Raw genomic sequence first — 61,274 nt, forward strand, 5'->3', positions numbered from 1 at the left:
AAGGGTTCTGATGTGACTAATTGGTCTTCTGCGGCTGTGGAGGCCTTTCGGGAGCTGAAGCGTCGGTTTTCTTCGGCTCCGGTCTTATGTCAGCCAGATGTCTCACTTCCCTTCCAGGTGGAGGTTGATGCTTCCGAGATTGGAGCGGGGGCTGTTTTGTCGCAGAGAAGCCCCGATGGCTCTGTGATGAAGCCATGTGCTTTCTTTTCAAGAAAGTTTTCGCCTGCCGAGCGGAATTATGATGTCGGTAATCGGGAGCTGTTGGCTATGAAGTGGGCATTTGAGGAGTGGCGACATTGGCTCGAGGGAGCTAAACATCGTGTGGTGGTTTTGACTGATCACAAGAATTTGATTTATCTCGAGTCGGCCAAGCGGCTGAATCCCAGACAGGCTCGTTGGTCGTTGTTTTTCTCTCGCTTTGATTTCATGGTCTCGTACCTGCCGGGTTCGAAGAATGTGAAGGCTGATGCTCTTTCTAGGAGTTTTGTGCCTGACTCTCCTGGAGATTCAGAGCCGGCTGGTATCCTTAGAGAAGGGGTGATTTTGTCTGCCATCTCCCCAGATTTGCGACGTGTGCTGCAAAAGTTTCAGGCGGATAGACCTGACCGCTGTCCACCGGAGAGACTGTTTGTCCCGGATAGATGGACCAACAGAGTCATCTCCGAGGTTCATTCTTCGGTGTTGGCGGGCCATCCTGGAATATTTGGTACCAGAGACTTGGTGGCCAGGTCTTTTTGGTGGCCTTCCTTGTCGCGGGATGTGCGTTCCTTTGTGCAGTCTTGTGGAATTTGTGCTCGGGCGAAGCCTTGCTGTTCTCGTGCCAGTGGTTTGCTGTTACCTTTGCCTGTCCCGAAGAGGCCTTGGACGCACATTTCCATGGATTTTATTTCAGATCTCCCTGTCTCTCAGAGAATGTCTGTCATCTGGGTGGTGTGTGATCGTTTTTCTAAGATGGTCCATTTGGTGCCCTTGCCTAAGTTGCCTTCCTCCTCCGAGTTGGTTCCACTGTTTTTTCAAAATGTGGTTCGTTTGCACGGGATTCCTGAGAACATTGTTTCTGACAGAGGATCCCAGTTTGTGTCTAGATTTTGGCGGACCTTTTGTGCTAAGTTGGGCATTGAATTGTCTTTTTCGTCGGCCTTCCATCCTCAGACGAATGGCCAAACCGAGCGAACTAATCAGACCTTGGAGACTTATTTAAGATGTTTTGTTTCTGCTGACCAGGACGACTGGGTTACTTTTTTTGCCGTTGGCCGAGTTTGCCCTTAATAATCGGGCTAGTTCTGCTACTTTGGTTTCTCCTTTTTTTTGTAATTCGGGGTTTCATCCTTGTTTTTCCTCGGGTCAGGTGGAGCCTTCTGACTGTCCTGGAGTGGATGTTGTGGTGGATAGGTTGCATCAGATTTGGAATCATGTGGTGGACAATTTGAAGTTGTCACAAGAGAAGGCTCTGCTCTTTGCCAACCGCCGTCGCTGTGTGGGTCCCCGACTTCGCGTTGAGGACTTGGTGTGGTTGTCTTCTCGCTTCGTTCCTATGAAGGTCTCCTCTCCTAAGTTCAAGCCTCGGTTTATCGGTCCTTATAAGATTCTGGAAGTCCTTGGCCCTGTGTCATTCCGTCTGGACCTCCCGGCATCATTTGCTATTCATAATGTGTTCCATCGCTCGTTGTTGCGGAGGTATGTGGTACCTGTGGTTCCTCCGGTTGAGCCTCCTGCCCCGGTGCTGGTTGAGGGAGAATTGGAATACGTGGTGGAGAAGATCTTGGATTCTCATGTTTCTAGACGGAGGCTCCAGTATTTGGTCAAGTGGAAGGGCTATGGTCAGGAGGATAATTCTTGGGTTGTCGCCTCTGATGTTCATGCGGCCGATTTGGTTCGTGCCTTCCATGTGGCTCATCCTGATCGCCCTGGGGGTTTTCATGAGGGTTCGGTGACCCCTCCTTAAGGGGGGGGTACTGTTGTGAACTCTGTTTTCAGGCTCCCTCTTGTGGTCACTGGTGGTATGGTTTGACTTTTGCTTTGGGCTCCCCCTGGTGGCTTTGTTTGTTATCCTGCTGGTCTCTGGCTATCAGCTGGTTCGTTATCCTCTGGGAGGTTCCTATATAGCTCTGTTTTACTTCCACTTGTTGCCGGCTGTCGATGTAATCAGTGCTACTCAAATTCCTTCTGACTACCTTGCTCCCAGTCCATCCAGGACAAGCTAAGTTTTGTTTGCTCATTTTTTGATCAGCAGTGTTTATCATGTTTTCTTGTCCAGCTTGCTAAAATGTGATTCCCTTGCTTGCTGGATGCTCTAGTGGACTGAGTTTCTCCCCACACACCATTAGTTGGTGCGTGGGTTCTTGAAATCTCAGGATGGATATCTTGTAAGGGTTTTTTATTGATCGCATAGACCCCTGCTCTATTTTCTGCTTTCTAGTACTAGTGGGCCTCTTTTGCTGAATCTGATTTCATCCCTACGTATGTGCCTTCTTCTTACTTCACCGTTAATATTTGTTGGGGGCTTCTATATCTTTGGGGATTATTTCTCTGGAGGCAAGCGAGGTCTTTCTTTCTCTTTAGGGGTAGCTAGTTCCTCAGGCTGGCTCAAGACGTCCAGGAATTTTTTAGGCACGTTCACCGGCTACCTCTAGTTGTGTTGGATAGGTTCAGATTTGCGATCAGTCCAGTTACCATCTCCCTAGAGCTTGTCCTTAGTTTATTCACTTGCTGGTCTATTTGTGATCCTCAGCCACTAAGGATCATAACAGAAACCACAAAAACACTAGTACATGCCCTTATCATCTCCCGCCTCGACTACTGCAACCTCCTACTCTCTGGCCTCCCCTCTAGCACCACTCCAATCCATCCTACACTCTGCTGCCCGACTAATCCACCTGTCTCCCCGTTACTCCCCAGCCTCTCCTCTCTGCCAGGCCCTTCACTGGCTTCCTATTGTCCAGAGGCTACAGTTCAAAACACTAACAATGACATACAAAACCATTCACAACCTGACTCCTCCATACATCTGTGATATGGTCTCCCGTTACCTACCTACACGCAACCATCGATCATCTCATGATCTCCTGCTCTACTCCTCTCTCATCTCTTCCTCCCACAACCGCATCCAAGACTTCTCCCGTGCTTCCCCTATATTCTGGAACTCTCTACCCCAACACATCAGACTCTTGCCTACCACGGAAACCTTCAAAAGGAACGTGAAGACCCACCTCTTCCGACAAGCCTACAACCTGCAGTGATCCCCAGTCTTCTGAACCGCCGCATGACCAGCTCTACCCTCTCCTAGTGTATCCTCACCCATCCCCTGTAGACTGTGAGCCCTCGCGGGCAGGGTCCTCTCTCCTCCTGTACTTGTGTGTGCCTTGTTTTACTCCTGTTTATTGTACTTGTCTATATTTGCCCCGTTCACATGTAAAGCGCCATGGAATAAATGGCGCTATAAAAATGTATAATATTAATAATAACTATATGTCCCGGACCGTGACATCTCCAGCAAAGCAAGTCTCTACCCGTGGCCATTGACAACCCCTCAGTGACCCCTTTGGATTTAGGACTCCCCCCAGTGGTGGCTCTACTACCCCTTTTTTGGGGCTCAGGTTACCACTGGATATCCAACTATGGGGATGCACCACCCCTTGGCTTACTTACGGACCTGTCAACCACCTGGTATCGTTCCACTAGGCCCACTAGTTCATCTGCATTTTGGGAATCTCCCTGGGCAACCCAGGTCTGCACCAGTATAGGAAGGGAGTACACGAATCTGTCCATGACAACGCGCTCTGGGATGAAGTGGAAGATTTTGTCTGCAACCATTTTTACACAAGATGCAATAAGTCAAACATTTGGGATCAAGGCGGTTTGTCCTCATAATACGCCCAGTGGGGAACCCTTTGTACAGTGACTGACAGTCACTCTTGCGTATGCTAAAATTTCAGTTTTTAATTTGGCATACTCCTGCACATCCTGTAATGCCAAATCATAATAGGCCTACTGGGGCTCACCAGTCAGATAGGGGGCCAGCACCTCTGCCCACTGCTCTGGCAGTAGCTTCTCACGCTCCACCACCCGCTCAAACACAGTCAAAAATGGCTCCACATCATTACACGGGGTCATTTTTACATGGCTCGTCTTACCGCCTTCCAGATGTAAGTGTTGTCACTCCCCTCTTGCATTTTACCAGTATCTTTGTTACACCCCTTTAAAGGTAGAGTACAAGTCTGCAAAATAATATCACTGCTTACCTTCGTATACCCAACATGTGCTTTAACAGTAGCGTACAAACAAATATGGGACGTTGCCATGCTCATTAACAATCACATATCGAGTGGACTGGTCCATTTTCTCCTATCACTGCTCGTTAAAATAAAAAAAATTGGGGCTAAAGCAATATTTTAGTGGGAAAAAAAGTTTTTTTTTATTTTGGTGACATCTTACTTTTGTGATTTTTTAAAATTTCAAAATTCTCACTGCACCTGTAGATGAATTCCATGAAGGTTTAGTTTACAAAATGGGTTCACTTGTGGTGAAGTACTATTTTTTGTCACTTTGGCAAATGCGACCTGACATCCACAATTTATTCTAGCCAAATTTGCGCTCTTCCCTTTTTAAGGCCAGTTTCACATTACGTTTTTGGCGTCCGTTAGACGAACTATGTTACACAGCGGCATAACGCAGTGTCATGTAGTCCATTAACGCTGCCATTTAGTCCAATGTCGGATCCATTGCTAGCACACGCTCATTGTGGGAGTGCGCTAGCGATGTGCCGTCATTGAGTGACGGACCCTGGGACACGGGCTGCAGCTTCACTGCTAGTGCAGATAGAGCATCTGCTAGCTCTATCTGCGCTAGCGCGACGACATATCGGCACTTGCGTTAACAGCAGCCCGTTAACGCATGTGTTGAACGGGCTGCTGTTAACGCAATGTGAACCTGGCCTAAGGAATCCTGTTAAGTGCCCAAACACACGTTGTATGGAGCAGATCAGGACTTCACGTGTCAAAGGAATTAGAGTCCGAGCCCAGTCTGGAGAACGGCGTGTACCATAAAGGCAGGAATAGCTGACCTTACCAAGTCTGCTCAAGAGTTCTGGAGAAATAAATTACTCCTCGTGGTAGAACAGAAGGACAAGGAAACGGCTGGAATGTGAACAAGTACGTATTGGAAGCAGGCAGGGGTCCCCTAGTTCTGAGGAGAGAGCCATTAGTCACAGAGCTGCAACTTGTGCATGGAGCAACACATACACATAGTCAACGAATAGCCAGTAGTATAGGAATTTACAGAAAGGAGACATTGAAGTCAGGCTGCAGTCGCTGTACAAAGACCCAGTGAGGTGAGAGGCCGCCTCTCGGGCCTAACTTGGAAGACCAGAGTATGGTGGCTTGGGAAATTTCCCCTCCCCCTCCCCTTTCCCCTCCCATTCCTCAAGGCAAAACTGCTCCAGCTCCTTCAGGTTAGATGGTTTCCTCTGGTGAACAGAAATCTTAAAGTCTGACCACAGATTCTCAATTGGATTAAGGTCTAGGCTTTGAATAAGCCATTCTAAAACATTTACACATTTCCCCTTAAACCACTAGTGTTGCTTTAGCAGTTTGCTTTGGGTCATTGTCTTGTTGGAAGGTGAACCTCCGTCCCAGTCTCAAATCACTGACAAACAGGTTTTGCTCAAGAATATCCCTGTATTTCGCACCATTCATCTTCCCTTCGACGCAGATTATTTTCCCTGTCCCGGCTGCTGAAAAATATCCCCACACCATGATGCTGCCACCATCACTTTCCACTGTGAGGATGGTGTTTTGGGGGTGATGAGCTGAGTTGGTTTGATGCCAGACATAGCGTTTACCTTGGTGGCCAAAAAATAAAAATGTTGTCTCATCTGACCACAGCACCTTCCTCTATACATCTGGGAAGTCAAATGGTTTCTCGCACGTGTGCAGTATGCTTTGCCCAACTTCGGGCAAAACCAAAAAGCAGAAGTGCGCACGAGCGAGAAACCATATGACTGCGCAGGCGCGATATCCCACAGCGATCTGCGTCATCCACGTCAAGGACTGCGTGCAGCAGCCGAGTAGAGGGATGGAGTGAGTGAACCAAAGCCACACCCATCGGACCGGACAAACCCTATTAGCATATATCGCAGGAGAAATATAAAAGGATTTTATGGGTGTTACATGGGAAGTCAGGGGGTTACATAAGTATTTAGGGAATGCATAGCTGACACTGAATAAAATTATATTTTTAGCTGGTAGGACAGAAAAGTGGTGACGGGTTCCCTTTAATGGTGTTGCAGCCTCTGTGGCCTTTCATAAAAGGTATGTAGATACTGACAGACATGTGATACTGAGATTGCACACAGGGGAACGTCCTGTCACTAAGCATGGGACTTATGAAGGTAATTGCTTACACCAGAAATTTTTAGGGGCTTCAGATCAAAAGGAGTGATACATATGCACATGACAATTTTTAGTTATTTGATCCCATAAATATAATTTATGCCAATATTTTTCTCACTTCACTAACTTAGGCTACTTAGGGCTGATGAATCACACACAAATCGGATTACAAAATGTTTAAACACTGGTTGTAATGTAACAAAATTTGTAAAAAGCCAAGGGAGTGAATAATTTAGCAAGCCACTGTATGCTACAAAGAGTAACGGAGGCCACTGAAGATACCATGTGTAAGAAAATTGAGCCTCACTAACACTGGCATGAAGAGGAAAGAGTCCAGGAGGTGGTCCAGGGGGTGGTGCAGGTGGTGAAGCAGCAGTGGTGTAAGAGGTAGTACAGGAGGATGTGGTGCAAGAGGTGGTCCAGGGGGTGGTGCAGGAGGTGGGTCCAGGGAGTGGTCCAAGGGGTGGCGCAGGAGATGGTTCAGGGGGTGGTGCAGGAGGTGAAGCAGCAGTGGTGCAAGAGGTTACAGGATGTGGTGCAAGAGGTGGGTCCAGGGAGTCGTCCAGGGGATGGTGCAGGAGATGGTTCAGGGGTGGTGCAGGAGGTGAAGCAGCAGTGGTGCAAGAGGTAGTACAGGAGGATGTGGTGCAAGAGGTGGTCCAGGGGGTGGTGCAGGAGGTGGGTCCAGGGGGTGGTGCAGAAGGTAGGTCCAGGGGGTGGTGCAGGAGGTAGGTCCAGGGGGTGGTGCAGGAGGTAGGTCCAGGGCGTGGTGCAGGAGGTAGGTCCAGGGAGTGGTCCAGGGAGTGGTGCAGGAGATGGTCCAGGAGGTGGTGCAGGAGAGGGTCAAGGGGGTGGTGCAGGAGATGGTCCAGGGGGTGGTGCAGGAGGTGGGTCCAGGGAGTGGTGCAGGAGATGGTCCAGGGGGTGGTGCAGGAGATGGTCCAGGGGGTGGTGCAGATGGTCCAGGGGTTGGTGCAGGAGATGGTCCAGGGGGTGGTGCAGGAGATGGTCCAGGGGGTGGAGCACGAGATGGTCCAGGGGGTTGTGCAGGAGATGGTCCAGGGGGTTGTGCAGGAGCTGGTCCAGGGGGTGGTGCAGGAGATGGTCCAGGGGGTGGTGCAGGAGGTGGTCCAGGGGGTGGTGCAGGAGATGGTGCAGGAGATGGTCCAGAGTGGTGCAGGAGATGGTCCAGAGGGTGGTGCAGGAGATGGTACAGGAGATGTTAAAGGGATTGTCCACAGTCGTGTACTATCTCCTGGATCACCGCCTGCACCACCCCCTTTACCACACTTTCTGACAGCAGGTTTGAATACATTAAACCCTTCCCCTCCTATTTTGCAGGGAGTTCCCACAATGCACATATCGGTATGTCCTAGTGATCGTGAGGGCATGGGAGTTGCCAGTGCAAACTGACAGGTCTAATACTCTGAAATTGCAGGGTATCGAACCAGCAATTTAGTGAATTTAGTAAGATTGAGTAAAAAAAGTCAATAAACAATTGTAAATATGGATGAATTAAACAAAATAAAAAAAATGCCCCACTGTGCCTGTTTATAATTATACATGGTAATGTGTTTTTCTGTGACTCGTTATAAGAAGGCACCTGGTGGCATAATTATACCAATATTATATGCCTCCTTATAATAATGATCTTGATCCTCCTTATAATGTAAGGAGACCTCTGTTTCCTTTTGCTAGTGTCCCCATACCGCCTAACAATGTCCTCCTATGCCTTATAACAATGACTCACATTAAAGCATCTTATAATACTGTCCCTCCATGCCTCTTCATTGTAATAATACCCCCATTGTACATTATAACAATGCACCCATTGCATCTCCTTATTATAATGCCTCCATAGTGCTTCCTTACAATAACAACTCATTGAGACTCCTTATTATATCACTAGTAAGCTTCCTTATACCAATGCCCCCATTGTGCCTCCTTCTAATAATGCCCCATTGTGCCTCCTTCTAATAATGCCCCATTGTGCCTCCTTATAATAATGCCCCCATTGTGCCTCCTTATAATAATGCCCCATTGTGCCTCCTTATAACAATGCCCTATTGTGCCTCCTTATAACAATGCCCCATTGTGCCTCCTTATAACAATGTCCCCACTGTGACTCCTTATAACGATGCCCCCACTGTGACTCCTTATAACGATGCCCCCATTGTGACTTCTTATAATAATGCCCCCATGGTGACTTCTTATAATAATGCCCCCATTGTGCCTCCTTATAACAATGCCCCCACTGTGCCTCCTTATAACAATGCCCCCACTGTTACTCCTTATAACGATGCCCCCTTATAATAATGCCCCTTTGTGCTTCCTTATAATAATGCCCCCATTGTGCCTCCTTCTAATAATGCCCCCATTGTGCCTCCTTATAGTGGGGAAAGCATACTATCGGGGCGCACACCGGAGGTCACAGTGACTCGCCGGCAACTGCGCCGAAGATTCCTGAGTGCAGCGCCCACAGAAAGGAGGAGGAGGTATGTATTTCTGGGGGAGTGCAGGGTGCAGGCGCAGGATTCATAACTGATGTGCATGGCAGGAGGTAGTATTGTAATGAGGACATGAGGCAGGGATTTCCTTCACGCACCGCATGCCCTGGAGCCTGGAAGAAATCACTAGTATAAAGACAGAATATAACATTTCTCAGCAACAAGACCATTAATATGAGGCCTACAGGTAGGACGAGTGTAACATTTCCCTTACCTGTATGCCCATATTAATAGGTCATATACATTCCCATTAACTAAGCCCCTCTGTTATTTCCATGTATTATTACTATTTAGTTACTTACCACAGTGTATTTGCCCATTTTGTTTTTATCCTAAGTTCTGTCAAATAATAAAAATAAACTAACACTCATCTCAGGCGTCTCCCACACTGAGTGATGGAGCAATGTTATTGTGCTGCCTGACGTCCCCTGTGTAGCGCCGGCCTCTTGCAGCCTGCAGCAACGCTATGTAAGTGGCTGAGTATGGAGACAGGGGCTACTTGCTGCATTACAATTATTAACAATATCCACATACTGGTATAAATGTTGCGTGCTATGCAGCCCACCGCCCAACCAGCCCACCTGAGATTTGCCAGGCTTGCTAGATGACCCATCTGGCCCTGCTCTTCATCCTGGGTTCTCCGGAGGAAGAAACACTCTTTGTACCCATTTTCCCCTCCTAATGCCTTTTGTAGTCTCATTTATACTAATGGGGTTGTGTCAGTACAATTACAAGGTGCTTGCTGCCCCGAACTGTCAATCATCAGCAGTGTACCGCCCTCAGGAAAGCAAGAAGCTGGGAGGCAGAGCAGCAGTGCACCCCTGAAGATTAAGAGTGACATCACCCCTTTAAAGAGGAACTTTTTCATGTTGAACTGGACACACAATGTAATTATGTCTGCAAAGTGGAATTATTTCTTTTTTGCCTCTCCGTTGTGGAGACATTAGCAATCAAAGTATCTGGCAGTGAGAATAGCTGACTGTTTGTCAGTACATGTCTCACATGGAGCCTGTTCTGTGCTATTGCAGGGTGTGTTTTTCTTTCCCCAGTGTGTTGTTGCCTTATTATGATTGGTCAGCATAAGAAAGAGGAAGAAGTACACGCCCCCAGTGAAATCTCTCTGATAACACCCACCTGGACTTGACAAATTAACTGCTTAGGTGCCAAATACTTTGATTGTCAATATTTCTGCAACAGAAAGGCGAACTAAAAAAAAACAAAACGACAAAAACCTTTTATTCCTATTATACCTGCCACTATGACACTGAATGTCCAGTTCAACTTGGTCCTCTTTAACCAAAAGTTACCTAGTGGGGGATTTAAAAAAAAAATATATACATTTTTTGGGGGTAAATGATGACCAGTAAGGCGCCGATTGAGGTTCTCTGCCATCAGATTATTCAGGACCTACATGTAAATGGTTAATGATGTCCTATTGGGCCTATGGCTAGGTGTATTTTACAGTGTATTCTATCATCCGAGCCAATCGGGTCGATTATACAACTATCATCTGAGCCAATCAGGTCAATTATACAAATCACACTTGGTTAGTGTCAGCATAGTGTGATTCGGTTCTCTTTGATGAGAAGATGGAGAAAAGAGTTTCCATCCATTCTGCGGTAGTCGGACTGCACTCAGATGTCATCCAAGTGCAGTTGGATGTTTTCCACAGACTCATTCACTTGCATGGCCGAGTGCGATACGAATATCAGATCAAACTTGGGTATGGAAGTGATTTTTTCCTCGGATAGGCTCTGTCAATTTAAAAAATCAGACATGTGCACGGCCCTGTAGGATAACATGGGTCCGAGTGCGATCCGATATTGTGTGTGGTGCTATACTATAACTTTACAATTAGTGTTGAGCGATACTTTCCGATATCGGAAAGTATCGGTATCGGAAAGTATCGGCCGATACCGTCAAAATATCGGATCCAATCCGATACCGATACCCGATCCCAATGCAAGTCAATGGGACGAAAATATCGGAATTAAAATAAACCCTTTATAAACTTGTAGGTTCATTCTACATGAAGGAAAACAACTAAGAATAATGTAGGATGTATTGGGGGACGTGGCGGAGATATTAAAGGGACAGAGGTTTAGCCCAATGTAATAGAATAGCAGGATTTTTAATTTTTTTTTATGAAGTTCGGCGTTAGAAAGAATTTGACTATGTTATTTTTTTTTTTTTTTATGTCAGATATTGATGTTTCACTACTTCCACGCCCTTCACCTTCTTTTTTACTTCTCCCACGCTTTCTTCTTAATTATCCTCATCATCAGCTTCTTTGACATCAACTTCTTCACCTTATTCATCTTCTTCTTCATCTTCTACCTATTATTTTTTGGGTTACATTGTTCATATTCTTTTTATTTTACTATTATCTTCATCATATTCAACTTCTTCATCATATTCTTATTTGTGACAGGCATTCCCGTAGTTGTTATCTATAAAAGTTTGAAGATTACACCTTCCGTTCTGCCTGTCACAAACCAGTTACATTTGTCCGCGTTCAGTTTGGCCTGCAGCATCAGGCTTTATCCAGGGGCACCACGAGGAGGAACGGACTCACCCCCATACACTGCTTAGTCTTCTTCTGCTTATAATTTACATATTTTTTTGCTCTGATATTTTGTGTTATGCTTAATGTCCTTCTGCTCTTTGTTCTGCAGCCTCTTGTTCTTCTGCTTCTCGGTCTTCCAGGTCGTCGTCGTCTCCAGGGTCGTCGTCTCCGGGGTCGTCGTCATCGGGGTGGTCTCCGGGGTCGTCGTCATCGGGGTGGTCTTCAGGGTCATCGTCTCCAGGGTCGTCGTCATCACGGTGGTTGTCGTCTCTGGTGTCGTCGTCATCTTAGGGGTGTTCTTCCGGGTCATCGTGTTTAGTCTCTTGAACTTGGAAATGTAGCAGAAGGTACAAGAAGGCTGAGAAAATGCCGAGAACCAGCTGATGGAACTGGAACTCGGATGGCTACCCGAAGGTCCAAGAGCCAATGGAACTACCGAGGACCAGCTGACGTTACTGGAACCCGGTTACTAAGCAGGAGGTACCCGTGCCTGAAAGCACTACCAAGGACCACCTGACGTTGGTGGAACTCGGATACCCAGAGGGAGGCACCTAAGCCAAAGGCTCTGCCCGGAACCAGCTGACGGTACTGGAACCAGGATGGGGAGCAGAAGGTACAAGAGCAAAAGACACTGCCGAGAACCAGCTGACGGTGCTGGAACCCGGATGGGTAGCCGAAGGTCCAAGAGCCAATGGAACTACCGAGGACCAGCTGACGTTACTGGAACCCGGTTACTAAGCAGGAGGTACCCGTGCCTGAAAGCACTACCAAGGACCACCTGACGTTGGTGGAACTCGGATACCCAGAGGGAGGCACCTAAGCCAAAGGCTCTGCCCGGAACCAGCTGACGGTACTGGAACCAGGATGTGGAGCAGAAGGTACAAGAGCAAGTGTCTGCGTGGCTTTTGCAGGACACGTTGCCGGCTGCACAGCAGGGGAACAGCTGGCGGTGCTGGACCCCACTGACACATTGGCGAGGTGTTTGGCTCTGTGCAGCCAGCACTTCCGGACAGCAACGAGCGGTGTTGTAGCCCGGGCTCTGCAGGGGGAGCAGAGTGTAGGCCGAAGCCTACTTGAACCAATTTCAAAGGTAACCTTTAACCCCCCCTCAGGGGTTAGAAAGTAGAAGAGCCACAGCTTATGCAGCAGTAGTGCTGCACAAGTCAAAGGTTGCTCTTTTAATTTCGCTCCTTGCACACGCTGAATGAAACACGTATAACATTTAGCCCTTTATACAGTCAAACTGTGTTGGAGGCGCGAGTTCCCTTTGTAATGAGACGCAGCACAGATGTCAAGAATCCCACCTTGGTGCTGGGTGCAGCCTCCTGAGCGTTGTTATTTGCTGTACAGGAGTCTGCGCTGTCGTGTTATCCCCTGGCCTAGCGCTGTTAGCGCTGCCCATCTTCTGACCTCATTTAATGTTGGCCGGTGCGGTTCGCGATGCCCATGAATCACAGCCCCGCAGTGTATTGACATAGTTTAAACACTGCGGGGCTGGGATTCATGGCCTGGCGCAGTACATATGTTCGCCTCTCGCTTGGGTTCTTACACCCGCTTCAGACTATGCGGCGTCATCTGATCCCTTATCGCATGCCACGGCCATGAAGCCGCACAGTCCGAAGAAGGCGGAAGGAGAGGAGGGACAGGCGAACTGATGCACTGATCCTGCCCATCAATCACACCCTCGCAGTCCCAATAAATAAGACACCGAGGGGCGTTGTGTGGGTCAGGGCGGCCGCAGAGGCGCAGGCAGCCAAACCATGATGCCAGAAGACGGGCAGCGCTACCAAGGGGGTTGCAGCGTGTCATTACAAAGGAAAGTCACACCACCGGGATGGTTAAATGGTCACACAGAGGACACATTGCAGACGTGTTTTCAGTTCCACATGTGCGAGGAGAATACGTTTCTGAGCCACCTTGCACACATGCAGCATTACCGCTGTACAAGGTGGCTGGATAACGTAAAAACGCCTGGGGGAGGGGGGACAGGTTCCCTTCAATTTCAGTTCTTGTGTCTGCGTGGCTTTTGCAGGACACGTTGCCGGCTGCACAGCAGGGGAACAGCTGGCGGTGCTGGACCCCACTGACACATTGGCTGGTGTTTTTCTCTGTGCAGCTAGCACATCTGGGCAAAAACTGGCGGTGTGTTAGAGCCCAGGGACAGCAGGAGGAGGAGCAGGAGGAGGAGGAGCAGGGGGAGGGGAGTGTAGGCCGAAGCCTGCACAGGCGGCAGCTTTGGGTGTGTTGTGTCTGCGTGACTTTTGCAGGACACGTTGCCGGCTACACAGCAGGGGAACAGCTGGCGGTGCTGGACCCCACTGACACATTGGCGAGGTGTTTGGCTCTGTGCAGCCAGCACTTCCGGACAGCAACTAGCGTTGTTGGAGCCCGGGCTCTGCAGGTGGAGCAGAGTGTAGGCCGAAGCCTAATTGAACCGATTTCAAAAGTCACCTTTAACCCCCCCTCAGGGGTTACAAAGTAGAAGAGCCACAGCTTATGCAGCAGCAGTGCTGCGCAAGTCAAAGGTTGCTCTTGTAATTTTTCTCCTTGCACACGCTGAATGGAACACGTATAACATTCAGCCCTTTAGACAGTCAAACTGTGTAATGGAGGCGAGAGTTCCCTTTGTAATGAGACGCAGCACAGGTGTCAAGAATCCCACCTTGGTGCTGGGTGCAGCCTCCCGAGCGTTGTTATTTGCTGTACAGGAGTCTGCGCTGTCGTGTTATCCCCTGGCCTAGCGCCGTTAGCGCTGCCCATCTTCTGGCATCATGTAATGTCGGCCGGTGCGGTTCGCGATGCCCATGAATCACAGCCCCGCAGTGTATTGACATAGTTTAAACACTGCGGGGCTGGGATTCATGGCCTGGCGCAGTACATATGTTCGCCTCTCGCTTGGGTTCTTACACCCGCTTCAGACTATGCGGCGTCATCTGATCCCTTATCGCATGCCACGGCCATGAAGCCGCACAGTCCGAAGAAGGCGGAAGGAGAGGAGGGACAGGCGAACTGATGCACTGATCCTGCCCATCAATCACACCCTCGCAGTCCCAATAAATAAGACACCGAGGGGCGTTGTGTGGGTCAGGGCGGCCGCAGAGGCGCAGGCAGCCAAACCATGATGCCAGAAGACGGGCAGCGCTACCAAGGGGGTTGCAGCGTGTCATTACAAAGGAAAGTCACACCACCGGGACGGTTAAATGGTCACACAGAGGACACATTGCAGACGTGTTTTCAGTTCCACATGTGCGAGGAGAATACGTTTCTGAGCCACCTTGCACACATGCAGCATTACCGCTGTACAAGGTGGCTGGATAACGTAAAAACGCCTGGGGGAGGGGGGACAGGTTCCCTTCAATTTCAGTTCTTGTGTCTGCGTGGCTTTTGCAGGACACGTTGCCGGCTGCACAGCAGGGGAACAGCTGGCGGTGCTGGACCCCACTGACACATTGGCTGGTGTTTTTCTCTGTGCAGCTAGCACATCTGGGCAAAAACTGGCGGTGTGTTAGAGCCCAGGGACAGCAGGAGGAGGAGCAGGAGGAGGAGGAGCAGGGGGAGGGGAGTGTAGGCCGAAGCCTGCACAGGCGGCAGCTTTGGGTGTGTTGTGTCTGCGTGACTTTTGCAGGACACGTTGCCGGCTACACAGCAGGGGAACAGCTGGCGGTGCTGGACCCCACTGACACATTGGCGAGGTGTTTGGCTCTGTGCAGCCAGCACTTCCGGACAGCAACTAGCGTTGTTGGAGCCCGGGCTCTGCAGGTGGAGCAGAGTGTAGGCCGAAGCCTAATTGAACCGATTTCAAAAGTCACCTTTAACCCCCCCTCAGGGGTTACAAAGTAGAAGAGCCACAGCTTATGCAGCAGCAGTGCTGCGCAAGTCAAAGGTTGCTCTTGTAATTTTTCTCCTTGCACACGCTGAATGGAACACGTATAACATTCAGCCCTTTAGACAGTCAAACTGTGTAATGGAGGCGAGAGTTCCCTTTGTAATGAGACGCAGCACAGGTGTCAAGAATCCCACCTTGGTGCTGGGTGCAGCCTCCCGAGCGTTGTTATTTGCTGTACAGGAGTCTGCGCTGTCGTGTTATCCCCTGGCCTAGCGCCGTTAGCGCTGCCCATCTTCTGGCATCATGTAATGTCGGCCGGTGCGGTTCGCGATGCCCATGAATCCCAGCCCCGCAGTGTCTTAACATTGTTAAAACACTGCGGGGCTGGGATTCAGGGCCTGGCGCAGCACATATGTTCGCCTCTCACACTCGGGTCCTTACACCCGCTTCAGACTGTGCGGCGTCATCTGATCCCTTATCGCATGCCACGGCCATGAAGCCGCACAGTCCGAAGAAGGCGGAAGGAGAGGAGGGACAGGCGAACTGATGCACTGATCCTGCCCATCAATCACACCCTCGCAGTCCCAATAAATAAGACACCGAGGGGCGTTGTGTGGGTCAGGGCGGCCGCAGAGGCGCAGGCAGCCAAACCATGATGCCAGAAGACGGGCAGCGCTACCAAGGGGGTTGCAGCGTGTCATTACAAAGGAAAGTCACACCACCGGGATGGTTAAATGGTCACACAGAGGACACATTGCAGACGTGTTTTCAGTTCCACATGTGCGAGGAGAATACGTTTCTGAGCCACCTTGCACACATGCAGCATTACCGCTGTACAAGGTGGCTGGATAACGTAAAAACGCCTGGGGGAGGGGGGACAGGTTCCCTTCAATTTCAGTTCTTGTGTCTGCGTGGCTTTTGCAGGACACGTTGCCGGCTGCACAGCAGGGGAACAGCTGGCGGTGCTGGACCCCACTGACACATTGGCTGGTGTTTTTCTCTGTGCAGCTAGCACATCTGGGCAAAAACTGGCGGTGTGTTAGAGCCCAGGGACAGCAGGAGGAGGAGCAGGAGGAGGAGGAGCAGGGGGAGGGGAGTGTAGGCCGAAGCCTGCACAGGCGGCAGCTTTGGGTGTGTTGTGTCTGCGTGACTTTTGCAGGACACGTTGCCGGCTACACAGCAGGGGAACAGCTGGCGGTGCTGGACCCCACTGACACATTGGCGAGGTGTTTTTCTCTGTGCAGCTAGCAGTACCGGGCCCCAACTGGCGGTGTTGGAGCCCAGGGTCAGCAGGAGGAGCAGGGGGAGCGGAGTGTAGGCCGAAGCCTGCACTCGAGCAAGTTGAAAGGAAACCTTTAACCCCCCCCCCCCAGGCGTTTGTAGCTGAAAGAGCCATTGTGTACAGCACTAATGCTGGAAAAGGTAAACTTAGCTCTTTTAATTATGGTCCTTGCACATGCGGAACCTAACAGTTATGAAATGTGTCCCCTCACAGCGTTAAACCGTCCGGTAGGTGGAACTTTCCTTTGTCGTGTGACGCAGCACAGCCATCATTTTTACCCCCTTGGCGCCGTGCGCCGCCTCCTCAGCGTTGTTTTAATCTGTCCCGGAGCCTGCGCTGTTAGGTTAGCCCTTGGCCATGCACACATTTTGCGCTGCCCGTCTTCTGACATCATTTGGTGTCAGGCTGGCTGCGCCTGTGCGGGTGCGCTGGCCGAGATCCCGCCTCGCAGTGTCGTCTAATGTAATCCCACCGCGGGCCTGTGATCCGTGCCCGTGCGCAGTGCATATCCTCTCCTCTCACTCCCCTCCCTACGGCTTTTTCAGACTGTGCGGTGTCACGGCCGTGGCATGCTATTAGGGACCAGCTGACATCGCACAGTCTGAAGAAGCCGTAGGGAGGGGAGTGAGAGGAGAGGATATGCACTGCGCACGGGCACGGATCACAGGCCCGCGGTGGGATTACATTAGACGACACTGCGAGGCGGGATCTCGGCCAGCGCACCCGCACAGGCGCAGCCAGCCTGACACCAAATGAGGTCAGAAGACGGGCAGCGCAACATGTGTGCATGGCCAAGGGCTAACCTAACAGCGCAGGCTCCGGGACAGATTAAAACAACGCTGAGGAGGCGGCGCACGGCGCCAAGGGGGTAAAAATGATGGCTGTGCTGCGTCACACGACAAAGGAAAGTTCCACCTACCGGACGGTTTAACGCTGTGTGGGGACACATTTCATAAGTGTTTGGTTCAGCATGTGCAAGGAGCATCACGAAAAGAGGCACTTTTTCCCTTTGCATCATTACTGCTGCACAAGGTGGCTCCTTCAGTAACAAACGCCTGGGGGGGGGGGGGGGTCAGGTTCCCTTACATTTAACTTGTTGTGCCTGCGTGGCGGTCGCAGTACACGTTGCCGTATACACAGCAGGGGAACAGCTGGCGGTGCTGAACCCCACTAACACATTGGCGAGGTGTTTGGCTCTGTGCGTACAGCACTTCTGGACGGCAACTGGCGGTGTTGGAGCCCAGGGACGGGTGGAGGAGGAGGAGGTTGGAGGAGGTAGGAGGGATTGCCACACACACAGCAGGGGAACAGCTGACGTTACTGAACCCCAATAACAGAGGAGGGACTGTTGACTGTGCGTACAGCACTTCTGGACGGCAACTGGCGGTGTTGGAGCCCAGGGGCAGGTGGAGGAGGAGGAGGTTGGAGGAGGTAGGAGGAGGTAGGAGGGATTGCCACACACACAGCAGGGGAACAGCTGACGTTACTGAACCCCAATAACAGAGGAGGGACTGTTGACTGTGCGTACAGCACTTCTGGACGGCAACTGGCGGTGTTGGAGCCCAGGGGCAGGTGGAGGAGGAGGAGGTTGGAGGAGGTAGGAGGAGGTAGGAGGGATTGCCACACACACAGCAGGGGAACAGCTGACGTTACTGAACCCCAATAACAGAGGAGGGACTGTTGACTGTGCGTACAGCACTTCTGGACGGCAACTGGCGGTGTTGGAGCCCAGGGGCAGGTGGAGGAGGAGGAGGTTGGAGGAGGTAGGAGGAGGTAGGAGGGATTGCCACACACACAGCAGGGGAACAGCTGACGTTACTGAACCCCAATAACAGAGGAGGGACTGTTGACTGTGCGTACAGCACTTCTGGACGGCAACTGGCGGTGTTGGAGCCCAGGGACGGGTGGAGGAGGAGGAGGTTGGAGGAGGTAGGAGGGATTGCCACACACACAGCAGGGGAACAGCTGACGTTACTGAACCCCAATAACAGAGGAGGGACTGTTGACTGTGCGTACAGCACTTCTGGACGGCAACTGGCGGTGTTGGAGCCCAGGGACGGGTGGAGGAGGAGGAGGTTGGAGGAGGTAGGAGGGATTGCCACACACACAGCAGGGGAACAGCTGACGTTACTGAACCCCAATAACAGAGGAGGGACTGTTGACTGTGCGTACAGCACTTCTGGACGGCAACTGGCGGTGTTGGAGCCCAGGGACAGGTGGAAAAGCAGAGGAACACAATGTAGGCCGAAGCCTGAGAAAGTCGAAAGGGAACCTTTAACCCCCCCCCAAGGCGTTTGTAGCTGAAAGAGCCAGCTTGTGCAGCACAAAAGATGCAAAAGGAAAAGGTGGCTCTTTTCATCATGCTCCTTGCAAACACAGAACTAAACACTTATAAAATGTGTCCCCTGCAACCGTAAAACCGTCCCGGAGGTGGGACTTTCCTTCGTAATGTGACGCAGCCCAGCCGTCATTCCTACCCCCCCGGCGCCGCGCACCGGCTCCTCAGCGTTGTTTTATTCCGTCAAGGAGCCTGCGCTGTTATGTTATCCCGTGGCCAGGCACACTTAGCGCTGCCCGTCTTCTGGCATCATTTGGTGTCTGGATGGCTGCGCCTGTGCGGCCGCGCTGGCAGAGAGCCCGCCTCGCAGTGTCTTCTGATTTAATCCCACTGGGGGCCTGGGATCCATGGACATGCGCAGTGCATATCTGAACCTCCACCTCTCACTCATCTCCCTATGGCTTCTTCAGACTGTGCGGTGTCACGGCCGTGGCATGCTGTTAGGGACCAGCTGACACCGAACAGTCTGAAGAAGCCATAGGGAAATGAGTGAGAGGTGGAGGTTCAGATATGCACTGCGCATGTCCATGGATCCCAGGCCCCCAGTGGGATTAAATCAGAAGACACTGCGAGGCGGGCTCTCTGCCAGCGCGGCCGCACAGGCGCAGCCATCCAGACACCAAATGATGCCAGAAGACGGGCAGCGCTAAGTGTGCCTGGCCACGGGATAACATAACAGCGCAGGCTCCAGGACGGAATAAAACAACGCTGAGGAGCCGGTGCGCGGCGCCGGGGGGGTAGGAATGACGGCTGGGCTGCGTCACATTACGAAGTAAAGTCCCACCTCCGGGACGGTTTTACGGTATCAGTGGACACATTTTATAAGTGTTAAGTTCTGCGTGTGCAAGGAGCTAAACAAAAATAGCTACCTTTTCCTTGGGCAGCATTACTGCTGCACAAGGTGGCTCTTTCAGTAACAAACGCCTTGGGGGGGGGGGACAGATTCCCTTACATTTCAGTTGTTGTGTCAGCGTGGCGGTCGCATGACACATTGCCGGCTACACAGCTGGGGATCAGCTGACATTACTGAAACCCAATAACACTGGGTCGTATGTTTTGACTGTGCAGACGGCACGTCTGAGCCTCAACTGGCGGTGTTGGAGCCCAGGAATTTAAGTTCAGGTGGTAGAAAGATGAACACAACAGGAGACCTGGATAACGTATACAGTGACCTAATTATTCAATCAGGAGGAGGAGTGGCAAATTCCGGCGAGATCCAGGCCTTGTTCATTTTCAGGAAAGTAAGCCGGTCAACGTTATCGGAGGATAGTCGCATGCGACGGTCAGTTAGTACACCACCTGCAGCACTAAAGACACGTTCCGATAATACACTGGCCGCAGGGCAAGACAGCACCTCCAATGCATACTGGCTTAGCTCTGGCCATGTATCCAGCTTTGAGACCCAAAACTTGAAAGGGGAAGAGCCGTCTGGGAGTACAGCAAGAGGGCAAGACATGTAGTCTGTCACCATCTGACGGAACCGTTGCCTCCTGCTGACTGGAGCCGTCTGTGATGGTGTAGACTTTTGTGGCGGGCACAGAAAACTGTGCCACAGTTCGGCCATACTGGTCTTGCCTTGGGCAGAGGCACTGCTTCTGCTCCCTCTTTGTGCAGAGCCTCCACCACGGCCTGGACGCACTGAGCTGCTTTGGAATGCACTAGCAGCACTTCTCTCAGTTGGAATGGAGAAGATGATGGAATTGACCAGTGTGTCTTGGTACTCCCGCATTTTTCGCTCCCGGTTCAACGGTGTGATGAGGCTTTCTACGTTGTCCCGGTAGCGAGGATCGAGGAGGGTGAACACCCAATAATCAGACATGTTGAGAATGTGGGCGATGCGGCGGTCGTTTCTCAGGCACTGCAGCATGTAATCCACCATGTGCTGCAGACTGCCAACTGCCCAAGAAACGCTGTCCCCTGCTGGAGGCGTGATCTCTGCCCGCTCGTCATCACCCCACCCTCGCTGTACACACTGAGTACTGGACAATTGTGTAACTCCCTCCTCTGGACGGATGTCTTCCTCCTCCATTGACTCCTCCTCATCCTCCTCACAAACGGTCCCCTGCCTACGCGTTTGTGAGGAACCACGTGGCGCTGACTGTCCAGAAGATGATGGAAATGGTGAATCCTCATCCTCCACCTCTTCCACAACATCATCCCTTAGCGCTTGCAGTGATTTTTCAAGCAGGCAGATAAGGGGGACAGTCATGCTGACTAGTGCATCATCTGCACTCGCCATCCGCGTGGAATAATCAAAGGGACGCAAAACCTGGCAGACGTCATTCATAGTGGCCCACTCTGTGGTTGTGAAGTCTGTACGGCGCTGACTGCGACTTTTTTGCGCCTGAAGCAGCTGGTACTCCATTACAGCTTGCTGCTGCTCACACAACCGCTCCAACATATGTAACGTGGAATTCCACCTGGTAGGTAGGTCACATATGATGCGATGTTCCGGCAGGCGGTGTCGGCGCTGCAGAGCCGCAATGCGCGCTTTTGCCGTGCTGGAACGCCGCAAGTGAGCACACTCTAGGCGGACCTTGTGCAGCAGTGCATCAAGATCCGGATAGTCCCTCAAAAAGCTCTGCACGACCAAATTGAGCACATGTGCCAGACATGGGATGTGAGTGAGGTTGCCGAGGCCCAGAGCTGCCACCAGATTTCGGCCATTATCACACACTACCATGCCTGGCTGGAGATTCGCTGGCACAAACCACACATCGCTCTCCTGCTTGATGGCATTCCAGAGCTCCTGCGCTGTGTGGCTACGATTCCCCAAGAAAATTAATTTCAAGACGGCCTGTTGACGTTTGGCCACGGCTGTGCTCATGTCGGTCGTAACAGGTACACGTTCATCACGGGTCCATGTGGAGGTGGACTGTGACGGCTCCTGCAGCGATGATTCTGAGGAACTGGTGTAAGAGGAGGAGTCAATGCGTACAGAATGGATTCCTGCAATCCTTGGAGTGGGCAGGACACGTCCTGCGCCACTCGCACGGTCTGTACCCGGCTCAACGACATTAACCCAATGGGCAGTGAGGGAAAGGTATCGCCCCTGTCCATGTTGACTGGTCCACGCATCGGTGGTGAGGTGGACCTTGCTACTGACGGCGTTCAGTAGCGCGTGTTTTATGTGTCCCTCCACATGCTTCTGCAGGGCAGGGACGGCTTGCCTGCTGAAGTAAAAGCGGCTGGGCACTTTGTACTGTGGGACTGCCAATGACATGAAGTCACGGAAGCTGTCAGTCTCCACCAGCCTGAATGACAGCATTTCCAGTGACAGAAGTTTGGCAATGCCTGCAGTCAGAGCCTGTGCTCGTGGGTGGTTTGACGAGAAAGGCCGCCTTTTCTCCCATGCCTGTACTACCGATGGCTGTAGACTGGGCTGGGAGTGTGTGGATGACTGGGAAAGTGGCGCTGCGGGTGGAATTACAGCGGGTCTCTGGACAACAGGGGCAGAGGTTCTTCCACGGCGATCCTGGGAGGACGCCGAACCAGCTGCGTGTGAGGTAGAGGAAGAGGCAACACGAGCTGAAGAGGTGGTAGCTGCCGCTGTTGGTTGGCCTACCTCTTCAGTGTGTTTTTCTAACTCCGCCGGGTGCCTGTTGCGCACATGTTTCCACATGTTGGAGGTATTGAGGTTGCTGACATTTCGACCTCTTTTGACTTTTTGATGACACACGTTGCATCTGACATAGCAAATGTCATCTGCAACTGTGTCAAAAAAGGACCAGGCACTGCAAGTCTTGGGAGCGCCCTTTTTGGCTTTTGGAAGAGACATGCTCCTAACGGGTGCCAAAGCGGAGGCTGCAGGATCCGCAGTCTTCCCCCTCCCTCTCCCTCTTTGGGCCGTACGGGGAATCTCTTCCTCAGAGCTGCTCCCACCACCTTCCTGTCCCTCACGCCAAGATGGGTCGAGGACCTCATCATCTACACTACCCTCTGCCCCCAACTGCTCCTCCTGGGTAGTCTCAGCAGCAGAGCACGCACCAGTAAGTGGCACCTGAGTGTCATCATCAGCTGATGCGGCCTGCGATGTGGTGACCGGAGCCACTGGCCCACCCGCCTCTTCAGAGGAAGACAGAAAAAGCTGTTGGGCATCACTGCACCCTGCCTCTTCTTCCATTTCTCCAATGCTGCTTGGCTGGCCCCCTGTTTCCAAGCCAAGAGATTCAGAGAACAGAAGTAGAGACGGCTCCTGTCCTGGGCTCTCTGTCTGCCTGGGCAATTTGGCAGGTGGTGAAGAGACAGATGGCTGCTCTCCAGTGCTCTGTGTCTGAGAGGATGTGGCACTAATGGAAGTTGATGCATTAGCTGCCATCCATCCGACAACAGCTTCAATTTGTTCTTCACGCAGCAGCGGTGTACGGCGCTCGGACACAAAGCTTCGCATGAACGACTGTTGCCTGGTGAAAGTGGGTGCTGATGAGTCACCGGTGCCCGCAGCAGGCACAGAATCCCCACGTCCCCTCCCTGCTCCGCGACGGCTCCCACGCCCCCGTGCCTTACTCACTGCCTTCTTCATCTTGGTTGACTGATAAAGATAAGCAGAAAAGTACTAACGGATTTGTGTGCTTATTCCTGAGCAACTCCTCCTAACAGGTATAAGAAGCACTAATTATCTAAAGTGTGGACTAGACACAAATATGAGCTAATGTGGCCTACAGAAATGTAAAGTGGTGTAACTGGTGTGTTTGGTGAACTTTATTATTTATTTATTTTTTGGGGGCTGAACTGACAACAGATAGAGCTGCAGTCACACGGAGACCGTGCAGACAGACGTAAACGGCGCTACAAGGCCCAAAAACCCTCCTCTACTTTATCCTATGTAGTGTTTTTCCACAAATTAGCTGGAGACGGGTGGAAAGACACTAATAGGATTTTTTTGAATAAATTAGCAGCAGACTACACTATTTTGAAAAAAAAGAAAATTGATTTGGCGGTATGACGCAGTGAAAAACCCTGAGCTGGAGACAACCAGGCTATAGCTGCTCACAGATTACAGGGCGAGCTGCAGTCACACGGAGACCGTGCAGACAGCCGTAAACGGCGCTGCAAGGCCCAAAAACCCTCCTCTACTTTATCCTATGTAGTGTTTTTCCACAAATTAGCTGGAGACGGGTGGAAAGACACTAATAGGATTTTTTTAAATTAATTAGCAGCAGACTACACTACTTTGAAAAAAAAGAAAATTGATTTGGCGGTATGACGCAGTGAAAAACCCTGAGCTGGAGACAACCAGGCTATAGCTGCTCACAGATTACAGGGCGAGCTGCAGTCACACGGAGACCGTGCAGACAGCCGTAAACGGCGCTGCAAGGCCCAAAAACCCTCCTCTACTTTATCCTATGTAGTGTTTTTCCACAAATTAGCTGGAGACGGGTGGAAAGACACTAATAGGATTTTTTTAAATTAATTAGCAGCAGACTACACTACTTTGAAAAAAAAGAAAATTGATTTGGCGGTATGACGCAGTGAAAAACCCTGAGCTGGAGACAACCAGGCTACAGCTGCTCACAGATTACAGGGCGAGCTGCAGTCACACGGAGACCGTGCAGACAGCCGTAAACGGCGCTGCAAGGCCCAAAAACCCTCCTCTACTTTATCCTATGTAGTGTTTTTCCACAAATTAGCTGGAGACGGGTGGAAAGACACTAATAGGATTTTTTTAAATTAATTAGCAGCAGACTACACTACTTTGAAAAAAAAGAAAATTGATTTGGCGGTATGACGCAGTGAAAAACCCTGAGCTGGAGACAACCAGGCTACAGCTGCTCACAGATTACAGGGCGAGCTGCAGTCACACGGAGACCGTGCAGACAGCCGTAAACGGCGCTGCAAGGCCCAAAAACCCTCCTCTACTTTATCCTATGTAGTGTTTTTCCACAAATTAGCTGGAGACGGGTGGAAAGACACTAATAGGATTTTTTTGAATAAATTAGCAGCAGACTACACTACTTGGGAAAAAAAAAAAAAAAAGGAACAGTATGAGGCAATGAACCACCCTCCCTGAACTGAATACAACCAACTATGGATGGCCTATGTGGCTGCACTCAGACTGGAGACTGGGCTGCACTCACACACACACACACACAGACCCTGCAGATCGCTGTGAAAACAGCGCTACAAGGCAAAAGCAAGGTGAATAGTAGGTGAACACAGCGGTTGCTAAATTAGCCTTTGGAAAGCACAAAGAAGCAAATCGCTATCTCTAAACTGTCCCTCAGTCAGCAAACAGCGTCCTGTCACTAACTGAATTCACAGCAGAGTGATCGCAAAATGGCGCCAGCGACTTTTAAACTGCATCATGACATCATTACACCAGCCAATCACAGCCTTGCCAGTAGTTTCATGCCCTCCATGCTAAACAGGATGTGCCCACACTTGGAATCAATCTCATTGGCTGAATTTCTGCTTTTTGAATCTTAGAACTTCCGATTCCGGTATCCGATACGCGGCAAGTATCGGAATCCCGGTATCGGAATTCCGATACCGCAAGTATCGGCCGATACCCGATACTTGCGGTATCGGAATGCTCAACACTATTTACAATATATTTGTAACATTTGCTTAAATTATTAGACACCTAAGATACCTTTACATATTGTCTTTTGGAAATAATACAAGAGGTCCGTGGCTTGTTATTGTTTGCTAGTAAAATGCACACACAAATATGTGACGATTTTTGGTTTTACGTGGCAGGATGACACGGCCTAGAGATGAATAAGGCTAGTTTCACATTAGCGTTTAAATCCGCAGCGTTTAAATCCGCAGCGTTTAAATCCGCAGCGTTTAAAACGCATCTGCAAGTGGTGGAAAAAACGCATATAAACGCGTACAAACGCGGCGTTTTTTTAGACGCATGCGGTGTCGCATGCGGTTAAAAAACGCAGCGTTTATATGCGTTTTTTCCTGTGTTTGCGTTTTTGGTGCGCATGATGAGAAATTTTACAAGAGAAAAATCAAGATAACCAGACACCGCCAATGGGACTACAGAGGGCGTGTATTATGGGATCTCTATATATAGACCCTAGGGCTACTGAAATTTTAACAGTGTGCTACTGTATCCTGTGTCATGATGGATCTTCGCATGGAGAGCTTTTATTTCAACCTGGATTTCAGCTTCAAGCTGTTTCTTGCCTGTGCTTTTGCTTGGGAGCAAGACAGAAATCGCGAAAGATGGAGAAGGAGACAACGTAGGTGTTTTTGGAGGCACCCCATTATCGAACTACGTGAGAGCCGTGGAGCCTATCACACGCTCTATGCCGAGCTGAATGCCAACCCGGAGAAATTCCAGGAATACACAAGGATGTCGCAAGACTCGTTCCAGGATTTGCTTGCTCGTGTCCAAGGAGCCATACGGAGACAGGACACCCAGCTCCGTAGAGCGATTCCACCGGAGGAACGTCTGCTGGTTACATTAAGGTACGTTCAAAATCTAAACCAATGACAGTCCAAATTTAGTGTTTTCTGACATTTTTTGGGGGTATTTTCCTTTCTTTCTTTAGCGTATCCACACCATAAAAAGAATAGATTGTAATGTTTTTTGTGTTTGCTTTTCTTACAGATTTCTGGCAACTGGAGAGAGTTTATCATCCCTCCACTTCCAATACCAGCTTGGAATATCCACCCTGTCCGGAATAGTTGCGGACACCTGTCGGGCTTTGTGGAATGTACTCCGGGATGAGTTTATACCCCTACCCACCTTGGACATGTGGCTTGAAATTGCGGAAATATTCTGGAGTGTGTGTGATTTCCCCAACTGTTTAGGAGCGGTGGATGGAAAGCACAGTCGCATTATCAAACCAGCCAGAACAGGATCGGAGTACTTCAATTACAAAAAAATATTTTTCTGTTGTGCTCATGGCTATAGCCGATGCGAACTGTCGCTTCATCGCCGTGGACATTGGAGCTTTTGGCCGTAGCAACGATTCCCAGACTTTCAAGAACTCGGATATGGGCCGCCGTGTGTATGGCAACAATTTCAATTTTCCCCCGCCACAACCTCTCCCCAACACTCAAGGTCCACCGATGCCATTTGTTATGGTTGGGGATGAGGCCTTTCAGATGTGTGAAAACCTACTGAAGCCCTATTCCAGTCGGGACTTGAACCACACTAGAAGGATCTTTTACTACAGACTGACCAGGGCCCGAAGAACAGTAGAATGTACTTTTGGCATTCTGGTCGCTAAATGGCACATTCTTGCATCAGCCATAAATCTAAAAGTGGAAACAGTCGACGAGGTGGTCAAAGCCTCAGTGGTTCTACACAATTATATAATTGCTAAGGAGCAACCCAACATTGAACTGGATGAACCAGTTGCACACCCACTGCCCGATTTCCAGCATCACCCGCTGCGGTCAACTGCAGCCGTTGGTCACATGCGGGACCAATTTGCTGCCTTTTTCGATTCAGATATTGGACGTGTGCCATGGCAGGACAATGTTGTGTAAAGGTCGTGTTGTAATTCGATCTGTACCAGTAATTTTCTACAATGATAATAAGATTTCTCATTAAAAAACTTTATAATATTTCTCATTAATAAACTTTAGTTTTGGTTGTGTTGACCGTGTCTCCTATCTTTTTCCTCTCCAAACCAAGGCTGTCCTAAAACTGGCAGTATTTGATCTGTATTTAATATCAGTTTTTGTAATCCAAAACCAGGAGAGGGTGATAAAAGCAGAGGTGCTAGTTATTATGTTAATATCATAATTTACCTCTAATTGTTCCACTCCTTGTTTTGGCTTACAAATACTGATATAAAACACTGGCCACATACTACTAGTAATGGCAGCCATGTTGCTTTATTGGTAAGCTTGTTGACGTCATTGCGTCATGATTCTCTTCTCCTGTATCCATTGGACACAAGCTGAAGAGACAATGACTGTCACACTATCTATACTCATCAAGTCAGGTGTCAGAAATAATGAATTCATGATAAACATATACAGGCTCATGAATTCACTATTTCTGACACCTGTGCAGGTGAGCATAGATATGCCGTGTGTGACCACCATTGTCCCTCAATTTGTGTGTAATAGATTATGTATAAAGAAGAGAAAATGGTGGTTATACAAGGCAGTTCTCTACTCAACAGGTCAGGTGTCATAACTAATGAGTTTTTTGACACCTGACCTGTTCAGTAGAGGTCTGCACTGTATTTCCACCATTTTCTCTTCAGACTGCCAAACTAGGCACAGACAAAAAGAGATTATGGAGATACATGTAATATTTTTTGGCCCACCTCATATATGTATACTAAAGACACACAAAGCTGCAGTCTTTTTATTTTTAACTACTGGAGATATGATGTGGCCCAAAAAGTAAGTGTGTGGAGAAGTTTCTTGGCGCATGGTGTGTGTTGCCGGTGGCGGAAGACACAATAAACCAAACATAACTGTGGCAAATCAAACTTTTTTTATTTTGTAACAAGCCAAAAATGTATTTACTGCGCTGGCTTGGGGTAGAGTGATGTAAACGGGGGGTGTGAAGCACTGAGGCCTCGCTAACCGTGGACGACGCAGAGGTGGCAGGAGAAGGGGCAATGAAACTAGAAGGGTCTGGAAGTTCGGGGATGGGGCTTGACACATGAGAGGCTTGAGACGCACTGGAAGGGTGAGACAAACCTGACATTACAGACACATTGGGAGGTGAAGGGGGAGGAATGCTAAGAGTCCTCTGTTTTTTTTTCTTTTGTAATTTCTTTTTGGTTTGCCTGGTTGTGGGAGGTCTTGCTGGGCTCATATGGCGTGGCGTGGTGGCGGGTGACCTGTCAGGGTCCGGCTGCACTGTGCCAGAGTCCATAGTGCTCGTAGAGCGTGCAGCCATGCCAGAGTCCATAGTGCTCGTAGAGCATGCAGCCATGCCAGAGTCCATAGCGCTTGTAGAGCGGAAGGCCATGCCAGGGTCCTGCTGCATCGTGGAGGTGGCGGTACGGAAGGCCATGCCAGGGTCCTGCTGCATCGTGGTGGTGGCGGTACGGAAGGCCATGCCAGGGTCCTGCTGCATCGTGGTGGTGGCGGTACGGAAGGCCATGCCAGGGTCCTGCTGTATCGTGGAGGTGGCGGTATGGAAGGCCATGCCAGGGTCCTACTGCATCGTGGTGGTGGCGGTACGGAAGGCCATGCCAGGGTCCTGCTGCATCGTGGAGGTGGCGGTACGGAAGGCCATGCCAGGGTCCTGCTGCATCGTGGTGGTGGTGGTACGGAAGGCCATGCCAGGGTCCTGCTGCATCGTGGTGTCAGTGGAGGAGGTCCAAGCAGGAGCAGCGGATGTCATGGTGGTGGCAGTGGGATGTCCAACTGCACTCGGCATGGTGGTGGTGCTGTAGTGGTGTCCGGCTGTGGAAGGAATTGAGGTGGCCGTGCAGTGGGATGCAGCAGAGGTCGACATTGAGGTCAATCGTGACAGTGAAGGCACAGGTGGATATGCCCCCACTGTCTGCTGGAAATACCAACTCTGCTGCATAGCCTGCACGCAAGCAGCATTGCAGGCCTGCATGACACTCAGCTGGAGATCAGGAGTAAGGTGTTCCGACATGCCCTGCTCAATTTGATTAAAAAAATGATGTGCTGGCCTCTGGAGGTCGGCTTTCACTTGATCAAGGCTTTTGCTGACCTCATGGATACGTGCATTTAAGAGGTTATGTGAAACATCCATTCGGTCACCCAAAGCCTTGATTGCGTCGTGTAAAACCGAGCTCAAGTGCAAAAACTTGGGCATGAGTGACCTGTCCGAATGCCTCTGCCGCTGCCGGGATGAGCCCAAAAAAAAGGGAGCAGTGGAAGAGGACTGCGAAAGGGGAAGACCTGATGGACCAGCTCCCTGGTCTCCAGTTAGTGTGGAAGGCCCACTTGCTGCTGCGCTGCTGGATGGCTGGGACGGGTCCGTGGCTGTCGAATGAAGTACCGCTCCAGAACCTGGTCCAACAGTAGTGCTGTATGTGCTGTGAAAAAAGGAAAAAGAAAACTACTATCAAAAATTTACCAGATGCAAAATCCTGTGGAATGTAAAAATACAGATTATGACAATACAATACAACCTAATGCACGTGATAAATACTTACGTTCTCTGGGCAAGGACCGGTCTTAGGCTACTTTCACATTTGCGTTTAAAAATGCAGCGTTTTTAACGCAAACGCAGGTGGTGAAAAAACGTGTGCAAACGCTGCGGTTTTTAGACGCATGCCTTTTTGCCGCGTTTACATGCGCTTTTTCCTGCGTTTGCGTTTTTGAAACGCATGCTGAGAAGTGTGTGACAGCTGCCAATCATCAAAATCAACAAGAAAACCCACTATAAATAGAAATAGCTAGTGTTAGGGTTAGGGGTAGGGTTAGGATCCCTAGGGTTAGGGGTAGGGTTAGGGTTAGGATCCCTAGGGTTAGGGGTAGTGTTAGGGGTAGGGGTTAGGGGTAGGGTTAGGATCCCTAGGGTTAGGGGTAGGGTTTGGATCCCTTTATCACCTTGATGGTGGGGGGTGGCTTATCAGTGTGTATTCTTGTTTTTCTCTATAAAAACGCATACGTTTTTAATGCAAACAAACGCATGTGCTTAAAAACGCATGCGTTTACATAGAGAGCAATACCTGTTTTTGCGGCAAAAAAACGCCTCTAGAAATTACTACATGTTGCATTTCCGCAAAAAAACGCAAGCATAGAAACGACGCATGCGTTGTCAAACGCATGCAAAAAAAACGCATGCGTTTTTTTGTGGTAAAACGCAGCAGCAAAAAACGCAAATGTGAAACCAGCCTTAAAAATGACAGAACGCGATGGTATTTGTATTTTTGGATCCTTGCTCCTGAACCACTGGGAACACGGCTCTCTTGACACAGGTCCTTGTTGAAGTGGTCCTTCATCGAACGCCAACGTGTTTTGACTTTGGATACTGTTAAAAAAAAAATTGTCGTCAGAAAAAGTACTTTTGGCCGTGCTCACACAACTGTGTGTGATGAGAGAAACTCTATCAGAACATCCTCCCGTTGTGAAACCTAAAAATTAAAGAAAGTCATTAAAGTTTGCTCAATTAACATAAGGAAAAGAAAGAAAAAAGATGCTGAGAAATGGCATGAATAGGAAAGTCAACATACAAAAGGATTCCAGAAGAAAAAAGTAAAGAAATACGAGTGGAAAGAAAGGAAGATTCAAGAATATTACACTGAGGACAGTCAGCCTTGTATACGTACCCGCTGCCGTCTTTCCACCGGACCTTGACTCCGCTGCTCCTGCCCTGTCTCTGCCGCAGTAGAAGAGCTCTAAAAAAAATAAAAAATCAAATTGTCACATGTGTCGATGTGACAGTGAATACTTACCAATCTGACGAGGCAAATACTCACCTCACTGACATGCTCCACTTCCGACTGTCCTGGCCGAAACTCCTCACCAGATGAAGAATCCGAAGAAGACATTCTGATGCATGCAGAAAGAAAGAAATGGCAGAAATTAGGACATGTAGAGACAGAAAATAGAAAATGAAGGCATTTGCTAGGATATACTCACATTGTTCAGGGTCTTGTTTTCCTCCAAGATGTAGCCTGTCTGTGTCTCGTCTGCTTCAGAGTCTGGTGAGAAGTGACCTGCAACTGTCCACACCCTCCCTTTATCACCTTGATGGTGGGGGGTGGCTTATCAGTGTCTAGACATGTTTTTCTCAATTGAAACGCATGCGTTCAAAACCGCAACCAAACGCATGTGCTTAAAAACGCATGCGTTTACATTGACAGCAATGCGGTTTTTTGTCGCAATCCTTGCGCAATCGAACGCATGCGTTTCCTGGCGGCAAATAGACGCCTCTAGAAATTACTACATGTTGCATTTCTGCGCCAAGCCGCAAAGGACGAGACGACGCATGCGTCGTCAGACGCGGCAAAACGCGAACAAAAAAAAACGCATGCGTTTTTAATGTTAAATATAGGAATACACGACGCATGCGTTTTAGAGACTGGATTTCCCTGACTGCGTCTCTTCTCATTTCATTTCTGTAATAGATTTCCCCTGTATAATCCTCGCCACGGTTATTACAGGGAAACGAGAATGCTGAAAATAGCGCAAAGCATGTATAGACTGTGTCGACAAACGAGCGCACACAAACTGTGCACACTTCATGACCTGGGTTTTTACGCTTTTCTTATGTATAAGATTTCAGTTCCGCTTTATAAGCATTATCATTTGCATTATTTCCCTCCAAGTCACAAGACAGAATCGGCACCGAGAGGGGCTGTCTGGAAGGAGACTATTGGTGGGCTATTCTTAGGATAGATCCCAACTCCAGCGATCATTGTGTATCTGATAGCGGCCGTGCCGGGTGTTACAGCACAATGCATTCACTTCTGTAGGAATGAGCAGTACCAGGCACAGATACTACCAAATGGACGGTGCTGGCTTGGTGAATGGTGAAGATGTGGCATTCACCATTGCTCTTTAACCCCTTTCCAACATCGGGCATAATAGTACGCCGATGCCAGACTCCCTCCCTTTGATGTGGGCTCTGGCGCTGAGCCCACATCTTTTCCGGCACATGTCAGCTGTTTTGAAAAGCTGAAATGTGCCGCTAACAGCCACGGGTGGAATCGCGATCCACCCGCAACTGTTAACCCATTAAATGTCGCCGTCAAACTGACAGCGTCATTTAACACGAGATTCCGGCAAGTGTGGCATAAATCCTGCCCATCGGTGACCCCCGTCATGTGACCGCAGGTCACCGCTGGGTTGGCATGACAACCAGATGTCTCCTGCAGACCTCTATGGCTGTCACTGCCGGATTGCTATGAGCGCCACCTGGTAGTTGTCGCTCATAGCAAGTGAGTAGTTCAGCTACATACAGGCGATCTGATCACCGCCTGTATGTAGCAGAGCCAATCGGGTTATGGCAGCTTCTAGACTATTGAAGGATGCCAAAAGTAAAAAAAAAAATATTTTTTAAACGATTAAAAAAGCATGTATGTATAAAAGTTATAATCACCCCCCTTTTGCCCCATTCAAAATAAAACAATAAAAAAAATCAAACCTACACATATTTGGTACCACCGCGTTCAGAATGAACCTGATCGCTAAGTGTAGTGTAGTGAGAAAAAAAGTAAAAATGCCAGAATGACTTTTTTTTTGGTCGCAGCGACATTGCATTAAAATGTAATAACAGGCGATCAAAAGATCATATCAGCACAAAATGGTATCATTAAAAACATCAGCTCGGCACACAAAAGACAAGCCCTCACCCAACCCCAGATCACGAAAAATGGAGACGCTACGCGTATCAGAAAATGTCACAATTTTTTTTTTTTTTTAACAAAGTTTGGAATTTTTTTTCACCACATAGATAAAAAAGAACCTAGACATGTTTGGTGTCTATGAACTCGTAATGACCTGGACAATCATAATGGCAGGTCAGTTTTAGCATTTAGTGAACATGGTAAAAAGCAAAACAAAAACAACTGTGGGGTTGCACTTTTTTTGCAAAACTAATGATGTCGTTCAAAAGTACAACTCGTCCTGCAAAAAATAAGCCCTCACATGGCCATATTGACAGGAAAATAAAAAAGTTATGGCTCTGAGAAGGAAGGGAGCAAAAAATTAAAATGCAAAACCAAAAATACCTCTTGTCGTTAAGGGGTTTTAATAGATGTGCATGAGAGCAAGGAGCTTATCAATCTGATATTGAGCTATGCTAAGGAATCCTAAAGAATCACGGCTCCTTCACATATTTTAACTTGTTAGGCATAAAAAAACCGCCTTAACATAAACGGATGTCTAGTACAATCTCTACTGGCATAAGTTAATGATAAAAGTATAAAACCATAAAGGGGTTGTCCAGTACCCAGAAAATAACTTTTTAAATGCAGTAGTAAAATATAACCACTATATACTCAGCAATATCTGCTCCCGGGACTCAGGTGGCATCAGCTGCTGGGCCTACGTGGCCTATCAGTGTCCACTAGTGGGATGCTGCGCTCTAATTACTTCCATTTGTCCTTTGTTCTTCCAAAGGCATGAGGCTCAGACAAACAGAAGTGCGTGTGCAATACCCCCAATAGCGTGTTTTTGTTTTTTTTTTAAATGTAGCTCCATTTCAGAAAATGTAAATCCTTATTTTATTATTGAGCAGACAAACTTTCAAAAAGAAGATGAAAAATAGGAGGAGAATAGAGTATAAATGGTTAAGAACAAATACTTTATTTATAAATCTGCCAAGTGACATAAATACAATACAAAAATGTTAAAAAGGGGAAAAGGATGATATACATGATCAGGTGCCACCAACCCCCATTAGTACAAAAATTCTAAGTAGCAGAAAGCAAGCTCTCCATGTGATACACATATATAATAACCAAATAGTCTATATAGGCATAGTAAATGTACTGGAGCAGCGCTTACCAAAGCAAACAGCAGGGTGTTAAGGTGAACGGGTGGTGGTACCGGGTTGGATCTAAGAACGCCCCAACGCACGTTTCGCCTCTTTGATGTGCAGCTTTTTCAAGGGGATAGCTCAGTAAATAGGCAAGGACCTTTTATGTCCCATTCAGGGTCATGTGGAACCGGTCACGTTGTGAACCGACCACTAGCATTGGCGCTCGCGGCGCATGCGCACCACAAACCGCAGGTCCTATCCCGGCCGACGGCGTCAAGCACCGATGCGCACGCGCGGGGACAGACGTCACCGCGCACGCGCGAGGGGCCTTTGAGACACCGTGGCTGAAGAAGGAGACTGCAGAAGCAGCGTCCATGCGCACAGCCAGGTGATACATGGCAAAGAACACATACATACACATTACAATGCAATGTCCACAACAGAGAAAACAGTAATCCAGTAGCATCAAATTCTATGAGCCATTATCAGTCTCTGGGCAAGATTCATGACAAAGCATCTTCCTGCAGACCCGGTCCTCCATATGACGTGTAACTTTACCAATGCATTAAATTCAGTCCAAAAGTATATATAAGAGTTGGAGACATCTGTAGATAAATATGGGCATATTTCGGTCCATGCCATAGAGTTTACTAGGGATATAAAAGTGAGAAAAAAAATTAATAAAATAAGAACACATGTTAAAAACAACAAAAAGATCCAAAACCAGGATCTTGGGGGAACATGATCGTATAGAAATGGGGACGATTTCATGAACCCCACGAAATGGTTAAATCATCATAGAAATGAGGCAAAGCTTAGTGTCTCATTTAGCCCGTTTGGTACCATTGTGTTAAGTCGCACTATCCAGCTTGCCTCTCGTTGGGCTAGAAGTTTTTTTATAATTCCCACCCCTCACGTCCAGATGCAGACTCTCGATCCCCCTGATCTGAAGAGACCCCGCGTCACAATTGTGAAAGGTCTTAAAGTGATGTGGTATCGTCTTCAGTCCAGAGGGATCGACCACCGTCCTGGCCGCGCAAATGTCTCGAACGTGCTCGCGCACCCTGACTCTAAATTCCCGGGACGTGAGGCCAATATAGATCTGAGGACAAGCACATGTGGCATAGTAGATAACATTACTTGTGCCACAAGTAATGTGCTGTCTAATTTTGAATTGTTTCAGGCCGTCGGAGGTTTCAAAAGTAGAGGTGCGTTGGACATTTGCGCAAGCCAGGCAGTGGCCACACTGGAAACAGCCCAAGGGGGGGCCCCGGGTGCCAAAGATATTTTTTATTGGTGGAATATAATGACTCCTGACTAGCAAATTGCCAATGTTCGGTGCCCTTCTAGCAGTCATAGCAGGAAAGTCACCCAAACTGTTCCCCAGGGCGGGCTCAGTCTTCAAGATAGACCAATGCTTATTCAGAATACCCCTGATGTTAAGCCATTCATGGTTATACGTACTAATAAACCTGATGGTATCCTTCTCACCTCCTCTTTTATGTTTCTTGGTTGCATACAATAGGTCACCACGCCGAGTTTTCCTGGCTCTATCAAATCCACGCTTGATGCACCTGCGGCTATAGCCGCGTGCCTCAAAGCGGGACTGTAAATCTGCAGCTTGATTGTAACATTTCTGATCGGATGAGCAGATCCGCCTTACTCTTAGGAACTGTCCGACCGGGACAGCTCTGATGGTGGCAGGGTTGTGGGCTGAGTCAGCACGAATCAAAGAATTGACAGAGGTTGGTTTACAAAAGACATCAGTCTGGATACACCGAGCAGTGTCGAGTTCCAGCGTGATGTCCAAAAAGTCAATCCTAACAAGATTATACTGATAAGTCAATCTAATATTGAATGGATTCGTGTTCAGTCTAAGCATAAAATCCTCGAGCTGCTGTGAAGTCCCCGCCCACATAAAGAAAATGTCGTCAATATAACGAAGCCAGCACAGCACATGGTCAGCGGCCCCCGCGCCCTCGTCGCCAAATAAGAATCTCTCCCAATAACCCAGCAAGAGATTAGCGTACGAGGGCGCGCAGGCCGCACCCATGGCTGTGCCGCGCTTCTGTAAATAAAAAACGTCTTTAAAGACAAAAAAGTTGTGAGTGAGGATAAAACACAGGAGCTCGAGGATCAATTCACAAACAGAGCTGTCCAGGTCGGAGGTCCCCAAGAAAAAACGGACCGCTTCTAATCCATGTGTGTGATCGATACACGTATACAGAGTTTGGATATCGGCGGTGACCAGCAACACATGTTGATCCACCGAGACGCTGTCGACCCTCGTAAGGACGTCCGCAGTGTCACGCACATAAGATGGCAGATTTTCTACTAGAGGTTTTAGAAAGTAGTCTATGAATTTACATATAGGGTCAGATAGACCTTCGATGCCGGACACTATAGGGCGCCCAGGAGGGTCGACGGCATCTTTGTGGATCTTTGGCAGGAGGTAAAAAGTTGGAGTCTTGGGGGACCTGACCATCAACCCCTCCAACATCCTTTTATCAATAGTGCCCTCCTCATGGGCCCTTATCAGGATTCGTTGCAACTGAGACGAGAAGGAGGTCACTGGATTGTATGACAGTTTAGTATAAGTATTAGTATCCTTCAACTGTCGAAACGCTTCTTTCTCGTATTTCTCACATGGCCAGACCACGATGTTTCCCCCCTTATCTGCTGGTTTATAGACCACATCCTTATATGATTGTAATTCCTCCAGGGCCTGCCGTTGCCGCTGAGTCAAATAATCGAATTTGCGCCTGGTTGACAGTTTTTTCAAATCTTCTGTCACCAGCCTCGTAAAGATCTCAACGGCCGGACACAGTGCAAAGGGGGGAAACCTCGTAGATCTGGGCATGACCGCTGCCGGGAACCTACCTGGATGAAACGTGTTTTTTTCATCGAGGAGGTCCTCGAGGTTTTGCAGTGCCTCCTTCTCCATCTCAGTCAACGTTTCGTTTTGTAGATGTTCCCTTATAGTGTAATTTCCTTAAAATGAGCTTCCGAGAGAACAAATGTAGATCTTTCAGTGCTAAAAAATAATTAAAGGAGTTAGTGGGGGAGAAGGTCAGGCCCCTCCCAAGAACATCCAATTGGGCATCTGAAAAGACACGAGATGACAAATTGTGTACCTGCAGCCCGCCCTGAGGTCCAGACGTCGGTCTCCCCCCTGCATGGCCCTTTTGTTTGGCAGCCTGTCGGGTAATCACCCCCTTAGCGGGTGGATTCGGCGTGGCTGTCTCACCGGAGGCCTGCTGGTGAGATGCACGTCTCTCATTTGTTGCATATGGTTACCTCAAAAAGGAATATACAGCCATACTGGCATAGATTTTCAGAGTAAACACACCAGCCTTTTCAGGTCTAAGAGATACTTTACACCATCAAGACATCCGCCGTACATGTATGGAATGAGTTGGAAGTGGGTGTATAGAGTGGGCTCACGCAGCGAGACTGCCCCATACCTGGCCGGGGATGGCGGTGTATTACAGCCAGAACCTGCTCCTAACAATCGTGGGTGGAGCAGAGCTCCGCCCACAATTGTTAACTTGTTAAATGCTGCTGTCAATCTCTGGCAACGGCATGTAAGACGAATCGACGTGCGTGCACGTTATACTCTCCACCCATCAGCACGCCCGTGATGTGATCGCGGCTCACCGGTGGGTTGTCATGACAGCGGGGGGTCTGCTGATGACCCCTGTGCCTGTCACTATGAAGCCCTGCCTGTGGCCAGGTTTCAAAGTAGACGGTGATTTCTGCGACATGCTGTGGCATCACTGTATATAGCACAAGCGATCAGACGATCAAAGCTTCAAGTCCCCTAAGGGGGTTAAAAATTGAAAAAAACAAAAAACCTAAAAGTTCAAATAACCGCATTAAGAAACGTTCAATCCAGGGGCGTAACTACGGCGGTCGCAGCGGTCGCCATTGCGACCAGGCCCCGCAGGTCAGGGGCCCGGGGCCGGCAGGTCAGAGCAGGGCCGGACTGGCCATCGGGCACTTCTGGCAAATGCCAGAAGAGCCGGTGCCAGTAGTGGGCCGCTGCACTGTTCCTCCCCCTCCCCCCGCCAGTGCCGCCGCCGCATTTAACTATACCGGCGTCTATGACACCGGTATAGTTCAATGCAATGATGGAGGAGAGAGCGTCACCTGACGCTCCCTCTCCCATCATTCCCCGCTCTGCCTCTGACAGTACACTGCGGGTGCGCGATGATGTCATATCATCGCGCACCTGCTGTGTCCTGGGCAGACTGCAGCCGCCGGGAGCAGCGCGGGCAAAAGGAAAGGTGAGAAGAGTTTTTTTTTTCTTTTTAACTGGACTGTGGGGCCATTATCGGGGGGGGAGATGAGATGTGGGCTGTGCTCTATATATCCCTGTGTGGGCTGTGCTGTATATACCCCTGTGTGGGCTGTGCTCTATATACCCCTGTGCGGGCTGTGCTCTATATACCCCTGTGCGGGCTGTGCTCTATATACCCCTGTGCGGGCTGTGCTCTATATACCCCTGTGCGGGCTGTGCTCTATATACCCCTGTGCGGGCTGTGCTGTATATACCCCTGTGCGGGCTGTGCTCCATATACCCCTGTGCGGGCTGTGGTCTATATATCCCTGTGCAGGCTGTGCTGTATATACCCCTGTGCGGGCTGTGCTGTATATACCCCTGTGCGGGCTGTGCTGTATATACCACTGTGCGGGCTGTGCTGGATATACCACTGTGCGGGCTGTGCTGTATATACCACTGTGCGGGCTGTGCTGGATATACCACTGTGCGGGCTGTGCTCTATATACCCCTGTGCGGGCTGTGCTCTATATACCCCTGTGCGGGCTGTGCTCTATATATCCCTGTGCGGGCTGTGCTGTATATACCCCTGTGCGGGCTGTGCTGTATATACCCCTGTGCGGGCTGTGCTGTATATACCACTGTGTGGGCTGTGCTGGATATACCACTGTGCGGGCTGTGCTCTATATACCCCTGTGCGGGCTGTGCTGGATATACCACTGTGCGGGCTGTGCTGGATATACCACTGTGCGGGCTGTGCTGTATATACCCCTGTGCGGGCTGTGCTGGATATACCACTGTGCGGGCTGTGCTGGATATACCACTGTGCGGGCTGTGCTCTATATACCCCTGTGCGGGCTGTGCTGTATATACCCCTGTGCGGGCTGTGCTGTATATATCCCTGTGCGGGCTGTGCTGGATATACCACTGTGCAGGCTGTGCTGGATATACCACTGTGCGGGCTGTGCTGGATATACCACTGTGCAGGCTGTGCTGGATATACCACTGTGCGGGCTGTGCTGGATATAACACTGTGCGGGCTGTGCTGGATATACCACTGTGCGGGCTGTGCTGGGTATACCACTGTGCGGGCTGTGCTGGATATACCACTGTGCGGGCTGTGCTGGATATACCACTGTGCGGGCTGTGCTGGATATACCACTGTGCGGGCTCTGCTGGATATACCACTGTGCGGGCTCTGCTGGATATACCACTGTGCGGGCTGTGCTGGATATACCACTGTGCGGGCTGTGCTGGACATACCACTGTGCGGGCTGTGCTGGATATACCACTGTGCGGGCTGTGCTGGATATACCACTGTGCGGGCTGTGCTGGATATACCACTGTGCGGGCTCTGCTGGATATACCACTGTGTGGGCTGTGCTGGATATACCACTGTGCGGGCTGTGCTGGATATACCACTGTGCGGGCTGTGCTGGCACCCAACACCATGTTGCAGTGCAGGAGATTCCTGCAACAGTCCGAGGCGTATCTAGGGGAAGGTGGGGGGGGGGTCCGGGGTGGGGGGGCCCCATTTGGAAGTTCGCACAGGGCCCATAACTTTGTAGTTACGCCACTGGTTAAATCCATTAAAATATAAAAACAATTAATGCAATGGGTAAACACTGCAAACGAAAAAAATTAAAGAACGTCAAAATTACGTTGTTTTTGGTCGCGTCAATTCCACAAAAAATGCTTTAACAAGTGATCAAAAAATCGCATCTGTCCTAAAATTGTACTAACAAAAACTTTGTCTGGTCCAGCAAAGAAATAAGCCATCACACACCTCCATCCGCCAAAAAGTAAAAATGATACGGGTCTTGGAAAATGCAGACAACCCAAATTTATTAATTTATTTTTTTAAAGTTCAGATGTTTTTTTTTAGTACTAAAATAATAGAAATATTTGAAATGTTTGTTATCGCCATTATCATATTGATGAGGAGAATCATAATGCAAAGTAATTCTTACCACAAAATGTACACTGTAAAAACAATTCCCAAAAAAGTAATATCAGAATTGGTTTTTTTTTCACCATTTACCGTACTTGGACAGCGTCAGAAGTAGGCAAAAGAACATCTAAACAAGCCTGATGCATTTGGAAACAAGTCCTGTGGACCGATGAGGTTAAAGTGGAACTCTTACGTCACAATGATCAAATGTATGGATGGAGAAACAAGGGCACAGAATTTCAGGAAAAGAACACATTGCCAACCATTAAGCATGGGGGTGGATCAGTCATTCTTTGGGGTTGTGTTGCAGGTAATGGCACGGGGAACATTTCATGTGTAACTGTTCCTCCACATGCAATCCTTTTTCTCCAGACACACACAGCCACATCATGTCCTATCCTGCTCCCACCTTCTAACACTCTGTCTGCTACTCCTCATCATACCCATTCATCCATCCCCCATTCCCATCACTGAAACCTGGCTCACCCCCTCTGACTCAGCCTCTCCAGCCGCGCTTTCCTATGGTGGATTCCACCTCTCTCACACCCCTTGCCCCAGCAACAAATGTGGTGGAGGAGTTGGCTTGCTCCTGTCCGACACCTGCTCCTTTGCCTCAATTGCGCTACCACCATCTGCTACTCTTCCCTCGTTTGAGGTGCACTCCGTCCGCATCTACTCCCCCTCCAACCTCCAGCTGGCTGTCATCTACCGCCCGCCAGAGCTAGCCATCTCCACCTTTCTCGACCACTTCACCACCTGGCTACTTCATTTCCTTTCTGCTGACATCCCCACTATCATCATGGGTGACTTCAATATCCCCATTGACACTTCCACCTCAGCTGCCTCTACTTTTATCACTGACTGCCTCCTTTGGCCTCATTCAGTGGTCCTCCGCAGCCTCTCACAAAGATGGCCACACGCTGGACCTGCTCTTCACCCACCTCTGTTCCCTTACTAATTTCACTAACTCATCCCTCCCCCTCTCTGACCACAACCTACTGACATTTTCTTCACTCTTCTCTCCTAGTGTGCAACTCCCACTCCACAAACTCACCCACTCTCGCAGAAATCTCAAACACCTCAATTTACACTCACTCTCTGAGTCCCTTTTCCCTCTTACACACATAGCTTCCTTACATGACACAGATGCTGCTGCTACTTTATACAACACCACAATAAAAGCAGCACTTGATTCGGCCGCCCCCCTCATGCACAGCAAAACTCGTACAATCAACAGACAGCCCTGGCTGACCAGCCTGACCATCGAACTGAGACAGGTTTCCAGGGTTGCTGAGCAGAGATGGAAGAGATCCCGTTCTGCCGAGCACTTTATCGCATACAAGCAGTCCCTCGCCAGCTTCAAGTCCACACTCACTGCCGCAAAACAAACTTACTTCTCATCTCATATCCTCCCTGTCTCACAACCCTAAACAGATTTTCAACACTTTCAATTCTCTACTCCGTCCCCCAGCACCTCCTCCCTCTCCCCTCATTTCTGCTGAAGACTTTGCCTCTTTCTTTAAGCAGAAGATCGATACAATCAGAGAAAGCTTCGGCCCGCATCCCCCAATGATGGATGTTTCCCTTGTGGTTCATGTGTCGCGTGTCCGAACATTCTCAGATGTGGAACCTTCAAGACTTCAGACGGGAGCAGGGAATTTAAAATACGAGAGTTTATTTCGTGCAATACGACATTTGTAATATACTATGCCACCTGTCCCTGCTCTTTGATCTATGTTGGTCTCACATCTAGGGAATTAAAAGTTCGGACGCGCGAACATGTATGACACATCCTGGCTGCTAAAGAAGTAGTGGATGTGTCAAGTCTGAAGACCTTGTCAAGACACTTCTGGTCTTTTCACGGATCTGATCCCCGCGGCCTGAAAGTGAGAGGCATAGAGAGGATACATGGAGGGATCAGGGGTGGCAATATGGTTAAAACACTGGCACAACGAGAGTGCTGGTGGATGGTCACCCTTGATACCCTGACTCCTAAAGGACTGAATGAGAAGCTGAGCTTTGCTCCGTTCCTCTGACTAACCCAGCTCCGTAGATTTTTATATGGTATACTGTGCACAACTGTTTTTGTTTCGTCACGCCTGTGCGATATTGGATGTACCATAGATATTGGGCATAATTGTCTTCTTCTCTCTCTAGTGTGAGTTTATCCACCATTCTTTTTAATATATTTTGTCATAATAATTGTCTTGTGTGTCTTTTATTTTTAGTTTATCCTTTATATATGACCACGGCTTTGGATGCTAGATAAGCTGCAATGGATTCCCCTTTTTCCACGAGTGGAAGTTACAAAGAAATAAGAAGCTCTCATCTATTGTTATTGTATTATCTTTATGTGTGCACTAACTGTAAATAATATCCACTGCACATGTCACTTTAATTGTATGTTTGTATTTGTCTCTGTGTGGTTAAGTCCACTTAGAGTCTTTCACATTAGGTGATTGACACAATGGGTGGGCTTTTATGTTCCCCCCTATATACCTCATTCATTGTTTTGCATGAGGTTCTTTCTTTCACTATTGTCCCCCACATAAGGAGTATTTTGGGATTATGTAGCGATTTTATCCTTCCAAAGATGGCCGCTGCCGTGGTCTCCTAGAAAATGGCTGCTGGTGGTGCGCATGCCCGCTGCCGCCCGGAGTGCTCGTCTTCAGCTGCGGCTGCCAGTATCAGCTGGGCGTGCGTGTCACTTGACGTCAAACGGCGGAGTTCCGCCCTCATGCACGCCCTGCTGTGACGGCCCCAGCGATGACGCGCCCTGGACGTCACCGCGCATGCGCCGTCTTTCCGGCGCCACTTCCGGTTTTATTGTTATTTAAACACCATGAGACTGACTATGAGCGAACCCTGTTGAGAAAGCTAGTACGCGAAACGCGCGTCCGGGGGTGCTGAGGAAGGTGGGGGTACTTTCCCTGATGACTGCAATGGGTAAGCCTGTAATATGTTACATTTAACTTTTGCCACTTATGTTAATGGGGTGCCTGTGGGACCCTTTGTACAAATGATATTGGCTTATGTCTGTTGCCGAAAGGATGTATTGTAGTATCCCCCCCAACTCAGCTACCGTCATGTCTCCTCCCTATTGTCATCTTTTATATGCATAGTGCACACAGCACTTATATGCAGTTTAGATACTTTGTTGTTACATTGTTATATTTATAGAAATAAAACGTTATATATATTTTTATACATAACTATGTTGTGGACTTTTTTGCTCTGTTTTTTTTGTGCTAACTTCTGCTTGGAGTTGTCCTGGTGACTTGGTGCCCTTTGGGCGCTTTGGGAGAGCTGGGGTTGCTTGCTTTCAGTTACAATATACTCTGGCGCTTCATGATTGTGTTATTAAATAGTGATCCTTAGTCTGCTGAACCGCCGCACAACCAGTTCTACCCTCACCTAGTGTATCCTCACCCATTCCCTGTAGACTGTGAGCCCTCGCGGGCAGGGTCCTCTCTCCTTCTGTACTTGTGTGTGCTTTGTATTGCTCATGTTTATTGTGCTTGTCTATATTTGCCCCTTTTCACATGTAAAGCGCCATGGAATACATGGTGCTATATAAATGTATAGTAATAATAATAAGGTGTAGAGAGAAGAATGGATTCAAAGAAATTTCAACAAATTCTTGATTCAAACATAACACCCTCTGTAGTAAAGCTGAAGTTGAAGAGAAGAAGGCTTCTACAAAGGATAATGATCCTAAACATGTTGTGAAAATACACAGTAGACTACCTCAAAAGGTGCAAGCTGAAAGTTTTACAATGTCCCTCACAGTCCCCTGATCTGAAGATCATTGAAAATCTGTGGCTAGAGCTCAACATAGCAGAGGATGCAAGATGGCCCAGGAATCTCACAGAACTGGAAGAATTTCCCAAGGAAGAATGGAAGAAAATCTCTCAAACAAGAATTGAAAGACTCTTGTCTAGCTACAAAAAGCATTTACAAGCTGTGATACTTGGAAAAGGGGGTGCTACTAGGTACTAACCATGCAAGGTGCCCAAACTTTTGCATTGGACCATTTTCCTTTTTGTCATTTTTAAAATGTAAAAGATGAAAATATATATATTTTTGCCTAAAATGCAAATAAAAAGTGTCATCTGTAACTTCAGACCTTTTAGAGATCATTTCATGATCAACTTGCTTAACTGCTTACATGCCACTGTATATCCACAATTATGGCATTAAAGTGTATTAATTAGGGCCAACACTATTCCTAAATTCCAATGAATGTGTATATATACACTCACCGGCCACTTTATTAGGTACACCATGCTAGTAACGGGTTGGACCCCCTTTTGCCTTCAGAACTGCCTCAATTCTTCGTGGCATAGATTCAACAAGGTGCTGGAAGCATTCCTCAGAGATTTTGGTCCATATTGACATGATGGCATCACACAGTTGCCGCAGATTTGTCGGCTGCACATCCCAAAGATGCTCCATACAAGGCAGGATGGATCCATGCTTTCATGTTGTTTACGCCAAATTCTGACCCTACCATCCGAATGTCGCAGCAGAAATCGAGACTCATCAGACCAAGCAACGTTTTTCCAATCTTCTACTGTCCAATTTCGATGAGCTTGTACAAATTGTAGCCTCAGTTTCCTGTTCTTAGCTGAAAGGAGTGGTACCCGGTGTGGTCTTCTGCTGCTGTAGCCCATCTGCCTCAAAGTTCGACGCACTGTGCATTCAGAGATGCTCTTAGGCCTACCTTGGTTGTAACGGGTGGCGATTTGAGTCACTGTTGCCTTTCTATCAGCTCGAACCAGTCTGCCCTTTCTCCTCTGACCTCTGGCATCAACAAGGCATTTCCGCCCACAGAACTGCCGCTCACTGGATTTTTTTTCTTTTTCGGACCATTCTCTGTAAACCCTAGAGATGGTTGTGCGTGAAAATCCCAGTAGATCAGCAGTTTCTGAAATACTCAGACCAGCCCTTCTGGCACCAACAACCATGCCACGTTCAAAGGCACTCAAATCACCTTTCTTCCCCATACTGATGCTCGGTTTGAACTGCAGGAGATTGTCTTGACCATGTCTACATGCCTAAATGCACTGAGTTGCCGCCATGTGATTGGCTGATTAGAAATTAAGTGTTAACAAGAAGTTGGACAGGTGTACCTAATAAAGTGGCCGGTGAGTGTATATATACCTGTCTTAAAAGGTCTACAGTGATGATGTCAGAAGAGTTTGCCCGATTACTTGAGTAAACCAAAGTAAACTATAGTAAAGAGAGGCGGCCATGGGAGAAGGGCGCCAGGCCCGACACTAGAGCCAGGACCGGTGAGTGACACATGGCTCACAGTTGACATTCTTTCAGGTTAGAGTTGTTCACTTTTCCCAACTTTTCCATCTGGGTGTCCCAGACCACTGTAAGGAGACTGCAGGCACGTAGGATGCAGTAACGGACTGTACACAGACCAAGAGTGATGGGGGTTTATTATACAACAGAGACTCCAAGCAGGGACAAAATGGAGGGATTATATTCCCTAATACAGCAAATGACTAATGAGGATAACTTAAGGAACAAGGACAAGTGAAGCAGACAATTCAATAAAATATAACTTATCACTCAGATGACAATCACGATTGAACTCCTGTCAGTGACTGGGCCTCTTAGATTGTGTCAAAGTGGCAGTCTGTCACAGTCCTGAGGAAGATGGGGTAGTATCTCCTGACGTTGGCGGTGTCCTCTCATGGTCCTGACGATGGTGGTGACTCCTCGGGATCCTGACGCGGGTCTTGGGTCCAACCGATGATGCGATGAAGAAGGAAACGTCCTTATCCTCAGCGGTGAATGTCTCAAAACTACGGAGACCTGTGGCACTGCCCAAACACAGTATACAACGGGCAGCCCGGTTCGCTGTGCCATATTGATGCGTACTCAAGTCTCGTTCACAGACCTTGTCTCTCACGGTCAGTACTGTCAGCAGGGGCGACTGTGGCAGTGGTCTCAGCGATGTCAGCGGGGACAGCGGTGTCTGAGAGATACCCAATCGGTAGTCTCCTGTCAAAGCGCTTTGCCGTCCCAGGCTCTGCTCTACTCTGCCCGGTCGCCTCACAGCTGATTTTACCTCACAGGCGTCTCTCGCGCTCGATGTTCCTGCTCAAACTGTTTGAATCCTTGAGCGTGAACGTTCTCTCAGCTGGACACGCCCCCTTCTCTCGAGTACAGGGAGTGGTCCCGCGCTTTAAGCTTTCCCACCTGCAATTTAGGTGACAGCCCCGACGGTTCCGGACCCATTACGGAGGAGACATGCCTACTTGGTTTCTTCCCCTTACACCATCATAACCACTTCTTCCAGCCACGACATCTATTATGCCGCGGGCAGTGAGGAGTATGGCAGGGAGCACATGTTCTACTACAGGATCTAACTGGGGTCATTTTAAAAGTGTCATTCACTTAGAGATCCAGGACATTGTTGAAGAATTTGGGACCCATGGATCTTAGGTGCTAGCGATGCCACTGATTTATTGGGTGAAATCTATGTGACTTTTGCCATTTGAAGCAGATGTCACCAGAAGACCCCTATGACCGCACCAGAGACCCACTTATGATGGACAAAACATAAAATATCAACAATAATCATGTATTCACATGGACTGGAAAAAAAGTACATAAATATTTTATCCACAGCAGTAGGAAAAAGCCTATTAAAGCTTAAGCAGAAAAAAGCAATTAGTGTTTGGTGTGTATTGAACTGAACCCTACTGCAGACATTTCACACCACTTGGCATTATTTCCTGCTTTTTAGTACATTTTACAGTAAAGTGAATGCTGTCACCCAATACTGCCACTCATCTGGCAAAACAGCCAAGCCCATCAACACGTGGGAAAAAGAAAAGGAGGAAGAATGGGATTTGGCCGCAACAGGAAATGATAATACCAAAACAAGGATGCCTTCACAAAAAGACCAAAAGAATGTTTACAAAAACAATTATAATCTTTATTGAAATACACAATATAAAAACATAAAAAAACAGTAGCCACTGATGCAAGGAACACAGAGTGGGACCCACATAGGAATCAACCTCAAAAAAACAGTGATACAATCATATTAAATAATGAACAGGCTGAACAAAAAAAAATAAAAATTTATGTTTTTATATTGTGTATTTCAATAAAGATTATAATTGTTTTTGTAAACATTCTTTTGGTCTTTTTGTGAAGGCATCCTTGTTTTGGTATTATTATATTTATTCCTTCATGACCTGAGTAGGGTTATTTGGTGTTTCTCGCAACAGGAAATGGTTAAAGGTACCTTCACACTCAGCAACTTTACAACGAGAACGACAACGATCCGTGACGTTGCAGCGTCCTGGTTAGCGTCTCGTTGTGTTTGACACGCAGCAGCGATCTGGATCCCGCTGTGATATCGCTGGTCGGAGCTAGAAGTCCAGAACTTTATTTGGTCGTCGGGTCGGTGTGTATCGTCATGTTTGACAGCAAAAGCAACGATTCCAGCAATGTTTGACATGGAGCTAACGACCTGTGACAACGATAAGTGAGTCACCGTTACGTCACAGGATCGCTCCTGCATCGTTGTGGAGCTGCTGTGTTTGACGTCTCTACAGCGACCTAAACAGCGACGCTGCAGCGATCGGCTCGTTGTCTATATCGCTGCAGCGTCGCTGAGTGTGACGGTACATTAAGGCTTCACTTTTAAAGACGTATGCCCCAAAAACAGCAAGAAAATGCCACAAGCTAAAATGCATTGTCTCTAGAGATATTTGTTCTTTAAACTTTGACGTCTAACTTTTGGCAACATGTAAATCCAGCTATAGGTGACCTGTCCATCACTGGCGGCTGCTGGCAGGCTATTGTGCATTTTTATCTATAAAGTCCTAAAACTGATGGAGGCCTAGAAGGTTTTACCCTTACGCACCATTCTTTTCCGGATAACTTTAGCCTTCAGTGAAAATAATCTATAAACCGCTGACATGTGAAGTGACAGGTAAGATCAACACTATTAATCATTGATACATTAGGTTTTGTGCATATGGATTTTTCTTTTTAGGCGGTCAAAAACTATGACATTTTTAGCGGTAACAGCTTCAAGAAATGCATCTTTTTTGGGAGTTTTTGGAGGATTTTTTGTGTTTCTAGAACTGTTTCCTCAAGCAGTTTGGAAGAGTTTCTTGTTTTGAGTTTTTGCAGCCTTTTAATAGGACAGTGCTTAATTTAGATCTGATTCCATTAAGAGCGGCTTCAAGGAAATGACATGCGCTCCTAAAAAAACTCAGAGTGCACACACCCTCTGGCAGAAAGTGAACATTTGGTTCTTGAGATTAAAATGTTGGAAACTAGAAAAATGGGCAAGTGCTGTTGAAAAGTGGGCCAAGGAAGGACAACTTCCGGTGAGCAGCTAAAGAGTCATGGGCACCCAAGGATCATGGAGATGGAAGGATGGGAGATCTCGCCTTCTTGGTCAGATTCCAGAGGAAAGCTACTAATTGGTGAGAAAGATAACACTGTCTACAATAAAAGGTGTCAGAACAGATTGGTTGGAGTGTCCATGGTGATCCCTGTGCACCACCACATACAGTGCCACATACAGTGCCCACAAAAGCATCACAACTGGAATATGGAGCAATGGCCTGGTCTGATTAATCAGATTGTCTTCTACATCACGTAGATCATGGGTACATAACCTACAAGAAACAAAATAAGCAAAATCCCTGCTGTAACTAAATAAGTAAAAAGCAGAAGTGCATTTAAATAACACAGGGTTCTTAGTAATACTGTTTTTGAATAAAAAAATAGCATAAAAGCCACCCCACCGCAACAAGGTGACTCTGATCGGGAGGTCCTACACAGTCCCATATTAAAAACCTTACCATTTGTCACAGTTGACTTCAGTGTGTGAATAGGTGCAGACAAAAGGAGAGGGCACGACCTGTGGCCACCGGTCTGGGGAAGCCTTTAAATGCAATTTCCAGCTCAGGAGGGGGAGGCCACTCCCCAGCTTGCACAGAATGCAAAAATACAAAGAAAAAAACACAAAAATTGAGCTTGCATTAAGTTGGTACACATGCAGCACATAAACGCATGTTCACATTGGCGATAAAGCCTACAAAACCAACAAGAAACAAAATGAGCAATGCAGATAATGGGTACATATACATAAATTATCTGAGGAATAGATGACACCTGGATGCATTTTTGGAAGACCACAGGCTGATGGAGTAGTGTTATTGTGATGATCTAGACCAAGGGTCCCCTACCTGTAGCTCGAGAGCCACATGTGGCTTGCGGGCCGATGATGTGTGGCTCACGGCTGTCTGCCAGCTGGGTGCACTAGCACCAGGTGTAGAAAACAGATATTAAGAGCAGATCTCTAGATGGTGACTTTTGTGTCTACCCCTGCACAGAGGAGAAGATCTGAATGGGGTGAGATAGGAAACTCTGGAGCTTGGCATACTGCCTTGGTGTGATTTCAATGGAAAAGCTTTGGCTGCCATCACACCAGTAACGGGGGCTCTGAGTGTCACTACTGTGAGGGGGTAGGAGCTTGATGTGGCTCGTGACCCTCTCTCAGAGCTGTCAAGCAAAAAAGGCAGCACACTGCAGCGCTAACACATGCAAACATGAAACACAGAAATTTAACTGCATTACTGCACTAAAAATATGAAAAATGAGAGCGTTTAGCGCATAAAAAAGGCCAATTTTATGTGTACCTGGTAGCCACTTTACGGCATCTCTCTTATACCAGGTCCTACGCTTTCCTTCCTCGCTGAGAATAAATGTCTCCATGTGAATGGGTACCTATGAAAACCTCTCATGAGACTAACATTCTCTTTCTCTGTGGAGGGGTACTAGACCTGCTGCAATCAAGACACCTGTGACTAGGAGGCGGAGTGCTCGGTCAGAAGGTTAGACAATACATTTGAAAAAACTGACTGTCACATCCAAACATAGATCAAGTGTGAACAGGTGCTGAACCTTAGAGTCACCAACTCCTATACAGTCAAGCAAAAAAGGCAGCACACTGCAGCGCTAACACATGCAAACATGAAACACAGAAATTTAACTGCATTACTGCACTAAAAATATGAAAAATGAGAGCGTTTAGCGCATAAAAAATGCCAATGTTATGTGTACCTGGTAGCCACTTTACGGCATCTCTCTTATACCAGGTCCTACGCTTTCCTTCCTCGCTGAGAATAAATGTCTCCATGTGAAGGTTTTCATAGGTACCCATTCACATGGAGACATTTATTCTCAGCGAGGAAGGAAAGCGTAGGACCTGGTATAAGAGAGATGCCGTAAAGTGGCTACCAGGTACACATAAAATTGGCCTTTTTTATGTGCTAAATGCTCTCATTTTTCATATTTTTAGTGCAGTAATGCAGTTAAATTTCTGTGTTTCATGTTTGCATGTGTTAGCGCTGCAGTGTGCTGCCTTTTTTGCTTGACTGTATAGGAGTTGGTGACTCTAAGGTTCAGCACCTGTTCACACTTGATCTATGTTTGGATGTGACGGTCAGTTTTTCAAATGTATTGTCTAACCTTCTGACTGAGCACTCTGCCTCCTAATCACAGGTGTCTTGATTGCAGCAGGTCTAGTACCCCTCCACAGAGAAAGAGAATGTTAGTCTCATGAGAGGTTTTCATAGGTACCCATTCACATGGAGACATTTATTCTCAGCGAGGAAGGAAAGCGTAGGACCTGATATAAGAGAGATGCCGTAAAGTGGCTACCAGGTACACATAAAATTGGCCTTTTTTATGCGCTAAACACTCTCATTTTTCATATTTTTAGTGCAGTAATGCAGTTAAATTTCTGTGTTTCATGTTTGCATGTGTTAGCGCTGCAGTGTGCTGCCTTTTTTGCTTGACTGTATAGGAGTTGGTGACTCTAAGGTTCAGCACCTATTCACACTTGATCTATGTTTGGATGTGACGGTCAGTTTTTTCAAACCTCTCTCAGAGCTGACCATGGCTCTCAAGGTCAGAAAGGTTGGACACCTCTGCTCTAGGCAATGTTTTGTCAAGAATCCTTGTGCCTAGTGTTAACGTGGATGTTACTAAGACACATGGCACCAACCAAACTAAGTACATCTACTGATGGCTGAGGGATTACCTCTTTCTGCAGAATAATGTGCTCTTCTACAATGCAAAAATAGGGGACTAGTTTGAGGAACATAACAAACAGTTCAAGGTATTACCTTGGCCTTCAAATTCCCTGTATCTCCTTCTGATCGAGCATCTCTGGGATGTGCTGGAAAAACTATTCTGATCCCCAATCCATTGCGGCTGCATCTCACAAGGATGGTCTTAAAGGATATATATACACGAGGGAATCCACCTGAAAAAGAGCCTGGAGCTTCTGATAAAATGAGCATAGCCTATGCACCGCAGCGTGAAGACCACAATGCTGTGCACGTTCAATCTTGTGTTACGTCTTATAGGTGCTTCAGGTTTCAGAAACTTCTCGCCCCCATATTGTAAGATACAGAGAAAAGATCCCAGCGTCTGGCCACAAATACGATGGCAAAGCAGTGAAGCTGCTCCATGAAATAGACTGCCGGCGCCTTCCTAACGCAGCCTCGCCTGGAAACACTTGGAGGCTGCCGGCAGAACACGTACCCTCCTTAAGAGACGTTATCCAGCCTTGTGGAATGAATGCCTTGATGGGTCACAGACGGTTTACAGGCACAGCGGCCTACATTATTACATTATCTTAGGCATGTGGTTTTAATATTATGTTTGACCAGTGTATAATCTCACCCACGTACTTGTTACATGCATTATTAAAAGTTTTAAACTTTGATCAACCTTTGTAATAAGTTCAACAAAAGCAAGAGTGGGGCCTGGCGTGGCCCAGTAGGATCCTTGAAAGGTCAATGATAAAAAATATCAAGTATATTCAAGGTGATGGACACAACACAGCTCACCATTAAGGTAATACTAATTATCATATTTTCCTCCCATCTGCCAGGCAGCAGGATAGGATCCCCATCTCTATTTATCTTAAAGGGAAGCTGTCAACAGATTTTTTTTAATGTAATCCAAGAGCAGAATGATGTAGGGGCAGAGACCCTGATTCCAGCGATGTATCACTTACTGAGCTGCTTGCTGCAGTTTTGATCAAATTCTTGTTTTACCTGCTGCAGATCTACCAGTTCTCTTGAATGCTGAGCTCTGTATAACCCCGCCCACACTACTGATTGGCAGCTTTCTGTAAGCTGCCAATCAGTGGTAGGGGCGGGGTTACACAGAGCAGGAGGACTACATGGCACCAGACAACCAGTCCTCTACTGATCATCTCTTGCTGATAAAACATTGATTTTATTGAAACTACAAAAAGCAGCCCAGCAAGTGACATCTCTAGAATCAGGGTCTCTGTCTGCAAAAACATGCTGCTTTCATATTACAGAACAAAAACCTGGTGACAGATTCTCTTTAAGGCTACGTTCACATTTGCGTTGTGCGCCGCAGGGTCGGCGCCGCAGCGCACAACGCAAACAAAAACGCGGCAAAACGCACGCTAAAACGCTGCGTTTTGCGCCGCATGCGTCCTTTTTGGCCGAAAGTTGGACGCAGCAAAAATGCAACTTGCTGCGTCCTCTGCGGCCGGACGCGGGCGCCGCAGCGATGCATGCGGCGCAAAACGCAAGTGCGACGCATGTCCATGCGCCCCCATGTTAAATATAGGGGCGCATGACGCATGCGGCGCCGCTGCGGCGCCCGCCGCTAATGTGAACGTAGCCTAACTGTGGTGTCAGGATCTGGCCACAGCTATTATCCTCACAGTTTCCAGGGCACAACCAACACCACATATCCTCCGGTAAGTCACTACGGCTAATCAGCCAGTGTGTGTATGGATGTGCGCACCGCCACGCTTCTGCTTACCAGCACAAAGTCTATAGTGTCCCTGAACAAAGGGTAGAGAACTGGCCATGATATTCAGCTCCTTTCTTCTCGGGCACATTGCAGAGAGTTCCAGCACCAGCCATGACGAGGTCACACTGCTTCAGCACAATGCAGAAAGTTCTCACCCCCACCAGTGACCCAGGGAAAGAGCTCTGCACGTCCCTATGCACTCGCCTGTGACATGCATTTGTCACCCTGTAGAGCAGAATACAGCACCGCCTGTGTAACAGTGCCCATCACATCACAAGATCATATATTATTCATCCAATGCATATAAGCTGGATAAAGAACAGCATGCAGGACAATGTAGGGGAAATCCGGGCTACGAACATCGAGCAAAAATACCGCATGGACCTACTGCAAAGTCCGCAAACTGGGCTAGCAATGTAAACTCTGTGTCACTGCAGTCTACGGCTCCATCGGGGGTTTGTCTGAATCCTGATTTTGAGTCATGATCGCACTACGTAACTGCATTGGATTAGGGTTAGGTCCTAGTGTTTGTCAGCGGCTTTCTCCTCAGTGCAAACACATGAATGCTCGGCCGAGCTGAGCGCTCATGTGTATGGCGCAGTGGAGTGAGACAGTTGTTTGCCAAATGAATGTTTGGCCCGCACCCATCTCATATATATGGGGGCCAGCATGACACTATTTGCGTATGGGGACAAGCATGAGGCTATTTCTGTATGGGGGCCAGCATGAGACTATTTGTGTATGGGGGCCAGCATGAGACTATTTGTATATGGGGCCATCATAAGACTATTTGTATGGGGGCCAGCATGAGGCTATTTGCGTATGGGGGCCAGCAGGAGGCTATTTCTGTATGGGGTCCAGCATGAGACTATTTGCATATGGGGGCCATCATAAGACTATTTGTATGAGGGCCAGCACGAGGCTATTTATGTATGAGGACCAGCATGAGACTATTTCTATATGGGGGCCAGCATGAGACTATTTGCGTATGGGGGTCAGCATGAGACTATTTGCATATGGGGGCCATCATAAGACTATTTGCATATGGGGGCCATCATAAGACTATTTGTATATGGGGCCATCATGAGACTATTTGTGTATGGGGGCCATCATGAGACTATTTGTGTATGGGGGCCATCATGAGACTATTTGTGTATGGGGGCCATCATGAGACTATTTGTGTATGGGGGCCATCATGAGACTATTTGTGTATGGGGGCCATCATGAGACTATTTGTGTATGGGGGCCATCATGAGACTATTTGTGTATGGGGGCCATCATGAGACTATTTGTGTATGGGGGCCATCATGAGACTATTTGTGTATGGGGGCCAGCATGAAACTATTTGCGTATGGGGGCCAGCATGAGACTATTTGCGTATGGGGGCCAGCATGAGACTATTTGTGTATGGGGGCCAGCATGAGACTATTTCTATATGGGGGCCAGCATAAGACTATTTGCATATGGGGGCCACCATAAGACTATTTGTATATGGGACCATCATGAGACTATTTGTGTATGGGGGCCAGCATGAGACTATTTGTGTATGGGGGCCAGCATGAGGCTATTTGTGTATGAGGACCAGCATGAGACTATTTCTATATGGGGCCATCATGAGACTATTTGTGTATGGGGGCCAGCATGAGACTATTTGCATATGGGGGCCGGCAGGAGTGTAAACCTCCAAAACAAAATCCTCTACAAAAACACTTGTAAAACTCTTCCTAACCATTTCTATTGGAAACACTTTGCTTTTTTGACGGGGGAGGGGGGGGGGGGTTGTAAAGGATTTGACAGAGTGGACAGTGGAAACAAAGAGTGCTTGTCAGTGAAGTGGATCCTGATGGGATCTGCTCCAAACTAGGCACTGTCCAAAAAAAAAAAAAACTTCAGACACCTAAGGAAAAATGCTCTTCCTATACTGTTCCAGGAAATATAAACTCCTCAAACAAACGGACTATTTCCTGAAGTTGTTTCCATTTGAGAAACTGCGCGAATAAAGCCAAATATCACTCATTCCCTTCACACAGCAGCAAAATATAATTACAATTACTATCCACACAAAATAATGGAGTGCTACTGATATCGAGGCCATGTGTGTGGTGAATAAATGAGGAACTCAATGATGCATGAAAAGGAAGCAGGTGTCACCTCTGGGCCCGAGCGTCACCCGCTGCAATCTTGCCAACTTTACTTATCATTTAATATAGACATCAAATATATACCGGTATATATATATATATATAGTCATCCCTCCAGATACAATGGTCTTAGGTCAGGGGCAGACACACCATTGGTGCAACCTGTGCAGCCACACAGGGGCCCGGGAGGTAAGGGGGCCACTGCCACCTGAAAGCGGCTTCAGTCACAGACACATTGTTGGACTGCCGGTGGCCTCTTCTGTCGGGGTCTTCCCTGTCATCAGTTACACTTTTAACATGCACATTTTTTTTTTTTTATAATGTTCATTGCAACATGAAACCAATTTCCAGTGTCATGAACAGCACAGCTCCGCTGCAGGTGTAATTAAAGGGGTTATCCACCACCAATTATTTGTTACCATGGGTCTAAGAACTAACGTGACCAGGTTACTGGGATGCAACAACGCAGATAATAATGATGTGGAAGTGGTCAACCAGAGCTATTTATTTTCACTTCATTTAGGCGTCACTCTTAATAATGGGCCTGTCGCCATGATATACCCTTCAAGCGCCCCTGATTGTTAAACTGGTACGAACGGGGATCACCAGTACTTCCCGCTAAGGCCTCTTTCACACTAGCATTCGTGCACTATTATTCGTGTCCTTTTTTTTTCAAAGTATATTTTTTTTCTAAGTATGCAGCAGTTATAACATGGCAGAATATAACAAGCATCTCTCTTCTCTTCAATACAGGTAATCATATCATTCATTCCCTGAACTGAACTATCCTGCATGTCTATTGCTCCATTCCCTGACAGCAAGCGGCTTGGATGGTAATCATATCATTCATTCCCTGAACTGAACTATCCTGCATGTCTATTGCTCCATTCCCTGACAGCAAGCGGCTTGGATGGTATCTGATTCATTCTATCTTCGGCATTGAATCCTGCATATAGCTATATATGTTAGTCACCTTATTATGCATTTGTTTGTGTTTATAGATATGTAACTCACTTTTGCTTGTCCCTATGTAGAGAGATCACATAACTTTTTCAAAGGGGTTTATGATCCATGCAGACCTGGACATTTGTTTATCTGATCACTACATTTATTGTGTCCTGCTGTCTCAACTGAGTTAGATTGATTGGTAACAAGAGGGGGAGAAACACCCTTTTCCAAAAAAAAAAAAAAAAAAAGTGAGATCTAAGGCTACGTTCACATTTGCGTTGTGCGCCGCAGCGTCGGCGCCGCAGCGCACAACGCAAACAAAAACGCGGCAAAACGCACGCTAAAACGCTGCGTTTTGCGCCACATGCGTCGTTTTTGGCCGAAAGTTGGACGCAAAAAAAATGCAACTTGATGCGTTTCTTGCGTCCAACGCTTGCGGCCATGCGGCGCAAAACGCAGCACAACGCATGTCCATGCGCCCCCATGTTAAATATAGGGGCGCATGACGCATGCGGCGCCGCTGCGGCGCCCGCCGCTGCGGCGCTGACCGCAAATGTGAACGTAGCCTTAGAGCTAGCCTTCTATAAATGTAGACATAGCTTGGGGATGCATTCATGCAGGGATGCATTCGTGCACTATTATTCGTGTCCTTTTTTTTTAAAGGGAACCTGTCACCCCGTTTTTTCGGTATGAGATAAAAATACTGTTAAATAGGGCCTGAGCTGTGCATTACAATAGTGTAGTTTGTGGACCCCGATTCCCCACCTATGCTGCCGAAATACGTTACCAAAGTAGTCGTTTTCGCCTGTCAATCAGGCTGGTCAGGTCGGATGGGCGTGGTGTCTTCCCCCAGATCTTGCGTAGTTTTCCGTTGGTGGCGTAGTGGTGTGCGCATGTCCAAGGTCCCGAATCCTGCACAGGGGTGTGAAAATAGCAGCGATGTCCGTTATTCCATTGGTGGTCGGTGGGCGCGGCCATCTTGCTTTGGCCGCGCGTGCGCAGAAGCGGCGCTCTGCTGGCCGCGGCTTCAGGAAAATGGCCGCGGGCATCCGCGCGTGCGCAGATGGCTATCGCGGCGGCCATTTTCGTGAAGCAGAGTTCGCATCTCGGCTTCACGAAAATGGCCGCCGCGATAGCCATCTGCGCACGCGCGGATGCCCGCGGCCATTTTCCTGAAGCCGCGGCCAGCAGAGCGCCGCTTCTGCGCACGCGCGGCCAAAGCAAGATGGCCGCGCCCACCGACCACCAATGGAATAACGGACATCGCTGCTATTTTCACACCCCTGTGCAGGATTCGGGACCTTGGACATGCGCACACCACTACGCCACCAACGGAAAACTACGCAAGATCTGGGGGAAGACACCACGCCCATCCGACCTGACCAGCCTGATTGACAGGCGAAAACGACTACTTTGGTAACGTATTTCGGCAGCATAGGTGGGGAATCGGGGTCCGCAAACTACACTATTGTAATGCACAGCTCAGGCCCTATTTAACAGTATTTTTATCTCATACCGAAAAAACGGGGTGACAGGTTCCCTTTAAAGTATATTTTTTTCTAAGTATGCAGCAGTTATAACATGGCAGTTAGACAGGGCAGGAGACAGGTAAGACAATCTAAACCTATTCCCTATTCACATGAAACAGAACAAATACTCACCATATGTATCTGTATAATCTATATCCTGGCTGCTGCATTCACTCACCGCCCTTGCATAAACTCTTTAAACTCCATCCATATCGGCCCCTCTGTCCTTGCCTCTCCTATGTATAGCACTCATGCTCTGTTCACATTGCTTAACAGCGCAGATCCATTCAGTCCCACCATCCAACACAAAAGACGCTCTCACAAATCACGTAACCATCTGCTCACTCTTTCTATCCTCCTTCTCCTAGTCGCTGGAGACATCTCTCCAAACCCCGGCCCCCCATGTTATAGCCAGTCAAACCTCCCAACTGCTACACCCAGAAACCCCACTAACCTTATTAATATTCCATGCATGCCTTCTGTCTCTTTCAATTGTGCTCTTTGGAATTCTCGCTCTGTGTGTAATAAACTCTCCTTCATTCATGACTTCTTCCTTTCTAATTCTCTTAATCTCCTGGCTCTTACTGAAACCTGGATCCAGCAGTCAGACACAACCGCTGCTGCTGCTCTCTCTTATGGTGGACTACACTTTTCTCATACCCCAAGATCAGACAACAGAGCAGGTGGAGGCGTTGGGCTGCTCCTTTCACCCAAATGTACCTTCCAAGTTATCCCCCAAGTACCCTCACTTGTATTCCCTTCCTTTGAGGTCCATGCTGTCAGACTCTACGTCCCCTTCTCCATGCGAGTGGCGGTGGTGTATCGTCCTCCTGGCCCCTCTCATCAGTTCCTGGATCACTTTGCCACCTGGCTTCCACACTTTCTCTCCTGTGACACCCCCACCCTTATCATGGGTGATTTCAACATCCCCATTGCTTCTCCCCTTTCCCCGTCTGCTTCTCACCTTTTATCTCTAACCTCCTCTTTCGGCCTCTCGCAGCATACTAACTCTCCAACGCATGAAGATGGAAACTCCCTTGACTTGGTCTTCTCCCGACTTTGCTCAGTGGATGATTTCACAAACACCCCTCTCCCGCTCTCTGACCACAACCTTCTTTCATTCTCTATCAAGAACTGCCATCCCGCTCAGGTCACCCCCACTTTCTACACTTATAGAAACATACAGGCCATTAACACCCAGAAACTTATGAAGAACTTGCAGTCCTCATTGGCCTCAATCTCCTCCATCTCATGTCCTGATTCTGCTCTGAACCATTACAATGAAACCCTGCAAAGTGCCCTGGATGAAGCTGCTCCTCCTATACATAGAGCAACTCGACACAGACGGCGACAACCGTGGCACACGCTGCAAACACGCTTCCTGCAGCGATGCTCCAGGTGCGCCGAACGTCTGTGGAGAAAATCTAATCTACCCGAAGATTTCATCCATTATAAGTTCATGCTAAAAACATACAACTCTGCCCTTCACCTCTCCAAACAAACCTATTTCAACACCCTCATCACCTCACTGTCCAATAACCCTAAACGTCTCTTCGACACTTTCCAGTCCCTACTCAACCCAAGAGAGCAGGCCCCAACCACAGATCTCCGCGCTGACGATCTGGCCAATTACTTCAAAGAAAAAATTGACCACATTCGACAGGAAATCATCTCCCAATCTCTTCATACCAGGCACTGTCCTCCCTCCCCCACTGCATCTAGTTCACTCTCTGACTTTGAACCAGTTACTGAAGAAGTAAGCAGGCTCCTTGCATCTTCTCGCCCGACCACTTGCACCAGTGACCCCATTCCATCACATCTCCTCCAGTCCCTTTCCCCAGCTGTCACCTCTCACATAACAAAAATATTCAACCTTTCCCTCACTTCCGGTATTTTTCCCTCCTCATTTAAGCATGCCATCATACATCCATTACTTAAAAAACCCTCCCTCGACCAAAACTGTGCCGCTAATTATAGACCTGTCTCTAATCTTCCCTTCATCTCTAAACTCCTGGAACGCCTGGTCCACTCCCGTCTTACCCGCTATCTCTCAGATAACTCTCTTCTCGACCCTCTTCAATCTGGCTTCCGCTCTTTACACTCTACTGAAACTGCCCTCACTAAAGTCTCTAATGACCTACTAACAGCTAAATCTAATGGTCACTACTCCATGCTAATTCTATTGGATCTTTCCGCAGCATTCGACACTGTGGATCATCAGTTCCTCCTCACAATGCTCCGCTCCATCGGCATCAAGGACACCGTTCTCTCTTGGTTCTCCTCCTATCTCTCTGACCGATCCTTCACTGTATGTTTTGCTGGTTCCTCCTCCTCTCACCTTCCCCTTACTGTTGGGGTTGCTCAAGGATCAGTCCTAGGCCCCCTCCTCTTCTCTTTGTACACTGCCCCTATTGGACAAACAATCAGTAGATTTGGTTTCCAGTACCATCTCTATGCTGATGACACCCAATTATACACCTCTTCTCCTGCTTTCACTCCGACCTTCTTAGAAAACACCAGTGATTGTCTTACCGCTGTCTCTAACATCATGTCCTCCCTCTATCTGAAACTGAACCTGTCAAAAACTGAACTCGTGTTCTCTCCCTCTACTAACCTACCTTTGCCTGACATTGCCATCTCCGTGTGCGGTTCAATCATTACTCCAAAGCAACATGCCCGCTGCCTTGGGGTCATCCTTGATTCCGAGCTTTCATTCACCCCCCACATCCGATCACTGGCTCGCTCTTCTTATCTGCATCTCAAAAACATTTCTAGAATTCGCCCTTTTCTTACTTTCGACTCTGCAAAAATTCTTACTGTTTCTCTTATTCATTCCCGTCTGGACTATTGTAACTCTCTACTAATTGGCCTCCCTCTTACCAAACTCTCCCCGCTCCAATCTGTCCTGAATGCTGCTGCCAGGATCATATTCCTCACCAACCGTTACACCGATGCCTCTACCTTGTGCCAGTCATTACACTGGCTACCCATCCACTCCAGAATCCAGTACAAAACTACTACCCTCATCCACAAAGCACTCCATGGCTCAGCACCACCCTACATCTCCTCTCTGGTCTCAGTCTACCACCCTACCCGTGCCCTCCGCTCCGCTAATGACCTCAGGTTAGCATCCTCAATAATCAGAACCTCCCACTCCCGTCTCCAAGACTTTACACGTGCTGCGCCGATTCTTTGGAATGCACTACCTAGGTTAATACGATTAATCCTCAATCCCCACAGTTTTAAGCGTGCCCTAAAAACGCATTTGTTCAGACTGGCCTACCGCCTCAACGCATTAACCTAACCATCCCTGTGTGGCC

General features: G+C 48.2%; 1 long non-coding RNA gene across 2 annotated transcripts; it reads right to left on the reverse strand.

Moving 5' to 3' along the window:
* Positions 1-33,133: 33,133 nt before the first annotated feature.
* On the reverse strand, positions 33,134-56,665 carry LOC143764661 (uncharacterized). 2 transcript variants are annotated; one of them, XR_013213247.1, is made up of 4 exons: positions 56,492-56,665; positions 37,383-37,505; positions 37,129-37,282; positions 33,134-34,898 (listed from the first exon to the last, which is right to left on the reverse strand). It is a non-coding gene; the product is annotated as an uncharacterized LOC143764661 (long non-coding RNA). The 2 variants fall into 2 exon arrangements; XR_013213248.1 differs by lacking the exon at positions 37,383-37,505.
* Positions 56,666-61,274: the final 4,609 nt, after the last annotated feature.

The sequence above is a fragment of the Ranitomeya variabilis genome, chromosome 4 (assembly GCF_051348905.1).
Source record: "Ranitomeya variabilis isolate aRanVar5 chromosome 4, aRanVar5.hap1, whole genome shotgun sequence".
Taxonomy (NCBI): Eukaryota; Metazoa; Chordata; class Amphibia; order Anura; family Dendrobatidae; genus Ranitomeya; species Ranitomeya variabilis.